Genomic DNA, 72,089 nt, shown 5'->3' with positions numbered 1-72,089 from the left:
TAATTTGTTGCTAATCAACATTTAGGTTTAACTAATATAATGAACCTATACAATTAAGTAACTCAGGTAAATGGGCCTTAACAATTGGGCTTGTATGGAGGAGGGTTGGGTCCAGTATATCGTTCCCACTATAAAAGCCCCCTATCTTCCATACAAGGACCAAAAGACAGGAATTTAAACCTGCGTTTTATTAATTATTATTAATTGATTAGGCCCACTATAGTCATGCAAAGCAAATGGGCCTTCTCAAGTGGAATCACCCACAAGAGAGGAATTTAAACTTTACATTTTCTAATGGGCCCAAATAAAACCTATCATTTTATGAATATTTTATTTGGAAAAATACCATATATCTAACAAACATATGGGCCACTATATGCATCTAAGCCCAATTGCAAAAATACAACATATAGTGCAAACAGACATGTTATAATTGGATGGGCCTAATCATGTTACTATATGATAAATTCTATGAATTTATGCAAAAATACCATAATTTATTTCATTTGCAAAAATACCACAATCAATTATCTAGAATTTATCCAAAAAAAATTCAAATTAATTAAATTTTTACAAAAAATAAGTCAATTTAAATGAAATTTATCAACAATTAACAATAGTTAATTTAAATTTCATTTATCAACAATCAACTTGGTTTTAGGTTAATTTGAAAAAAAATATTAATTTAATTTAAATAAGATTTATCAACAATTAACCAAAGTTAATTTAAATCCCATTAAAAAATTATTTTATTAATTGGCTGAAAAAAAATGATATTTTTCAAAATTTAACCAATTTTAAATTTTAAAATCAATATCTTAATTATTTTCCAAAATATCTTGTGTTGTTATAACTATTAGCTAGTATTTTAACCATTAATATATATATATATAAATAGTTATAACAACCCTAAAATATCTCAAAATAGTTAAACAAATTCAAATATCCATAAAAATATCTAACTAACAATGTTCAAATTTCAAATAATTTAAATATTAAAAACTATAGAATAAAAAGATATTTATATTTTCAAATAAAGATTTAATAAAAATATTAAGAATTTAAATGAAAATATCTTAAATATCCGATATCCTAATTCTAATATTTTAATATATTAAAAGATTTAAAATTAAGTTGTTAGTCTATTTTAAAATTTGAATTTGAATGTTTGTAGAAAATATTTAATTATTTAAATCTCAACTAACAAAAATATCTTATATATTTTTTTAAAAAATTAAATGATAAAACAAAAAATATATTTTTAGTTTTGATTATAAATAATTTATTTCCACAAATTTTATTTTTTTATTAAAAAATGGATGAATTGTACTCGTGGTACTGTTCACGAGTTACTGTTCATCGTGCTGGTGTGCGCGGGCGGGGCGCGTGCTAATGGGAGCCAGTGCAAAAAAAATTCGAATTTTTTTTTTTTGCAATTTTTCAAACCAAAACCATTTTCTAATTAATTTTTAACATGTTTTACACAAAATAAAACATATATAAAAATTAATAACATAGAAAACACAACAAAATAACCTAAAAATTGTTAAAATTCACATAAAATCAATATGCTCATAAAAACATAAAAACCATCCAATTATTCAAACATATCAAATAATCCAATTTTAAACATGTTCATGCATGAAAATAAAGATTACCAAAGGTTCTGAGGCTAGTTGTTGGATTATCTTATACATGATCTTTATTTATTTTCATGTATATCTAATATTAAACAAATTATTACGAGATAGCCTAAAACATGTTTCTAAAATTGAATTAAAAAAGAAACAAAGAATAGAATACTTACTGTATACGCAGCGGAATTAAAGTGTCATTCCTTCAGTTTTCATAACTCTTGTATACTCTCTGTCGCAGATTATTATCAAGAAACTGAACCGATCTTTTATTTTCTTCACAATCTTCCAATGTATCCTTAGAACCACCTAGACTAGTGTGGGAAATTATCAACACATGAGATACGTATAGAGAGAAGAAGAGAAAATAACAAAGAGGCTTAGAAAAGGACTTGTGTTTAGAGAGAATCTAAAACTATCAGAAAATCTAACTTGTGACTTCTATTTTGACTTCTCTCTAAGCACTCCTTTTATAGACTCAATTAGGCCATTTAATTTAATTATAAAATCAATAAAATAATAGCTATTTTGAAGCCCTAGGTCGAAATTATCATGGGCTATAGGTCCGTGAAATTTCCCATTTTATTATAAGCCCATTGGACTTAAAATCAATGCCTGTATTATTTTCTATTGATTTAATTAATTAAATAATTATTTAAATCCTTTATCAAATTAATTATTTATAATTTGAACCTTGATTTAAATTTATTGATTAATTTATATATCAATTTATCTTAATTAATAAATCTGCCATAATTTCTCTTTTCTTCTCAAAATTACACAACTCTGTGAAACTATCCAAAATTGACCTGGTCAACTTTGATAATTCTAATTGATGATTAAATGAATTAATTGAGACTATCTAGATGATTTTATCCAAGGTACAATGGGGACCATGGGCCTATGAAATCAAGCTCCAATAAGTTATCATAAATCTAACAAATAAATTTACTAACTTATTAATTCCTCGTGACTCCACTATAGACTCGAAATTGCACTCTTGAATTCATAGAACGCTCTATAAAAAATATAGATATGCTATTAATTATCCATTGTTACAACCATAATTGTCACTCAAACCTCTATAGACGGTCTACAATGAGATAGGACTAAAATACCGTTTTACCCCTCATTGTATTTTATCCTTAAAACACTTAGTTCCTTGTAAATGATATTTCAGTAAACTAATTTAATTACTGAAATGAGATCTCTATCATTTAACACCTTGAACCAAACTAAAAGGAAACCATTGTTTCACTTCTTCATCAGAAGCTATAGATGTTCATATCTATGATTAACACTCCCACTCAATTATACTACCGAGTTACCAAGATGTAAGTATGGGCTTGTCCGTAGGGTAAGCTGGTAACGAACAAGTCAAAGAACTCAAATAATATAATTAGTTAGAATACTAACCACTCAGAATCGAGATTGAATTGACCTATGGCCAACTATATGATATGACTAGAATAGATAATAATGGTATGTTTACTTATCTTATCAACTGTCAATATCGGTCCTGTCCGATGTAGAAAATACATCCAATCTTATCTACTTTGCTAATGGTCTGGAAAGAACATAACACTATAATGTGTAAGTAGATCATATCGTAGATTGGCAAGTCAGTGTAAATCATGTGCACTGACTAATCTTAGGACTAACTTATTTTGAACATATAATCATATTTATATTCCATTGTGATTACGTCACTATAAATAAGATTAGCTATATGCTCGGGATTTAATAGAAGTTTATATTAAACAAATAATCATGAAAATAAAACATGTGAGCAAAGTTATTGACCAAGTCAAAAAATTATTTCTATTATTTTATTGATAATAAAATGAGATTACAAAGAATTTGAGTTTTAATTAGGGCATAAAACCCCAACAGTCAATCTTTGCATAAGTCAAATACTTTGTATTTTTGAGAAACTTTATTAATGAATCTTATCTCTGGGCGTGGCTCCGTGAACTAGTAATATCCAAAAGGATATTGAAACCACGTACAAAACTCTTTGTTTTTTATTTTTCTGTTTTATCCTTCTCTTGTGTATTTTTGTAGTTACAAATCTCTGTCTGCAGCTACAGAATATCTGTTCCAGTACCAACCTTTTATTCCGCATTTAATTAATTAATTTAATTAGATATAAAGTTGGTAACATTAAAATACAAAATTTCATTTGGTATCAGAGCATTTCACTAAACTCTTAGTGAGATCTTGTGGTTATTTTTCCGTTTAATTTGCTTTGCGTAAGATGTCTTTCTTTGCAGAAGGAAGTTCCATAACTAGACCTCCTCTACTGAATGATACTATCTATCTTTATTGGAAAGTCAGAATGAGAGCGTTTATCAAGTCACAAGATGAACGAGCTTGGAGATCTATACTATCTGGATGGACTCCACCAACTGATAAAGACAAAGAAGGTAATACTAGGATAAAGTCTGAACTCGAGTGGTCTATTGATGATGAAAAATTATCTGGTTACAATAATAAGGCTTTGCATGCGATCTTGAATGGAGTTGGTGAAGGATTTATAAAATTGATTTCTTCTTGTGAGTCTGCAAAAGAGGGATGGAAAATCCTTCAAACTCAATTTGAAGGGACTATTGATGTCAAAAGATCACGTTTTACCATGCCACAAACTAAATTTGATGAATTGAGAATGTTAGAATCTGAAACTTTATCTAAGTTTTATGAAAAGTTATCTGACATTGCTAAGGAGTTTTTTGCTTTGGGTGAAAATTTTTCTGATAATGAAGAGGATGAAGAAATGGCCTTGTTGACAAGGAATTTCCAAAAATTCATGAAAAAGGTTAGCAACAAAAAGAATTTGTCATAATTCCGTAAAGGTAACACATCTTCAAAAAAATTTGGTTCTACTAACAAAAATGGCATCCAATGCAAAGAGTGTGAAGGTTTTGGTCATATTCAATTAGAATGTGCCAATACATTGAAAAAGAACAAAACAGGGCTAAATGTCACTTGGAGTGATGATGAGACCGAAAGCAGTGAAGAAGATGAGGGAAATGTTGCTTTAACCTCTGTTTTGTCTAGTGTTTTTCAGGAAAAACTTGTGTGTTTGAACAACACTATCACTGAAAGAAATATTGATGGTGTAGTCTCAGATTCTAATGAGTCAGAAATCAATGAAGATTTATTGGCTGAATCTTACAAGGTAATGTATGGTAAGTGGGAACAAGTTTATGCTGAAAATCGTTCATTGACAAAAATTAATGAAAAATTGTCTCATTACATCAAAGAACTTGAGATGAAAAACAAAAGTTGTGAATCTGAATTGTGTTAAAAAAGGGATGAAATTAACTATTTAACAAAAGAACTTGAAAATCTGAAAAGAAATGTTAATATGTTAAATCCAAGTTCGTCTATTTTTGAAGAAATTCATAACACAGGGCAAAGAAGTCATGTTGGGTTGGGATTTGTTGAATCTAAAAATAAAATAGACACAAAATTTTTTAAATCTGAGAAAATTCGTGCTGGATGTTCTGATCGAACATTACAGGTGTCTGATACTGCAAGTAGGTCTTCTGCACCTACAAAGGAGAAGCGATCAGGTAAGGATGACAGATTTCATGAACAATCTAGAAAATTTGTTCCTATTTGTCATTTTTGTGGTGTAAGAGGTCACATTCGACCTAAATGCTTTATTTTTTACAATATGTTCAGGTCCAATTATTTTGGAAAAACCAATAAAAAGAAAAATAAACATTTTTCACCAAAACAAATATGCATAAAGAAAGAAAAATGTCTTGCTGGTTTTTCTTGCTTTAAAGTTGTTGCTTCTCAAATGTGGTATTTTGACAGTGGTTGTTCTAGACACATGACAGGTAACAGAGACTTTCTTGTCAATATTCGACCTATGCAATTTGGTGGAGTGACATTTGGAAATGGTTTAGTTGGAAATGCAATTGGGATGGGAATCCTGAATTTTGAAGTCTTACCAAAGCTTAAAAATGTAATGTTAGTTGAAAGACTAAAAGCTAATTTACTTAGCGTTAGTCAAATCTGTGATCAAGGTTATACTGTCAATTTTGATAGTGATCATTGTTATGTTCTCAACAGTGATAAACAATGTATTTTATAAGGTTTTAGATCTACTTATAATTGATACACTCTCACTCCTGTTCTTACGTGTCACTCAGCCATAGATAACACCACTGATCTATGGCATGAAAAACTTGGGTACGTAAACTAAAAAAAATTGAAAAAGTTGTCAAATGCAGGGATTATTCGAGGGTTTCCTAAATTAGGTAAAGAATATGTGAGTAAATGTGAACCTTGCCAGCTTGGTAAGCAATTGACAGTTACCCACAAATGCAATTCTGATGTTAATACCACCAAGGTTCTTGAATTACTCCACTTGGATCTGATGGGTCCAATTCAGGTTGAAAGTTGGAATGGTAAGAGATATATTTTTGTCTGTGTTGATGATTTCTCTTGTTTCACATGGGTTGATTTTTTAAGAGAAAAATCTGATACTTTTGATGCTTTTAAATCTCTTTGTTTGAATCTAAAAGTTGAAAAGACTGTAATATTGAAAAAATAGTTCGAATTAGGAGTGGTCATGGGAAAGAATTTGAAAATGCTGTTTATGATGAGTTTTGGAAGTCTACAGGTATTTCTCATGAATTTTCTGCTCCTAAAATTCCTCAGCAAAATGGAGTTGTGGAAAGAAAGAATCGCACCTTGCAGGAGATGGCCAGGGTGATGTTAAATAACAAAAAGCTTTCCAAACGATTATGGGCTGAAGCAATCAACACAACTTGTTTTATCATAAACAGAGTGTTTCTTCGTCTAGGTACTCTTAAGACACCTATGAAATCTGGAAAGGTAAGAAACCCAATGTAAGTCATTTTCATGTGCTTGGTTGTGCTTGCTATATTCTAAGAGATCGTGAAAATACTAGAAAGTTTGATGCTAAGAGTGACGTTAGTGTTTTTATTGGATATTCTGTTAACATCAAGGCTTATCGTGTGTATAACATGAGAACCCAAACTGTATAAGAGTCTACTAATGTTGTTGTTGATGATTTCAAGGATTTTTTCTGAGTTTTCTACAGAAGTCAACATAGAAGACATGCTGGAAAAATCTCCTACACTAACAAAGGATTTGATTGAGCTATCATAATCTATGTCTGATGCAACAAATTCGGATTCGGTAGCTACAACTAATGATTTTCCAAATTCTACATCATGGAATGAAACAAATCAAACACCAAACATCATCACAGATCTAGTTCAGAAAGAACCATCTTCCAGTGTAAAAAAGAATCACCCTACTGACCTCATTCTTGGAAATATGGAAGAAAGCGTGGTTACTCGAAGAAGGTATGCAAATTTGGTTCAATTTTCATGTTTTACTTCATCTTTTGAGCCTAAAAGTGTGAAGGAATCTATGACGAATGAATCATGGATTCATGTAATGCAAGAGGAGTTGGATCAGTTTTCTCACAATGAAGTTTGGACTCTTATTCCTATACCGAGCCATGATAATGCCATTGGAACAAAATGGATATTCAAAAACAAGAGTGATGAATTTGTCACCATTGTGAGGAACAAAGAAAGATTGGTGGCTCAAGGATACACATAAGTTGAAGGTATTGATTTTGATGAAACATTTGCACTAGTGGCAAGACTTGAATCCATAAGGTTACTTCTATCTATTGCTTGTGTTATTAGATTTAAATTTCACCAAATAAATGTTAAGTCTGCTTTTTTAAATGGCATTTTGAATGAAGAAGCTTTTGTTGAGCAACCTAAAGGGTTTGACGACCCTCATTTTCCTGACCATGTTTACAAATTAGATAAAGCATTATATTGTTTAAAACAACCTCCACAAGCATGGTATGAACGTTTAACTCAATTTCTAATTTCACATGGTTATCGAAGAGGTAGTGTAGACAAGACACTATTTATCAAATAATGAATTCTTATGTTATTTTTGCTCAAATTTATGTTGATGATATAGTATTTGGTTCTACTTCTAACTCTGAAGTGCAGGTTTTTGTTCAACAAATGCAAGATGAGTTTGAAATGAGTATGGTAGGTGAACTCACCTATTTTTTGGGTCTTTAGGTTAAGCAATCTGAGGATGGTACTTTTGTTTCACAAAGTAAATATGCAAAAAACTTGGTGAAAAAATTTGGTCTTGAAAATGTCAAACATACCAATGAGTACAACAGTAAAATTATCCAAACATTACTACAAAAAAGGCTTTTTTTTGCGATTTGTTTACTTAATACACTGCAGTTTTTGGGAGTAGTGTAAAGCGCAGTGTATTCGACCGCAGAGAAAAGTGCTGCGAAAATCGCGGAGAAAAGCCACATCTTTCTCTGCGGTTGTGTTGAAAAAACCGCAGAGAAAGCTTTATTTTTAAAAAAAAAATTAATTATTAATTATATATATTTTTTCAATAATTCAATTATGATTATATATATATTTTAAATATTATATAATAATAACCTAATTTAATAAATTATTATGTAATTAAAAAAATCATTATGTAAATAATAAAAAAAATTATGTAAAAAATAATATTATAATATAATAAATTAAGTAAAATACAATACATTTTAAAGATATAACATAATTAATATTAACATTATTAAAATACAAATAAACTAGGTAAATAATATTAAAAATACCCAAAATCTGAAATATTAAAAAAAATCAAGTTTTAGTGATCAATACCTATTTTGAACAATAAAAATGTCTTCTAATCTTCTACAAACGTTCAAAAACGTTATAGAAAAGCTTGAAACTACAATATAAACATACATTAAAATATGTTGACACCGTTTTTCGTCAACTTAAATTGTAGAGCAATTAAACAATGAAGCGAATGAATGATGAAGAAAAACAAGAGGATTTTTACGTGGTTTAGCAGTTAATCTGCCTAGTCCCCGAGTCTATATTATTAAGACTTAGGAGTTTTCTGGAAATTCTTCAGAGATGAATTACCCAGAGTTTTCTCTCCAGAAATCAGAAAAATCGATCCTCTACAAGTGGTGATTCCTTCTCTATTTATAGAGAAGGTTGCAGAATTCATTCCCACATATTTCAGGAAGATATTCTATAAATCAATTGAAATAATGATATTAAATGCATTATCTCCTATATACACAGAAACGTTCCATGAAGATTGGGAATAGATAACAGATTAAATGATATCCCTTAAATATTGGGATTACATAACAGCAGCATGTTCAAACGTAATGGGCTATCCCAGGTGATTCATCAGGTCTTTGAGATCAGCGATTGGCATTGAGTTAGACAAGTCTATGGGTCAGTCACGAGCTCACCACTCAACTTCACTCTATGCTCGGGATAGGTAGGTGCTAACGAGGCTGTCACATCCGAGCTTGCACTTCCCGAGCTCGATCTATCTTGCCTGATGGCAATTGATGAAAAATATATTTAAGTGTCGTGTCATTGCCCATCGCAAACTCAGAGAATATTCGAGGTTACGCATCCTCGAGGTTGTTGTTTTACTTCAGAGGTTTTACGGCTGGACCATATGATGTTTTTATACATTTTGAGCTCACCCGACGAGCCCAGTTTTTGGGGTCATAACCTCTTATCTCGAAATCTGGGTGTAACATTTTGCCCCCTCAAAAGTATCAATTCGAGTCCTATGAGAAGGAAACTTTTGAACTGCCCCTCTTGGAAACTGTACCATCAATTGCACTCGAGTGTGGACACGTGTCAGCTAGGTATTGATTAATCAGAGTACTTGAGTGCCTTGGTACCATGCCCACATTCGTTCGCATGCCAACTTTATGGTACCATAATCTCATTTGTCCCTGACCGTCGGATCGGATACGAAATCTGGCCAATGGCTCAGATCAGCTCGACCTTCAACATTCCCAGGGGCCTATAAATACATCCCCATTGTCTTCCTCATTTCACTTTCTCGCCTTGAGTTTTTAGAGGAAAAAGAAGAAAAACCAAAATTCAAATTTGCCCAGTTCTTGCATGATCTCCAAACCAAGAAAACAAAACAACATTGGCTTGTTCGACTCTGTGAAATCATTCTTGCAACCTCTCCTTCAGTCTTCATTTCTCTATATCCGCCATCTACATTGTGTAAGTATCTACTCTTGACCCTTTATATTTGTGTTTATACTTTATTTGTTCTATGCATGTCTTACGTTGTTGCACTTAGGCACATTTACTAGTTTTGCACTAGAATGCTTCCATCAATACTGTGTAGTTTTTAGGCCCTTCTATTGTTATAGATTTTCCAAACCCAGAATTTGCATGAACGATGCAAATTTGGCTCTTTTCTGGGTTATCTTAATTTCGAGTATCATATCGTGTAGACCAAGAAACTGGGTATAGAATTAGGGTTTTCAAATTGCACGTTTCCCAAAAATATCACTTTTTGAGTAGCCGCCAACTTTTTTTCCTAAAAATCCAGGATTCTAAAAAATAAATCCACCTTTCCCTCTTTACGTGGAATACACGCTCCGAGCCTGATCTCATTCTCTTGATCAAGCTCGTTCCATAGCTTCGATCATTCGAGTTTAGGCTGTCTTGATTTTCATTCTTAATCTAGTTCGTCTGGCCCTCACCCTTTTATTCTCTTGCTAGATGCCACAGAACTCGGAAGAGCGGTGGGGGTCAAAACTTGTGATTCCTTACTCATCGGCAACTCTGAGCCTGGAGTCACCTTTTACTCGGAACTGGCGCTTGATATGGGAGCACGAACTTAGGTGCAAGCAAGAAGACACCCGAGCTCATTTCCGACGCCAAATTGATGAGGTCAAAGAGAGGAAAAGGAAGAGACTTAGGGTCGCCATTTACCCAGATCCAGACCCCGAGCCTAGACCAATCCCCATCGATCCCACTCTTAAAGTGACAATCGCATTCAAACCGGGTGATCTCCAATTTTCACTGATGGGAGAACCATCAAATCCCCCGTCTACTTCACAGCCAACCTCTATTCCCACCTCGAGGGGGGAATTTTTCGAGGCCTAGCATTATTGGAGCTTGATTTCTTCACTAGGGAAGATCTCTGACATCTTGGCCCTCCACGGAATTGGATTATCAGGCTCGCTGAGGTATCGAGCTCCAACTTCCCACGAGCGAAGTTGTCGCGCCCAGAGAGATGGTAATCCCGACAGTAAGTTGCAATATGCGGCTTGGAGCCATGAGCACATGAGGGTAGGGACCTTATTGCCCTTGAAGTCTTTTTCATGGACTTTTTGGATTTCGTCGGTCTCGCTCCCTTCCAACTCAACACCAACTCGTACAGGGTTTTGTCTGCCCCGAGGTCGCTTTACCATGAGCTAAAGTGGGAAGGACCTTCACCAAAGGAGATATTATATCTCTTTTGTTTGAAAAGCAACCCATCCCGAGCTCGGGGAGGAGATGGCTTCTATTACCTCTCGAGCTATCCCCGGGAGAAGAAAATCTTTGAAGACCTGCCGAACCATCCCCCTAACTTCAAACTTGCGTTCTTCTGGACAGACGGCCTGACCCCCTCCAGATATTACTCTTTCAGGCGAATCCGTAAGTATACGATCCTTTTCTTTCATGCTCAGATTTTTTTAAGCTCGGACCACTCATAACATTCAAATCTTCAGCCAACTACCACCGCCATACTCCCACGGGCAAGATGAAGGAGCACAAGGAAACCTTGCTCCAAGTCCCCTACGGTAGGCACTCTCTGTCTTATCTTCTTCATGAAGATAAGCTTCGAGCCGGCGGTCTCCTAGAGAAGGATCAGTCCACAAATGAATGGTCCAACAAGAAGTACACCAATTGGGAGTTCGTGCCTCTTCCAACCGGCAGCCTTCCTCCAAGGTGAAGCTCTAAGGCATGATCCCCAGCTCGAGGAACGATTCAAATGACGAGGCTTCGAGCTCGAGCGATAGAGGTACGATCATCCTTAGTTTGGCTATATGGTCTCCCTCACTACTTAAGCATAAGCCCGATACCTTAATCTTGTGTGAAGATGATAGGAACCACTTTTATGTATGGTCCAGGGTAGATGAGAGGGTTCATAGGTTTGATAGTTGGTTAGGGAAGTATGATACTATGTATAGTCTGAACGAGGTTTGGGATGGAATAGCTGTCCAATACGGGACAAATGATTATAGGGACTTGTCAAGGTTGACCTGCACATATAGGGAAGGGACTCCCCCTGCCTTTTCCGAAGATGGGGGAATTTCATGGTCGCCGAGCACGAGCTCAGGGGAGAGTTCCAGTTAGGTTCCTCATTACTTGTCCTTTTACTCCTTGACTATCTGTATTACGCCTATTGAGATCGTCTTCTAATGTGATTTGGTGGTGCAGGTACCATGGACTCCGATCTCGATATCGTGCTCGCCAGTGGCGAGGGGGCCAAGAGGACTAGGCGCCCGAGAGCCTCGCAAAAGTCAGATCGGCCTGCCGAGGTCCTTAAGAGGACCGAGAAGAATCCCCCTCCCCCAGCTCCCACGGTTATGAGCCCTGCCTTGGATCTGACTCCTCAGGTCGAAGCATCCATCATTGGTGTTCCCTCTTTGCCTCCTCCGGTCATGGCCCGCTCAATGCTCGGCCCACCTCCGAAGAAGCCCTCGGTCTCCAAAACACGTCTGTTCTCGATTTCTACTCATGTTCATGAGTATGTTGTCGACAATGCTGCTAGGACTCATGGGGCCACACTTGGCTCGGATGTCTTGTCTCGGGTAGGTCAGAGCATCAGCAGCTTCGAGGCTCCTCAGTGGCAGTTTTTGAACAATACTCGGGACTGCAACACTCTTACGATAAGAGTGTCGAGCTCGTTGCTACGGTACCCTCTCTCATCTTATTATTTGTTGTAATTATGCTTAGTGTATGTTCTAACTTGATTTGTTTGTTTTTCAGTCTCTACTGCCTTTCCTCAGCTTAATTATAAGTTGAACAACGAGGTTCACTCGAGCATGTCCTATGCCCAAGAGTCGAAGGATCTTCAAATTAAGCTCATTGACGAGTTCAAGGCCGCAACGGCAGAGATGGAGGCTGAAGCTGGGAAGATGAAGGCCAGGATAGCCGAGCTCGAGAAGTTGAATGCCAGGCTTGAGGAGCTTGAGAAGATCAATGTCAAGCTCGAGGAGGAGAAAAAGGCCACCTTCAAGACAATGGAGGGAAAAAAGGCTCATCTTCTAGAAGAGTTCAAGGAGAAGAAGGATTGGGAGATCGACCTGGCCATGTACAGGATCTGGGCCAGTAATGCCGATCTCGATACTAGCTTCCTAGGCTCTTTTGAGGAAGAGCTCGTGGCCAAATGGCAGGTTCGGCTTGATGCGGAGGAGGCAGAGAAGGCCAAGGAGGATGCTGAGAAGGCTAAGGGGGGCGCTCCTTCCTCCTAAATCTCGACCCGGGTCTGCATCCCTTTGAACCCCTTGTAATAGTCTTTATCTTCTGTTTTCTATGCCCTTGGGGCTAAGACAATTTATAGCTCGTAAAAGAGATATTTTCTTATGATATATATAATACCGTGTTTGACTTTACTTTAATGTTTTTTCTTTACATTTCTTAAGTCGAAATATTTCAAGCAATTTATATTAAAAGTGTCCTTATGTTTGTTTATTCATACAAACACGTGGTGGATTTTAAGATCGAGCTTCAATGCATTCATGCACAGTTTACTCGATGTATCCGTGTTCGATCTCGTTACACGTCAAGGTCAGAACTTACTTTTACCATGCACTCGAAAGTACTTATATGGCGTGTAATGTAGGTGGGTTAATTATATTATACTTTTCTAGTTACTTTCCTCGTCCTTGGGTAGCTCCCCAAAGTTATGAGGTCGAAACTATCTCTTTGCAAGATATTCCAGCCTCGATCTCAACTTAACTTGAAGTAGGTTTATTTATATTCCAACTTTTTGTCAATTAGTTTTAGCTGGTTTGTCCCAAACCTATTTAGGTCATGTTTTTGGTTCGTACTCCACACACAAATATTTTTGATCTAGTTATGTCTAGATCGCGCATTTGGTTTTATCCAAATTTCCTTGCCTCACTCATTTGGTTATATCCAAACACTTTTATTCTTTAATAATTTTGCATGTCCAAACTATCTTACCTCGCGTATTTGGTTATATCCAAACACTTTTATTCTGTTAATAATTTGGTTATGTCCAAACTATCTTAGCTCGCATATCTGGTTATATCCAAACACTTTTATTCTTTTAATAAGTTGGTTATGTCCAAACTATCTTAGCTCGCGTATTTGGCTATATCCAAACACTTTTATTCTTTTAATAATTTGGTTATGTCCAAACTATCTTAGCTCGCGTATTTGGTTATATCCAAAAACTTATATTCTTTTCGTGTATGCTATTTTTTTATTTTTTTAAGCTTACGTAATATATATACCACTAATTCCCCCTTAATATCCTATGAGTTTGACCATAGGTTATTAAATTAAGAGAGTTTGCAAAAAATACAGCATATTGAGACAAAAATTGACCTTTATTCAGAATTGAACAATTTATTAACAGAAGCATAGTAAAGAAAGACAAGCACGGTTACAGGTGACATCATTCCTACACTACTGATAGTAAGGTCGTAGATGTTCGTCATTCCATGCTCATGGTACCAAATCCCCATTCAATCTTACCAATTTGTAGACGCCAGGTCAGATAACCGATTCGATCTAATAAGGTCCTTCCCAATTAGGCCCAAGCACACCAGCAGCCGAGTCCCGCATAGCTAAGAACACATGCCTTAACACCAAGTCTCCCAAACCAAATTTTCTGTCTCGAACCTTTTTATTGAAATATCGGGCAGCTCACTCCTGATATGCTGCATTTTTTAGTTGAGCCTCGTCCAGTCTTTCTTCGATCAGGTCTAGACTTACTTCGAGCTGGGATTGGTTCGAGGGTTGATCATAAGTATGGCTACGAATGGTGGGTATTTTGACCTCAATTGGTAGCATAGCCTCGCATCCATATGCCAGAGAAAAAGGGGTATGTCCTGTTGAAGTACAAGCTGTGGTCCAATATGCCCACAAGAATTGGGGCAATTCTTCGGGCCATTTTCCCTTAGCTTCTTCCAATTTCTTCTTCATTGAGCTCTTCAGGGTTTAATTCACAGCTTTGGCTTGGCCATTCTCTTGGGGCTGAGCCACAGAGGAGAAGCTCTTTATTCTCCCATTTTTTTTTCACAAAAATTAGTAAACAGTTCACTATCAAACTGAGTACCATTATCTGATACTATCTTCCTTGGCATTCCATATCAGCAGATTATATTTTTTTTACCACAAAGTCCAAGACTTTCTTTGAGGTAATTGTTGCTAGGGGTTCGGCCTCGGTCCACTTCGTAAAGTAATCTACCATGACTACTGCGTATTTAATTCTGCCCTGCCTATTGGCAATGAGCCTATGAGGTCAATTCCCCAGACCGCAAAGGGCCATGGGGAGGTTATCATAGTTAGCTCGGAAGGTGGAGCTCGTGGGATTGTGGCGAACTGTTGACACTTATCGCATCTCTTGACGTAATCAAATGAGTCTGCTTTGATAGTGGGCCAGAAGTATCCTTGGCGTATAATTTTCTTAGATAGGCTATGCCCTCAGTGTGGTCCCCACAGAATCCTTCATGTATCTCTTCTAGGATCTTCTTAGCCTCGGGTGGAGTCACACATCGGAGTAGTGGCATAGAGTATCTTCTTCGATATAGCCTTCCTTCCACAATAGTGTATCTGGGAATCTAATACATCAGTTTTTGAGCCTTGTTCTGTTCAGCTGGGAGAATGTCGGTTTCAAGGTACTCAACTATTGGGGTCATCCAGGTTGGCTCAAAGTTAATCATGAAGAAATCTTCCTATTCAGGCTCGCTTATACTGGATGTCGATAGATGTTCAATTGGCACAACATTCAGCTCGTCGACCTCGTTGGATATAGCGAGCCTGGCTAGGGCGTCTGCAGTCAAATTTTGTTGTCAGGAAACCTGCTCTATTGTGTAGAATTCAAAATGTTCGAGAGCTACTTTTGCTTTTCCTAAATATGCAGCCATTCTTGTCTCACGAACCTGGTATTCCCCTAAAATTTGGTTGACCACCAACTAGGAGTGACTATAGCAATGTATCGCCTTAGCCTTGAGTTCCTTGGCTATTCGAAGTCCTGCCAGTAGAGCCTCGTATTCAGCCTCGTTGTTTGACGCTCCGAAGTCAAATCTCAAAGCAGAGTGAAATCGACTCCCAGTTGGGGTAATCAGTATTATTCCTGCCCCGATCCATTTTCGTTGGAAGACCCATCGACATAAAGTTTCCACAGCTCGCAGGCTGGGGTTATAACTTCATCGTCCGTCATTCCAGTGTATTCCACTATGAAGTCTGCCAAGGCCTGTCCTCTTATGGTTGTCCTCGGATGATAAGTGATCTCAAATTTCCCGAGCTCAACATCCCATTTTAGTAATCGACCCGAGGCTTCTGGCTTCCATAAGACTTGTCGTAGTTGTTGGTCCGTCAGCACATGGATGGGGTGCGCTTGGAAGTAAGGTCGGAGCTTTCGAGATAAGTGGATTAGGCTAAGAGCCAACTTCTCCATTAAGGGGTATCTCGATTCTGCCCCCAGTAACCTTTTGCTGACATAGTATACTGGCTTTTGCACCTTCTGTTCTTCTAGGACGAGCACGACGCTAATGGTGTGCTCGGTTGTAGCGAGATATAGGTACAAAATTTCTCCTGTGATAGGTTTCGACAAGATAGGAGGTTCCGCGAGGTGCTTTTTGAGCTCCTGAAATGCTAGCTCGCATTCCTCTGTCCATTCGAATTTTTCCCCCCTCTCAAAAGGATGAAAAATTGAAGACAATGGTCTGTAGATTTTGAGATAAACCTACTTAATGCCGCCATTCCTCCAGTTAAAATCTGTACATCCTTATTCTAAATTATGACAAGTGTTTGTGCACTTTTCTGTTTCTTTCCTCTAACAAAAATGCTATAGCATTCCCTCCCTGCGAGCTGGTCTCCTTTCAAACTCCCGATGCCACTAGAAGTCGGGAACTTGATGGCCAGATGCCTTAGAGATGAAACTGCCCCCAGCCCTACTAGGGCGGGTCTCCCGAGCAGTATGTTGTAGGCCGATGGCAGATCCACAACTACGAATTTCATCATCTTGATTGTCGAGACCGGGAAGTCTCCCAAGGTTACAGGGAGTTCGATGGATCCCATACATGCAATCCCTTCTCTTGAAAAGTCGTACAACGTCGTTGCACATGCCTTTAGGTCACGAAGTGCGAGTCCAGTCTTTTCTAAGGTGGCCTTGTAGAGGATATTTACTAAGCTCCTGTTATCAACCAGGACTCAGTGTGAGGGAATTGTACATGAGATGTGTCATCCTCAGTAAAAGTTATGGGTTGAGATTCAACCATTTGTTGTTTTGGAGCTCTGGGTTCGGGTTTGTAGGGAGACCCATCACCAGTTTTTAGCTCATTCACATATCGTTTCTGGGCGTTCTTGCCTGATCGTGCAATATGTGGTCCCCCAGAGATGGTTATGACATCTTCTCCATCAATCAGAGGGGGTCGTTTATCCTCCCTTGCTCGGGAGTTGTTATTTTGGGCAGGCGGTGCTGCAGCTGCCCTCTGGTTGGTGGAAGCCTGATCGGGGTTTTGGTTCCTGACATATTGTCTGAAATATCCTCTCGAGATCAATCCTTCGATCTCGTCTTTTAATTGTCGGCACTCATCGGTTGTATGTCTGGTATCTCTATGAAATCTGTAGTACTTGTTAAAGTCTCTTTTAGCCTTTTGGTTCTTCATGGGGTCAGGTCGTCTTAAAGGGACCTGGTTTTCATTAGCCAGGTAGATATTCTCCTGAGACTCATTGAGCTCGGTATACACTTTGTGTACGGAGAAATATCTTTCCCCCTTCTGCCTCGAGGTTATTCCCTTCATTCTTCTTCCTTTTAGAAGGGTTGTCCTCAGGGGTTTTTGAGGTCGTAGGATCCACCGAGGTCGAGGCAGAGTTTGTGTTTGTTGTTGTAGTTATGGGCTGAGAGGTCATATTTAATGCTGACCTCGCCTCTTCTACATTAATAAACCTTTGAGCTCGCCGATTGAACTCGATTAAGGACCTTACGGGCTTCCTCTGCATTGTAGTGCACCAAATTTTTTTTTTAGATTATTTAAATTTTGTGCTTTATTTGATTTAAATGTTAAGTGTGATGAATTGTTTTATTTAAGTGTTGTTATTATATTTAATTGTTTATTTGTTTTATTTGATGGTTTGTTATTTTATTTAATTGTTAGAAATGTTTTGGTTAATTAATTTAATAAGTGATTAAATATGTAACATGTTATCTTACTATTAGTGTTACATTTTATTTAAGTGTGACAAATGAGGTATTTATGTGAGCTATGGTGGAATGCACTAAGGTGCATGATAGATAGTAATGCACCCTAGTAATTTAGTGTGTGCTAGTGCATGGTAGCATGGTGCACATGTGTAGATTTTTTCTACACATTTTAGGTTTCCTTATTTTAGATTTAATGGAGTTATTTATTTAAAAAAAAAAAGAATAAAAGAAAAGGGAAAGGAGGAGTGGGCGTGTGACCTAGTGGGAATGCAATATATCATTAAAATGGTAAAAAGGATCAAAAAATTGAAGACTATAATCATTTGGGGATAGGCTTGATCATGTTTTATTCCTTGTATCTTTTTGAAATAAAGAAAAAGTCAAGGAAAATAAAAGAGAAATGGAAACTTACCTTAATTTGTTTGGGAGACTTTATGAGAGGATTTGTCATAAAGGGACTAAGGAAGGAGAGAAGAGCCATTGCTCTTGTGTGTGTGTGTGGCTGCCGTGACCTAGAGAGAGAGAGAGAGAGAGAGAGAGAGAGAGAGGCGTGTAGAGAGAGAGAGAGAGAGAGAGGAAGAAAGAAAGAAAGGAAGAAGGAAGAAGAAAGTGAAGAGGAACCCCCTAGAGCTTGAACAAGGGTGTGGAGTTTGTGGTATTGATCTTTTGTGTTCTTGATTCTACAATCAAGAGAGGTAATGGTCTTTTCCTTAGCCTTATATTGTTTTTGGTGGTTGTATTTGAGGTTTTGCTAATGGTGTTAATGGTTGATTTTTGGGTAGGAATGATGTATAGGATTTGGATTTTGTGAGAGTATGATTTGTGTTTAAGGGTTGTGATGTTGATTTTGCTATGCATGAAAAATTGTAATAATCTATGAGCACATGTAAGGTGATTTCGGCCTAGGTACACCCAAGGGTGTTCTTGATTTGTTGTGTGATTTACAAAATATTTGATCCATGTTTTAGGACCTTTGATATATGGGTAAGAGAACAAGTGGTAATCTTGATATTTTTGATCATGAAATGTTGTTAGATGCATGTTTTGTTTTGAATGATTAAATTGTGAGATGCATGAAAATAATGATAGAAATATGCTAGGTTAAAATAAGGCACATGTGAATATGGTATAATTTACTATATGCTATTTTATTGAAAAAGTTTTGTTGGCTTTCATGGAATTGCAACAAATGATTTTAAAAGGATTCATGTGATTATGTTAGTGGAATCATGCATATTATAAGAGCATAATGAGATCTTAGGCATGAATGATTTTATGTAAATTTTTGAGACAAAAGTTGGGTTTTACAAAGAATTAAGCTTGCTGTTTTTTTTTCAAAATAATTGGGTAAAAGTTGATAAAAAAATGAGATTTCATGCATAAACAATGTTCTTAATGTATGTGTAAATTTTTATGAAATTAAAAGAGGATTTTAAGTTTCATGTTATGATATTTTACCCAATTAATTTCCTACAGAATTTTTATTGAATTTTGAGAAGAAATGAGTTTATAAAATTGAATATGGTGATTTTAATGATAAAAAAATGGTTGCTGGAATTTTGTAATAAAATGTGAAGAAAGTTTCACTAAAAATGAATTTGATTAATTTTTGGAATAAATTATTTTTCCTAAGTTATGGTAATATTGAAAAATGATATTTTAATGGTATGAATGCATATTTTGATAAATAATGATTTTTCTTTATTTTGATTGAGAAAAATATTTAAACTCTATTTATTTGTGATTTTTGAATAAAATAAATAGTGGCTGAAAGTTTGTTTTAAAAAGTTAACAATTGTTATTAAATTGTCACATATGGGTTTTTACTACTTAAAAACTAAGTCTTAAATAAATTAAATCAAAATATAATTTTTCCACACTTAAAATATATTTTTCACATCATTTTTGTAACACAATAATAAAATATATTTTTCTAAAGAAACATGTTAAAATAGGTATTTTAATTAAACCCAAGCTTGTTGGTTAATTCTTGGTAAATTAATATTTATTTAATGAAAATGTCACATATTTTATTTTGAGCTAAAATAAAATAAAGTTTTGAGAAATTTAATCAACTTAGAAATTTTAAAGAAAGCATGTAATATGGCCATTGATTTTCAAACAATAGAAGCAAGAAATGTAGAGTTATCATTTTTTAAAACGTCTTTATTACGCAACGTTCCCACGTATGCATGTTACATGCAAATCAACTTTTACGTCCAAAATCATGAATATTATTCAACTATGTAATTTTTATAAAGCAAACATGTTAGCAAAATGGGTAGAACGAGCATTATTCTTTTTGGCAATAATTGCATGTTTTAGTGTAATTGTTATCATGAGTGCATGGCCCATGCACACATGAGTTGTATGGAAGGGCAAAGTAGTAATTTTATGAACCTAAGAAATGTTATTTTGATTATGATATAGGCTCGTTGAAAGATTGTGAAATTCTTAGCTTGGACCTGAGGTAAGGAAGTTAGATAGATTTTATGTTTCTATGCTATGAATGGTAAGGCTGTTATATGAATGAACTGTTATGCAATTATGAATGCCTTAATGTGATGATATGATTGCATGTGAAATGTGTATGGATGTTAGATACATCAAACAGAATACGATGTTAGATACATCAAACAGATTTCGATGTCAGATACATCGACCGAGTTACTAAGGACATTGAGACGTGACTCCTAGGGCGGACGCGCCGAGGTTATTCAAGGACCAGTGATCTCCTGTTTACCTCATAGGGTGACATGGACAACTAGCGTTCCATGCTCATCATGTATGCTGTATGTTGTGATATGATGATATGTCACATGTATGTTATGATATGTTGATATGTCACGTTTATGTTATGATATGATGATATGTCACATTTATGTTATGATATGCTGATATATTTATGTTATGATATGCTGATATACTTATGTTATGATATGATGATATGTCACATTTATGTTATGATATGTTGATATGTCACATTTATGCTATGATATGTTGATATGTCACATTTATGTTATGATAAGATGAAATGTTACGATTATGTTATGATAGACCATGATGTTTTAGATGAATGTTAGTGTTTGGTTGTTTGTTGTTTTTCTTACTTGCTTACTTGCTTGTACTTCCTTACTGGGCTTTTAGCTCACCCCCTTACTTTCCTTCCAGGTAGCAAATAGGTTTTCTCTATGGCACGCGTGGTGACGTGGGGAGTTCTTCATCATGGGGTGTATGGCGTGGGGCAATCCTATGGACGATAAAACGATCAGCGTAGAACGCCATTTTTATTATGTTTTGTCTTTAAGAGACTTTTTTCCTAAAATTATCAGTGGGACTCTGTTATTTAAATTATTTGGTTTTTCTTGAACTTTGCATAAAAACCTATGTTTTATTTTAAACTTATGGCACCAACTTGCATGATTTTAAATAAGTCCCCTGAGACTTTAGTAATAGACGGTATTCTTTTATAAGCTATGTTGTACGAATGTTTTGTAAGTATTAGTCTAGGGCGTTCTTTACATGCATATCCTCCCAGAGAGGACTTCCAGGCATTACTCCAGCATGGACATCCATTAAATTTCCATGGTCGTCCACGTCACGAGCTCGGGCAACTTCCAAATTAAACCTTGTGAGGCAACTTTTCAATGTTTCATTCGGCTGCTGTCGGACATTGGTCAAGGCAGACGCCTCAGGCCTAATTCCGACCATGGCTTTGAATTGCTTCTTGAAATCTCTAGATAATTGATCCCAAGAAGCAATCGATTGTCTTTTATACTTTTCAAACCAGTGTTTTGCTGGCCTCGTGAGTGAGGCTGGAAATAGCATGCATCTGAGCTCATAGCCCACATTACTGGTCGCATGATTGTTTTGAATGAACTTAAATGACTGTATGGATCCGAATTCCCATCAAATGGTGGGACATGAGGAATTCAGAATCCCTGAGGAAACAGGGTGCTGGAAATATGAGGGGCAAAGGGTTCGAGTTCTTTGTCGAACTCTTTGTCCCGATCCCGACCTCATCCATTTTGTAAGAACCTGAATGCTCTTTCCAGTTGTTCAATCCTTTCTTGGAATGGATCCACGGGGGGTCTGAATTAAAGTAGTGAGAACTAGTTATCATTGATCACAACCCAGTTTCGCGCCTTGTTACGGGGTTCTTGTGTCCATTAAGATGATCCCTCAAATCTGGATTCGACAGATTATCATTCCCCCGATTATGGTTCAGGTGTTCTCGTAAATATGGGTGATCCCTTCGATTCCCTGTATCTCTACGTCCCTGGTCATACATACTGACTGATCTAGTGTCTCTCGAGCCTTCAATGACATGGCTCGTTCCGCGGTTGTTTCGAGATGGGTTCCTTGCCAGTTGCCTCGTCTCAATAGTATGAGACCGAGACAATTGGCTTCTCGTGAGTTGGGTACCTCTATGCTCCCTAGCAGTCTCCCCATGTCCACGCCTTTGCCCAGCTCGCCTTTCCCTATCACCCTGAGTCAGTTGTGTGTTTCTCCGAGTTGGTGAGGGATACCTTATTGGCGATGGTGGGTGCCTTATGGGTGATGGTGGCTACCATCCATTACGGTGCCTAGAAGGTCCCAAGTTTGCTCGAACTGGTTCTGGAACGTTCTGCACGTTACAAGGATTTTGGGTCCAAGCCTGCATGGGGGCTCAGTTATTCCCCACCTCGGCCAGTACCTCTGCAGTTGGGTTGGCAGGAGCTCCAACCCGTTTACTTCTCCGAGGCCTTGATGGAGCAGGCTGTTCTGCTGGCGGTGGAGGTTGCTCCATTCTTTGGGTAGCAGCATTTTTGCGCGGTCGCCCACGAGGCCTACGTGGTGGAAATGAACGTCCCGTAGAGGCGGATCTTGGGCCTCTGGCGGAGGTGGGGCCTGAGCTGCCTATGCCTCAGCAGCCAATCTGGCTAGCTCCTCGTTACATTTCTTGGCCTCTGCCAACTGCTGTCGCAGTTGGCGATTTTCGAGCTCCACTATTGGGACATATCGTTCAACATTGTAATACATGTCCTCGTCGTCCCTGGGGGCTGGTGGTCCCCGAGAGTCGAATGAACCACTCCTCTCATCAGGGTCTGAATTCACCATAGGCTACTTTCCAGGGCATCGGGGATAGTCAGTTTCATCTACAATTTCCACTTCAGGAACATTGGGATCATTCGCGGCCATTGTTGATTTAGGGAGTCTTTTTTGACTGAATGGACTCACGCACGTACTGCTTAATGCTCTCAATGAAAGCACCAAACTGTTCACATCGTTTTTCATCAACTTAAATTGTAGAGCAATTAAACAATTAAACAATGGAGCGAATGAATGATGAAGAAAAACAAGAGGATTTTTACGTGGTTCAGCAGTTAATCTTCCTAGTCCACAAGTCTATATTATTAAGACTTAGGAGTTTTCTAGAAATCCTTCAGAGATGAATTACCTAGAGTTTTCTCTCCAAAAATCAGAAAAATCGATCCTTTACAAGTGGTGATTCCTTCTCTATATATAGAGAAGGATGCAGAATTCATTCCCACATATTTCGGGAAGATATTTTGTAAATCAATTGAAATAATGATAATAAATGAATTATCTCCTACATACACGGAAATGTCCCATGAAGATCGGGAACGGATAATAGATTAAATGATATCCCTTAAATAGTGGGATTACATAACAGTAGCACGTTCACATGTAATGGGCTATCCCAGGTGATTCATCAGGTCTTCGAGATCAGCGATTGGCATTGAGTCCGTCAAGTCTATGGGTCAGTCACGAGCTCACCACTCAACTTCACTCTATGCTCGGAATAGGTAGGTGCTGACGAGGCTGTCACATCCAAGCTTGCACTTCCTGAGCTCGAGCTATCTCGCCTGATGACAATTGATGAAAAATATATTTAAGTGTCGTGCCATTGCCCATCGTGAGCTCAGAGAATATTCGAGGTTACACATCCTCAGGGTCGTTGTTTTACTTTAGAGGTTTTATGGCTGGACCATATGATGTTTTCATACATTTCGAGCTCACCCGACGAGCCCAGTTTTCGGGGTCATAACCTCTTACCTCGAAATCTGGGTGTAACAAAATCTCATTAAACCTACTCAATATTTCTTTATTTTTGCCCTAAAACTTCAAAATAAATCAATATTATGTATATTTACATGATTCAAAGCGTTAATATGCAAGAAAATGACAACAAAAAAACAATGAAAAATAGTGAAAATGGACCTTACCGTGGTTGGGGACGAAGGCTGCGCCGTTCCTTTCTTCGCCTTTTTGAAATGAAAAATGAAGAGGGAAATGAGGCTCGGGTTCATCTTGTAGGGTTAGTGGTACTTTTCTCCGTAGTTATATACAAAAAACTGCAAGGAAAAGTAGTTAACTTTTCTCTGCGTATTTTTTTATAAAACCACGGTGAAAAGTCTCCACCTCCCCAATATTTGAACTTTAGACTGCGTTTTTTTTAAAAAACGCAATAAAATGGTATTTCAGACTCATAGGGACCTTTTCTCAGCGCTTTTTATTTAAAGTTGAAAAAAAAAGGGCAGAGAAAGCCTATATTTGTAGTAGTGGAAGATGAACATGGAGTAAAGGTAGATCCAACACTATATAGAAGTATGATAGGTAGTTTGCTTTATGTTACTGCTAGTCATCCTGATATTTTTTTTTAGTGTTGGTGTGTGTGCTCGTTATCAAGGAAACCCCATGGAGTCTCATATTACTGCTGTCAAAAGAATCTTTCACTACGTGAATAGCACTCTTGATTTTGGGATTTGGTTTTCCAAGGATACCAATTCTAACTTGGTTTGTTTTAGTGATACTGACTGGGTAGGTAATGCTGCTGATCGAAAAAGCACTAGTCGAGGATGTTTTTATCTGGGAAACAATCTTGTTTCATGGCACAACAAAAAACAAAACTTAATTTCTCTGTCAACTGCAGAAGCTGAGTACATTGCTGCGGGTAGTTGTTGTACCCAACTGTTATGGATGAAACAAATGATGGTAGATTATGGGTTTGATTTGAAAACTTTAACTATTTTTTGTGACAACACTAGTGCTATAAATATTTCGAAAAATCATGTTCAACACTCACGCATTAAGCACATAGATATCCATCATCACTTTATTAGAGAGCTTGTGGAAATAAAATTCTAGTCTTGCAATATGTTGAAACAAGCAAACAAATTGTAGATATCTTTACTAAAGCTCTTGATTTGTTCCGTTTTAATTCTCTAAGGAAATCCTTAGGGGTTTGTTCCATTTAAATTTGTGTCGTCTTTATATCTTGATATTTTTGCCTTGATTGTATTGTTCAAAAAGTCCTGTTTTGTTCTTGTTCCAGAAGAAGTTGTCAAACTCAAAAGAAATACATATTATTATGTTACTTGCTAATTTCTATAGTGTATTTCTTTATACAAGTTTAGTTCAGAAAAATTAATTTACTCCTCCTAGAAATATTTGAATTCTTCAATGAGTGTTATGTTCAAGCTACCATTGTTTGTTTATTAATAAAAAAAATGTGTTTCGAGCTCCATTGGAAGAATAGAGCTACCTGTCTCAATGTGTGGAAGCCATCTCTGAGTAAGTAGATGTTGGGTTTTATGACCTTATAAAACCATGTCGGACATGTAGCACGATTTCATATTATCAATAAAAGTAGTAGAAATCATTTAGTTTGACAACTGTGTTGCTTTCTTGTTTTATTACATGATTATTGAAATAATACAAACATTTATAAAATCCTGAACATATGGATAGTTACAATTATAGTGACTAGGTCACAGTGGATTATAGTTGTAATTATATGTTCAAAAGAATGAGTCCTAAGATTAGATCAGTGCATTGGATTTTCACTGATTAGGCAATCTACGATATGATCTACTTACACATTCAGGGTGTGATGTCTTGTCCAAGGCATCAACCAAGTAGATAAGATCGGATGTATTTAGTTACATCGGACTAGGACCGATATTGATTATTGATTGATAAATAAGTATCGTTGTTATCAAATCTAATCAATGTCACAACGTTGACCATATGTTAAGTCGATCTTAATTCTGAGTGATAATATTCTACTAATTATATTATTTAAATCTTTTGACTTGTTCGTTACCAGCTTACCCTACGGTCTAGCCCATACTTACATCTTGGAGATTTATTAGTGTAATTGAGCGGGAGTATTATTCATATATACGAAATCTATAACTTCTGTATGAGAAGTGAAAATATGATTTCCTTAATTGCTTTGTTCAAAAGGTTAAATGATTGAGATCTCATTTCTGTGATTAAGTTCACGGAAATATCATTTATAAGGAACTTAGTGGGAGTTAAGGATAAAATACTGATGAGGGGTAAAACGGTAATTCGCACCCAGCTCGTTAGTAAGTCATCGATAGAGGATTGACTGATTGTAATGGTTATAACAATGGATAACGTATTTATGGTTTTGAAAATACGTTCTATGAATTCAAGAGTTCAATTCCGAGTCTATAGTGGAGTCACGAGGAATTAATAAGGTAGTGAAATTATTCGTAAATAAATTCACGGTAACTTGTTGGAGCTTGATTTCATGGATCCATGGTCCCCGCATCACCTTTGAGTAAATCATCTAGAATGTCTCAATTAATTGATTTAATTATCAATTAGGATTTTTTAAAAGTTGACTAGGTCAATTTTGGAAAATTTACAGAGATGTGAGATTTAGAGAATAAAAGAGAATCTTTGGGTAAATTTATTAATATTGATAAATTGGTATCAATATAAATAAATAATATTAAATCAAGTTTCAAATTATAATTAGTTAATTTGAATAAGGATTTAATTAATTAATTAAAAATAAATAAATAAAAGGTTTTGAATTTAGGCCCAGTTGGGATTTAAATTCAAAACAAAGAGATTGGGCCCAAGTCCATTTATGGCAGCCCAAGGCTTTTATTTTTGTTTATTATTTTAATTAATTTAAATTTAAATAAATCCCATTCAGTTGCCTATATAAGGAATATGATATCTAGGGTTTTCATAAGGAAGCAAGTCAGTCTCAGTTGATTTGGGTAAGTGAAAACCTAGACACTCTAATCCTTTCTTAGCCACAATATCTTCTTCTTTTCTAGATCTCTGTCTCATGTGTTGAGAACCAGCCCACACTAGTTCTAGGTTGATCAAAGGCTTGGTGAGGAAGACTGTGTTGCTGATCTTGTTCAATCTCTTGATAATACTCTGCTACAGAAAGGAATCAAGGGTTAGAGAGATTGAAGGATGAAGTTGTTCCAGTTCCGCTGCGTAATGTAAGTTTTTACTTTACTTTGTATTTGTATCAATTTCATAGGAGCATGTTCTAGCAATTTGCATGTTTGTTTGATAGTATGTAAATTGCATGAAAATAAATAAAGATCCTGCAATGAGTTTTTCCTACAGTAGATACTATCTAATTAGCAGTTATGTAGAATACACACTACCATTGAAAAGGGCTACCATCGAGGTAGTGTGATAGCGTCTCCATTGGTTACAATTCTCAAAAAAAGTCTCTTTGAAAATTTTGGGCAATGTTCCCTGCTTTCACTTTTACACACAAATGCTTGACACATTTTCAAATAAATAAAAGCATGGTATCAAAAGTTGTTACATACTGATTGAACTACTTAAAATATTTATCTGTGACTGAGTGAATTACTTTCCTGCGTAACTTTTATGGTTTTAGTACAATAGATAACTAGCTTGTTAATATAATATTTGTACTTTCTTACGAGTTTGATTATTTCATCAGGAACAAAAGCAAGAAGAATAGTTGATTCAATTGGTTGGAAAAATTAACAAGGTTTGCTCATTTTATATAATAATTAAAAAAATGTTGTGACCATTTTTTTTCTTGAGCTTCATTAAAAATATTGTCTTGGTGAATTTTATTTCATAGACTAGCATTTTTTTGCTCTTCAGCATGACAAATGTCTTATATTTTTTAAAAAATAAAATAAAAAAAGGGGTAGAAAAAAATATTCAAAATAATAATAAAAAATTGGTGTCAAATTTCAGATTGTAAGTTGTTGACGCGGTCCTTCGCCAACAGGTAATTAAGAAAATAAGAGGAAGGGATTAGTGCTTATGTTGAACCGAAATAGATGAATGATCTATTTTATGGAATGGTGACACAAATACGTTTTTAGGTGGTTCAAATGTTAAAATCCTTCTACTCCACCAGTCAATATTATTGCTATATGCTGGGTATTCTTTTACAGAGTATTTTTTACATAATAGAATCTAACCCCTTGTAACTCCCAGGGTCTCCATATTTATAGGAGAAGGCACCTGGGAGTTGGTAAGAAGGTCATCCCGTGACCTTCTTACCTATCATGTCAACTCTGTGAAATTCATGATTAATTCCTAAACCTGACACATAAGTGTGGTCAAATCAATAGGTAAGGGGATAATGGGCTGCACGGCCCAACCCAGTCGTGGATGTCTGAATACGCACGTTCCTGCTGCGTGTTTGAGAAGTCAGGGATATATCAGACACGTGATGTCTGATATATGCACGTTTACCTTGCGTGGTTGACTTTATAAGGGGTCACAGCCTCTAACCCCAGCTCGTACCAAGAGTTGGGTCCTTCCCTCGACCCGGAGTCCACATTCAGTCTAATCTTGGCGAACCCTTAGGCTACCTCGAGCTGAGGAGGTAGGAACCTTCTACGGCAGCTCCGATCTTGGGGATGTTCATGTGGTAGATATGATTAGGCCGTATCTCATGATTAGGCCGTATCTCAGCTTGCTAGCAGCCCATGGGAAAACCAGGGCGTACATTTGCCCCCCAAGTCCTTGCTCGTGGTACACAACGTCGTATGGGGCCACAATAGGGGCTTTTAGGCTTCCCCATGAACTCTTCATATTCCACATTCTACGCAGGCGCCGAATACGTGGAACGTCGTGGTTGGTGACGGTACGTCTTCTGAGAACCGCATTTATTGGCCTAGCCTATACTCATCCGTCGTTTCTTCTTTCGAGTGGAGGGCCTTGGATCCCACATCAGGGCAATCCAATGGTCCTCCTCTTATGGCCCTTCACGTATATAAAAGGGGTGGCCACCTTATGCATGGGCCACCCGTTTATTTGAAAATTTTCAAAAATTTTCTTCTTCTTCTCTCTTCATTTTCAAAAGAAAGAACCCTCTTCTTTCCGGCTGCCATTCCCAGCACTCAAGAAGCTCAGGTGTAAGGACTCCTTCGAAGCTTTGGAATCAACTATTCCGACGAAGCCCCAACCCAGGCGATCCCTTCATCCTCTTCTCAACCAGAACACTCAGTAAGTCTCCTGACCGAGCATGTTTTGAAATTATTTTTTCATTGTAGCTTAGGTAATTATTTACTGTAGCCGCATGCAGGGTTTTGTTGGTTTTTTGTGGGCATGAAGGGTAAAAGCCTTTTAGGTTAGGGTATCATTTGTGGTAGGAAACCTTTTAAGAACACGGTTCATAGGGTGCGTTTTCTGGGGAAATTTTATGGGTAGGATTTTTGGTAGGCTTGTTCAAAATATCCAGTATTTTGGGTGCAAAACTGGGTAGCTTAGGGGACACGCTTCACAGGAGGTTTTGCCTCTCTTGCCTACTGGAACTTTCCCTCCAAGGAAAAATTCTATCCTGACCCTCCTGACACATGAATTCCGAGTAATCGGGGATTTTTTGGGAGCATAGGCGCGTGTTCATAGAACCGCGTGGTCTCACTCTCCACGGGCTGGGCTTACCTCAGCTCGTGTTAAGGAAACACATTCAGATTCTTCTCCATTTTAGGTCGCCTTTTTCTAAAATTTCTTCTTTTTGTTCGCTAGGCGACCAGATGGGACCCAAGAAGAATGCTCCCAAGAAGCCTGTAGGCAGCTCGTCCTCCCGACAAAACAAAGGAAATGAGGTGATGGCTAAATCCCCAATCCCCAGCTTCGGGCCAGTAGTGGAACGGGAGCTCGAGGTGGCCCCCGGCGCATTCTTGGAGGCGGAGAGGATCATCTCGAAAATCACTGACCAGGCGAGGGTGAACAGAATATTCCTCTCCCATAACATCGAGCTGGGGAGAGGAAACGTGGTTGCCCGACCTCCCTTAGAAGGTGAGTGGAGCTGCGCGCCGCTTGACGAGGTGTTCTCAGCCTGGAGCGACGAACATTTCAAGGTAGGGGCCTTCCACCCGTTGGATCAGTACTTCGCTGATTTCCTCAATTACGTGAGGTTGGCCCTATTCCAGCTCCCCCCCCAACTCTTTTCGTTTGTTGGCGGGGTTAAGGTACTTGTTCTTGAAACAGGAGTGGGAGGTCCCCACTCCTACGGAAATTCTGTATTTCTTTTGCCTCAAGGCCAGCCCGGAGCAGCAGGGGCGAGGTGACGGGTTTTATTACTTAACCCGGTTCCCCAACACGGCCTCGGTCATCGAGCTGCCCAGCCACCCCAATGACTTTAAAGATCAATTCTTTATGTTGACGGGGTTCCGAAACTGCGAGCTGCACTACTTCAACCATCCTCGTAAGTGCCATTCAATCTTAGCTCATGAGTTAAGTACCATTTAGCTCCTCCTGTATCCCTTTCTGACTTAGATTAATTCTGCAGCTATCTTCGTGAGGACAGAGAAGTCTGTGATCCTCGGGAGCCAGTACGAGACACTGACGGGCTTGCCCCTCAGTGAAAAGGACTATCGTCAGCTCGTGACAAACGAGACGATGCTGACCTGTAAGCTGATCTCCCCACGCCAGACTCTGAACCTGAGGAGGCCCCGAGTGCTTCCCCCAGCCCATGATACGAGGCATATCATCGTGGAGGAGGTCGCGGGGGATGAAGATGAGGAGGACGAGGTGCCTCTCGTGAGGACGAAGAAGCGGGCGTTGGAGGTCGCCCAAAGAACGAACAAGGAGAGAGTCCAGTCAGGAGCAGCTGCGGGTCCTTCCGGCCAAGGTAACCCTTATACGTTTAGGAACTTAGATAGGGCCACTGCAGACCCCCGGCTAGCTAGGTTCAATCCCAGACAGGTCGTCCAACGCCATCGAAGTGACCCAGATTTAGATGAAACCCTGCTCCACTACGTCGACCAGCTTGTGCTGGACTACGAAAATAGCCGCCATAGGGGGACCATAGTTGTAGACAACATCCTAGCTTTTAGGTCGGTCCTATTCGAGGAGTATGGGACTAACCTTCAGTCATGGCCATCACTCCGGGAGGGTACCGTAGCTCCAGGACTTAGGCAATACGTAGAAGAGTCTAGTCATGAGCCAGCCTCGGATCCAGAACCCGCACTAGCTCGAGAAGTGATTGTCTTAGATTCCCCCGAAGAAGCTCAAAGGCCGATGGTCGTAACCGTAGACTCTTCTTCTAGCTCGGGGGGTAGGATTTCCTTTAGTACACATATATATATATTTGAATTTTGCATTTTTTCCCTTTTGCTCTTATTTTTGTTTTTGCATGACTGCTAACTCGTCTACTAATCATATGTTTGTTTTGCCAGAGGAGATGTCTCATTCCGGGGGAAAAAATTTGCGGGCTGTGTTCACCGGGGGCAACTCCCTATCTGGGGCCTCTGGGCCCAAAATGAAGAAGCTCTGGACGTTGAAGAAAACCGCTAGGACCCCCACCAAGTCTCCTGCAAAGGAGAAAGAGCAGCCCCCAGCTGCCCAGGTCGAGAAAACTGTACCTCCTGCTGCAGGAGGGAGCATGCCCCCACCCCCTCCGCGAGCTCCGGCCTTCGTCCGGAGCACAGGGGCGGAGCCCGGGACTTCGGCGATTGTCCCTTCCAAGGTACGCATCCCGGTGGACCCCCAGGATCTGGAGAAGATCCCAGATGTCTTTAGGGGGATGGTGTACGAGACGGCGAACTACACTGTCAGCCACTTCTACCGTTTCAAAGAGACGGAGCTACAGGCCATCAAAATGATGAGCCTGGTGGGCGTGCTGGAATCTTCATTGGGCATGGCCCTTATGGTAAGCTAACCTTGCCATTTTTGTGATGTTCGATTAACATGCCTTACCCTGTTTTTCCTTTCTCCCTTCTCTTTTTCTTAAGGCAATTGCTTCTCCATTTTTGCAGAGTGCCTTGGCCCTTCACAGGAGCATAGCCAGGACCAAGGCCGAACTCGAGGACATGAGGGGCGAGCACCAGTCGATTGTGGCCACCCACCAGACTTCCTTGCAGGAGGCTAGGGATGCCCTGGCGGCCGCACGGGCAGAGCTGGACGAAGCCCGTCCCAAGCTTCAGGAGGCCGAGGAAACCAAAGCCGCCATCGCCGCTGCGCGGGCAGAGATAGACACCGTGAAGGCCGGGGCCGAGGAGGCCAAGGCCTCCTTGGAAGCCGAGCAGGCAGCCTTCAACATCTCCATGGAGGACATGCTCTATCACTGCTGGGTCTACAACCCGGACAGTGACTTCTACTTCGTGGGAGCGGACGTCTAGGAGCCCTTGCTGGAGGGGTTTAAAGCTCGCCTCGAGAAAGAAGCACCTTCCGAGACTGGGGAGGCCTCCGGTGCAGTTGAGCAGGAGGGCGAGACGGCGACCTCCTCGGGGAGGCCCGGCAGAGCTTAGGGCCTTACTCTTTTGCACCCCTTCCTTTAATATCATTTACTCTTTTTTTTTTTTGTAACTTTTGCATGAGGTGTTTCCACCTCGAGACAATCTAACTATCAATTTTATTTTTAATTGATTTATTTCCTTGTCTTTACACATTTTAGTTACTATTTTGAAAAACTTAGTTCGCGTTAATTTTCGTCAATATCTCGTGCTTTTTAAGAAAAACAACAATCAATCGACTTAAATTAACTTCTAAGTTATATGACCTGGTTATTTCCAGGAGCTTAATTTGAAAACTTAGTTCGTGTTAACTTTTATCAATATCTCGTGCTCTTTAAGAAAAACAACGATCAATCGATTTAAGTTAACTTCTAAGTTTTATGACTTGGTTGTTTCTAGGAACTTAATTTGAAAACTTACTTCGTGTTAACTTTTATCAATATCTCGTGCTCTTTAAGAAAAACAACGATAAATCAATTTAAGTTAACTTCTAAGTTTTATGACCTGGTTATATCCAGGTTACAGCTTAGTTCGCGTTAATTTTTGTCAATATCTCGTGCTCTTTAAGAAGAACAATGATCAATCGATTTGAATTAACTTCTAAGCCTTTTAAGGCGACCTGGTTATATCCAGGCACCATATGCCCCCCAAGTAACTGGGAAAGGGTCTTTCGTGGTTACTTTAGATTACACTTGTAAATTTGTATAATCATAAACAAAAAAGTTAATTCTCATTGCGTAATACATAAAAAATGGCCTTTTAGGCCTTACAAGGGAATCATTGATAATATCTCTTTAAATGGATGGCGTTCCAAGTTCGTGGGACTGCCCCTCCATCCAGCCGAGCTAGTTTATAAGTTCCTTCTTTAATGACCTCGATGATTTGATATGGCCTTTCCCAGTTCGGTCCTGATACTCTGTCTTTGGGATCCTTACCGGCTAAGAAAACCCTCCTAAGGACCAGGTCGCACATGCTATAGACGCGCTTTTTGACTTTTGAGTTGAAATAACGAGTGATTTTTTGCTGATAATGCGCGAGCTGGAGCTGTGAATCTTCTCGTCTTTCATCAACCAAGTCGAGGGAAGTGCAGAGTAGCTCGTGGTTGCAATCCTGGTCATATGCCTAGACCCTATGGGAAAGTACCTTAATCTCCACAGGGAGGACTGCCTCACTCCCAAAGGACAGCGAGAAAGGAGTATGGCCCGTAGGAGTCCGATGCGAGGTCCGGTATGCCCACAGAACCTGGGGGAGCTATTCTGGCCAGACCCCCTTTGCTTCGTCCAGTCTCTTCTTAAGGCTTGCCTTTAACGTCTTGTTGATGGCCTCGACCTGTCCATTCGCCTGAGGATAGGCCACGGAGGAGAAACTTTTCACAATTCCGTACATTTCGCAAAATTCAGTGAAGAGGTCGCTGTCGAACTGAGTCCCATTGTCGGAAACCATTTTCTTGGGCAGCCCGAATTGGCAGATAATGCTTTTAACCATGAAGTCGAGGACTTTTTTGGAAGTTATCGTTGCCAAAGGTTTTGCCTCAGCCCACTTTGTGAAGTAGTCGATGGCCACCATGGCGTAGCGGACCCTGCGTTTTCCAGTAGGGAGGGCGCCAACCAAGTCGATTCCCCAAACTGCAAACGGCCATGGGGAAGAGATCATCTTCAGCTCGACTGGGGGAGCTCGGGCAACTGAGGCGAACCGCTGGCACTTGTCGTACTTCTTGACATACGAGATCGAATCCTTGGACAGAGTGGGCCAGTGATATCCTTGCCTCAAGACCTTTAGGGCCAAGCTTTGCCCCCCAGTGTGATCTCCGCAAAAACCCTCATGCACTTCCTGCAGGATGGCCTTTGCCTCACCTGGAAGAACACATCGCAGGAGAGGTAGGGAGTGTCCACGTCGGTACAGCACCCCGTCTACTATCGTATACCTGGGAGCTTGATACAATACTCGCCGCGCATCATTATGCCCTTCATGTAGATTCCCCTAGGTGAGATACTCAAGGATGAGGGTCATCCAGGTCGGCCTAGCGTCGATCATCTCGACCTCCGCCCGGGCTTCTTCTATACTTAGTTTATCCAAGAACTCTATCGGAACTAACCCTAGAGCTTCCGTCTCTCCGGAAGTGGCGAGCTTGGCAAGAGCGTCTGCGTTAGCGTTCTGTTCTCGAGGTATCTACTCGATTGAGCCTCGCCCAAACGCGGACAGCTCAACTTTTACCTTTGCCAGGTAGGCAGCCATCTTGGGTCCTCGTGCCTAATATTCGCCCAGAACCTGGTTTACTACAAGCTAGGAGTCACTGAAGCACTGGATGGAGCTCGCCTTCAGCTTCTGGGCTATTCTTAGCCCGGCCAGCAAAGCTTCGTATTCGGCCTCATTGTTGGAGGCCTTGAATCCAAATCTCAGTGCCGAGTGGAATCTATGTCCCTCGGGGGATATTAAAATGATTCCAGCCCCGGAGCCGTTCTCATTGGATGAACCATCCACGAAGATCCTCCACGACGCCGGGGCTGAGGTGACTTGGGGTGAGTCTTCTGCAGGATCCTCCCGGAACCCTGCGCACTCTGCTACAAAATCGGCCAGGGCCTGACTTTTTATAGCAGTTCGTGGGGTGTATAAAATCTCGAACTGACTGAGTTCGATAGCCCACTTTAACAAACGTCCCAATGCTTCAGGCTTTTGCAAAACCTGCCTTAAAGGCTGATCGGTCATGACGTGTATTGAGTGGGACTGGAAGTACACCCTGAGCTTTCGAGAGACCGTGATAAGGTAGAACGCCAATTTCTCCATCAATGGGTACCGGGATTCAGCTCCGAGAAGTCTCTTGCTGATGTAGTAAACTGGTCTCTGAACCCGGTCTTCTTCTCGAACTAATACGACACTTACTGCATCTTCTGTGACAGCTAGGTAGAGAAAAAGAGGCTCTTCTGCTTTTGGTTTGGATAATACGGGCGGCTCGGCCAGATGTGCCTTCAGATCGAGGAAAGCGCTTTCGCACTCTTCTGTCCATTCGAACTTCTTATTTCCTCGGAGCAGGTTGTAGAATGGCAAGCACTTATCGAAGGATTTTGAAATAAACCGGTTGAGGGCTGCCACCCTTCCTGTCAGGCCTTGGACATCTTTGCGTGACCTGGGGGAGGGAAGTTCGAGCAATGATCTGATCTTGTCGGGATTTTCCTCGATTCCTCGGGTATTGACGATGAAACCCAGGAATTTTCCCGACGCGACTCCAAAAGTGCACTTCTGCGGATTAAGCCTCATGCCATACTCCCGTAGTATCTTGAAGCATTCTCCCAGGTCGGAAACATGGTTATCAGTAGTCTTTGACTTGACTAGCATGTCATCAACGTACACTTCCATGTTCTTCCCGATCTGGTTCGCGAACATTCTATTTACTAACCTTTGGTATGTAGCACCGGCGTTCTTCAGCCCGAAAGGCATGACCTTGTAACAATAAATGTTAGTTCGGGTCATGAAGCTGGTGTGCTCCTGGTCTGCCGGATTCATGGCGATCTGATTGTAGCCTGAGTACGCATCCATAAAGGACATGAGCTTGTGCCCTGCCGTGGCATCCACCAGTTGGTCAATCCTTGGCAATGGAAAACAATCATTGGCGCAGGCTTTATTCAGGTCGGAGAATTCGATGCAGGTCCGCCACTTCCCGTTGGGCTTCGGGACCAGTACGGGGTTGGCGACCCAAATCGGAAACTTGGCTTCACAGATACAGCTGCATTTCTTGAGCTGGGCTACTTCTTCCTCTAAGGCTTTAGCCCGGGTTGTTCCAAGGCGCCTCTGCTTCTGGGCCTTTGAGGGAACGCTTTTATCCAGATGAAGGGTGTGCATGATGACACTCAGGCTGATTCCCACCATGTCCTCGTGTGACCACGCAAACACATCCAGGTTGTCCTGCAGAAATTTAGTCAGCTCCGCCTTCCTCTTGCTACAGAGGTTTTTCCCAAGCTTGACAATCCGTGAAGGATTCTGCGGATCGATGTTTATTTCCTCGAGCTCCTCAATAGCCTGGAGCTCGGACCTGTCCTCGCCTATTCGGGGGTCAATATCCTCACTTAAGGCGATATTTTCCCCTTCGGCGCTCTAAGGTTTTTCAATCTTAGGATCAGCTAAGGGTTCCTGAGATTCCTCTCCACCACCTTGGATGGCCATTGCTAGCTGCCCGGGTTTCGATTTTCCTTTCATGGAAATGCTGTAGCATTCCCTGGCAGCGAGCTGATCTCCATGGATAGTGCATATTCCGGTGGAAGTAGGGAATTTCATTGCGAGGTGGCGAATGGAAGTGACGGCCTCAAAGGCTATGAGCATGGGTCATCCCAAAATTGCGTTGTATGCGGCGTAGAAGTCGATGACCACGAACTCGAGGAGTTTGGAGACTGTCCGAGGTCCTTCTCCTAGGGTGATCACCAGCTCGATAGTCCCTATGGCCGTGGATCCTTCTCTTGAAAAACCATACAGCATCATGGAGGTCGCCTTCAGCTCGGTGACAGTCAAACCCATCTTCTCCAGCGTGGACCGAAATAGAAGGTTTACCGAGCTCCCATTATCGATCAGCACCCTCCTAACTCTCCGATTAGCGAGCTGAACTGCTACGACCAGAGGGTCGTTATGAGGGAACTGGACATGGCCCGCATTTTCTTCTGTAAAAATGATCGGTTGTCTCTCCAATCGCTGCTGCTTCAGCAAACGCTGTTCCGGGACGAACTCTACTCCACTATGCACCTTAAGTTCGTTTACGTACCTCTTCTGGGCACCCCTGCTTGTGCCGGCCATATGCGGACCTCCAGATATCGTGGAAATCTCTCCTCCTATCATGGGAGGAGGGACGTCCTGATCTACCCGAGACCCGGGCTGACTGACCGGGACTTCCAGAGTAGGTCGACTTGCTGGAACCCTGTTCCGCACGTACAGGGCTAAGGGGCCGGTTCGGATGAGAGTCTCGATCTCAACTTTCAAATGCCTACAATCATCGGCATTGTGGCCAACATCGTTGTGAAAACGGCAAAACTTGGAGGTGTCTCTCTTCCCCTTCTGGTGCTTCAACGGCTCCGGCCTCTTCCAGGGGAGACGAGTACAATTTGCCAGGAAGATATTCTCCCTAGAGTGGGGGAGCTCTGTATAAGTCGCGTAGATGGGCTTAAACTTGTCTATGGGCTTATTATTCTTTGGGTCGTGCTGGAGGTTGTCGCCGTTCCCCTTTCTTTTGCTTCCACCGAGCTGGTTATTCTGTGTGACATTTTGGGTCGTTGTCACGACCTCCGTCCCCACTCCAGCGGGCTGCTCAGAGACCTGGCTGTTCCCTGCAACTGAGGCTTCGGCCTCCTCCAGGTTGATCCATTCCTGGGCCCTGTTAAGGAATTCGTTTACTGAGCTGACTCCATTCCTTTGTATATCTTTCCAGAGTTCCCCTTCGACGAGGATTCCAGTTCTCAGGGCCATGAGCTTAGAGTTGTCATCCGTGTCTCTCGCCCGAGTAGCGATGTTCGCGAACCTGCTCAGGTAAGCCTTCAGAGACTCGTCGGGCTGCTGCCGCACGTTAGCCAGAGAGTCGGCCTTGACGCGGGCAGCCTGGGAGGCTCGGAATGCCCTTTTGAAGTCAGCTGAGAAAGTCTTCCAGGAGCTGATTGATTGTCTTTTGCTTTGCTTGAACCACTGTCTGGCTGGTCCAGTCAGTGTGGAGGGAAATATTAGACACCTCAGCTCGGGGCCAATGTTGTGGGCCATCATCAGGGTGTTGAACATTCCTAGATGATCCGACGGATCTCTGTCTCCATTGAACTTGGACATGTGTGGCATACGAAAACCGGGTGGGTAAGCCGTTGCTGCTATGCTAGGGGCGAAGAGCTCCATCTCGTCCCCTGAATCATATTCATCTTTCTTCTTCTCCGACAGGAGCTTCCTCATCAGCTCCTCCATCTGAGCCAGGCGCTCGAGGGTTTTGTCCTGATTTCCTTGGTTATTCCGGGGCTGCTCAACAGCTCCGAATCCATTGTACATATTTGGTGGGTTATTGCCCCTCCAATCTTGAGGTAGGTTATTTGGGGCATTCCCACCGTTACGTACTTCGGACAGGTCTCCCCCTGAGCGAGCATGGCTACTACCTCCTACTGGCTCTCCTCTGTGAGAGTTAAGGCGATCTCGCAAGTCGCCCCCTGGGTGGTTTGAGGACTTTGTACCGAGCTTAAATGCTGGCGCAGGTCTCCGCCAGAAAGGTCACTCCGGTGACTGCCGGTCCAGTAGCTCCCGTTAGAGAGGCTCGGAGTCCGCCTTTGGTGGTGAGGATCCGAGCTTCTTCTCGGCGCCCTGCTACGTTGGGAAGGCCCTGCAGATGGCGGGTTTCTCCTGCTACTTCCGTTGGCTGGAATATCTCAGATGGTCCGAAGGAGATGGATATCTTATTGGAGAGGGAGGATGCCTGACTGGGGATGCGATCCTGGTTCCATCAGGGCGGATCAAGTTAGGTGGGGGCCTATCGGCCCTGCCAACCTGAGGGTCCCGCGCCTGGTGATCTGGATGTGGCGTAGGACGACTGGTGGGGACGGGCTGATGCTGTGAGCCCTCTCCGGATCTCCTTCTGGAATTTCCTCGAGCTGTCCTGGGCGCGCTCGAGGCTGGTTGGGAGCTGGGAGTTGAAGTTCGGACCGAACGGCTATACTGCTGTTGTTTGGCTCTAGGCATTTCTTCGAAGTTTGCCCCTCGACGGTGCGATGAGGAAATAGAGTTGGCTGTCGGAGGTCTTTCCGAGTGGCTATGTTTGGACCGATTACCCCGGCGGGACTTATGAGCCTCGCCTTGCCTCTTGCAGACATTATCGTCGGTTGTAAGAGGGGGTAATCGGGCCAACACATCCTTGATCTGCTGATTAGCTGTTGCTAGCTGGCTCCTTAGCTGAGCATTCTCCATCTCCACCGCAGTGTAATAACCTGGGTTTGGATTAGGTGGCCGGGGCGCTGAACTTCCAGTGTCATCTTGGCCCACCGGCTGCTTGCCCGGCCGTTGTTAGACCTCCGAAATTTGTTCGCCGGGGATGGCGGTATGATGAGCCCCCTGCCCATCATGTTGTTCCGTCTCGTTACCATGTCTGGATCGAGTGGTCACCATAGTGGATGTTTGTGACAGCACCAATCCAACTTGCTCTCAATGAAAGAACCAAATTGTTGACGCGGTCCTTCGCCAACAGGTAATTAAGAGAATAAGAAGAAGGGATTAGTGCTTATGTTGAACCGAAATAGATGAATGATCTATTTTATGGAATGGTGACACAAATACGTTTTTAGGTGGTTCAAAGGTTAAAATCCTTCTACTCCACCAGTCAATATTATTGCTATATGCTGGGTATTCTTTTACAGGGTATTTTTTACATAATAGAATCCAACCCCTTGTAACTCCCAGGGTCTCCATATTTATAGGAGAAGGCACCTGAGAGTTGGTAAGAAGGTCATCCCGTGACCTTCTTACCTATCATGTCAACTCTGTGACATTCATGATTAATTCCTAAACCTGACACATAAGTGTGGTCAAATCAATAGGTAAGGGGATAATGGGCCGCACGGCCTAACCCAGTCGTGGATGTCTGAATACACACGTTCCTACTGCGTGTCCAAGAAGTCAGGGATATATCAGACACGTGATGTCTGATATATGCACGTTTACCTTGCGTGGTTGACTTTATAAGGGGTCACAGCCTCTAACCCCAACTCGTACCACGAGCTGGGTGCTTCCCTCGACCCGGAGTCCACATTCAGTCTAATCTTGGCGAACCCTTAGGCTACCTCGAGCTGAGGAGGTAGGAACCTTCTATGGCAGCTCCGGTCTTGGGGATGTTCACGTGGTAGATATTATTAGGTCGTATCTCAGCTTGCTAGCAGCCCGTGGGAAAACCAGGGCGTACATAAGATTTTTTTGGTTATTTTTTATAATATTTGTTTTCCTTTTTAGGTATTTATAATTGGGGTAATCAGATTGTGTGGGATTTGGGAAATAAAGAAAAAGGAAAATTCTTGATTAACAGTTACCTGATTTGTGTCTCATTATTGCAAATATTTAGTTTCATTTTCTTGTTTTTTTTATTTTTATTTTAGGTAACTACCCAGTCCTTCTCTTTTTAATCCCCTAACCAACAATCACATATATCACTCTCCTTTCTTGTTTCTTCTTCTCAGTTTCACCTTCTCTTCTCGTATACTTGTGGTTTCTCTGGTTTTTTATTTTTCAGGAATGGCTAAGACCAAATCTGCTGGTAGTTCCAAGCGTCCTGCTAGTGCAAAACCCTCGATCAAAGCCTCAATCGACTCTCCTGCTACTGCAAACCCTTTGGGAAGAACAAGGGGTCAAGCTTGGAAAAAAGTCCTGAACCTGAATGAGAAACCATCTCAGACTGCCTCTCTAATCTCTTCTGCTACTTCGGGTCTGGGTGGTGATGACCCTCAAGAAACCTCCTCATCTGCGCACTTGAGTACTAAGTCTTCATCTTCAAAGGAGGTTTCTGCATCTCGGTCTGACAGTTCTGGAGGAGCAAAACCCAGCACTGAAGTCTCCCCACAAGTATCCTCTCCACCTCCTTCTGAGTCTAAAAACTAGCTGCTCATCGCTTTGACAGATGGTCTAAATATGGTTTGGCTGTCTCAACTCCCCTGGCTACTCACCTCAAAGCAAATCCACCTTCTGTGTCAACGACTGATTCTGAGGGTGTCGATAAAAGTGACTCAGAAGCTGAATCTGATCCTAGTGAGGACTTGAATACAGAAACCCAATCTGAGGAAGAAGAGTCTCCTGATGAAAGTAAGCCTTCAAAAGACCGTTCTGTAGCTTCAGAACCTGAAGGTGTATCTCCAGGGCTCCCTATTCAGGACAAGCATAAATCTACAAGCAAACGACCTCCGAAAATTCCTCCCTCTGCTCCTAACTCTAAAAAGGCCCGAACGTCTGGTAAACTCAAATATTTTTCTACACATTCTCATTTTTTCTGCTTTAAAGATAATGAAAGACACATGAGTCTTTATGCTTCTCAAAAATTCATTGTTGAGAAATTTTTTTATATTGATGCTCATAGGGTTTATGGAGTTCTAAAAATTGTTCAAGAGATGGGTTGGATGAATACTATAATTGACTTTACCGGTTATGTTGATAGGGTGGTCAAAGAATTCTATGCTAATCTAAATGATGAATTTCTTGACAAAAAATCTTGCATGTTTGGGAAAGTCAATGTTAGAGGTCATTAGTATTCTTTCACTGTTCAAGATATTGCTGCTGCACTCAGTCTCCTTGTAGATGTATAGTCCACCGAGGTGTCATTTGACAAAGATGTGGTTTTGTCTAAAATCATTGGACAAACTGTTACTTGGAAAACTCATGATACTGTCCATATTGCTCATCTTACATATTAACATACTGCACAAATCACTACAACAATTTTGCTTATATATTACGTTAAAATATTACATATATTTAGAAGTGTTATAAATATATACTAATAAAAACAAACAAGCTGAAATTTTACCCAAAGAGGCGGCAAGTGAAAATACTTACCGCCAAATGAAAATGAAAAATATCATTTGGGGGTTTCCTCTCTCTCTCTCTCATTCGGATTCAGCTCACCCTAATCACGCCTCATCCTCTCTCTCTCGCCTTCATTTTATCAGTTCCCTCTCCATTATCCATCGCGCTCTCTCTCACTGAGTCTATCGACTCTCTCCATCACGCCATGACCACGCCTAGCTAAAGCTCTCTCTCTAACAGAGTCTATCGACTCTCTCTTCCTCAAGCCCCGATACTCTAAAGTCCGACTGAACAACACCATGTTTAGTCTCTCTTCACTCTTTCCCGTTGAGCTGTTGGAGCACACACGAGCACGGAGCAGCTAAACCAAGACCCAGGTAACCCAATATAATATGTATTGATCCCATATATTTAATTGAGAACTTTTCCTTTCATGTTGATTGAAAAAAAAAATTGACATTAGCTTCAGATATATGAAAATTTGACTTAAGAATTCATCAGTAGATTGAACCAATTTCAAGGATGCTGCTGCTTCTGGAACTCGAACCAATTTCAAGGAAAGCTTGTCGTGGCAGGCTCATAGAGGCCTCGTTCTCTCTCTCGTTATCACAGCATATGGTACCTCAACTGGATCCGTAGTGTTATAATTTAACTTTATCATTTACATTTTTTATTGCCCAAATTTCATTTCTTTGGCTTAAAGAAAATTTTGTCTTGACTTTTGTTGTTCCAGGAGACCTGTGGTCGGGTTCAGAGGCTGGTGTTATTAAGATATGGCCTTGGGAAGCTATTGAAAGATCTTTGTCTTTAACTGTTGAAGAAAGGCCCATGGCTGCACTACTTGTAGAGAGGTCCTTCATTGACCCAAGGGGCCAACTCGCTGCAAATGGTTTCGTCAATGTCTTTAATTCCGATGTCAAGTACCTCTTATCTGATGATTCCAGAGCTAAAGTGTGGACTGCTGGTTATTTATCCTTTGCATTATGGTACGCCTACATTCCCGCTTCCCATTATTTGCTCTCTACACATCTAAAAATAGTTTTAGTGGAAATTTTTTGTTTTTGAACTCTTACAATATGAATATAAGATGACATTTTCAAATAATTGTTTGTGAAGTTCTTGACCAATCATAACTTATATTATGGGCACAATATGTTCCTGATGATTTTTGAACGAACATGATTGAAGCCAATAACTTAAACACTGAATTTAATCATAAGTTGTACTTTTATATATGTGGGTATGTAAAATTGTAAATGCTATTTGTTTATCTGCTAACTTTGATACTTTAATGCTTCCATTAAGCGCTCTTGCCCATGCAATATAATATGTAAATCTAAGAATAATTTGATTGCTGAATGCTGGGAAAAGAATAAAATTTAATTATGCAATGAAAATGAGAGGTGAGTGTTCAACTAATCATGAGCCTTTTTTCTTACAATTAATTAAAGGAATTAATACATGGAATTATAACATGATTTATGATTATTTATTTTTTTTTTTTTTTAGCGCATAAAATATCTGTTTCTCTTTATAATGACTTTTCTTGTTTCCTGACTATAGGTAGGTCTTGAGGGGAGTTCTGTTGGGCAGTGGTGGCTGGATATGATTGACAAAACATTGGATGAAGGATCAACATTTGAACGAGTTGGTTCTAGGTAGTTAGTAGGCTTGCTTATTGCTGCATGGTTGGTATTTTCTATCAAAAACTCTTTTGTGAATTGTTATTGTTTTTTCAATGTCTCAGATGTAGAGACTTAATTTTGCGTCACCATTTTTTAAGTGTCGTGTCTGATTAACTCCTTAATAACTTCAAGTCTTTAACCTATTACTAACTGTATCTCAAGTGAACTCAGTTGTTTCTTACTTTCTTAAAATCAAGTGGGTAATTTTTAGTTTGTTTGTCTTGAACTAGATTTTCTCAGGAATAAGGATAGAAACCTTATATTTAAGATTTTTTTGTTCTTCTCTTCCATGCTTTTGCATTCGGCCTACTTAATATTTTTATGGTCTCTTTGCCAGTTAAGATTTTTCATTAATGATTGTTGAATGTCATCCTTTAGGGTGAGAACTGATATTAGAGCTTATGTTGGAGATGTTGATGCAGCAGTAGTTCTGTGTGGCTTTGGGCGTGCCATTGGTAATAAGGTAGGCTCTTTATGTTAATTTGAATGACATGATTGTGATGCATACATTGTTGTTAGTTTTATTCATTCAAATACTTGATGGTTTCCAAAAGGTTTCTTTACGGTTTCCGTTTGGCTTATAGATCTATATATGTTCATGCCTGCTGATGCATATACTCAACATAAGTAAATATGTGAACTGCCTTTTGTCTAAATAGAAATTGATGACTTTTTTTTAGGGAGCTGCTGGTTTGAGGATGAGAGTGTATGATCGAATAATGTGCTTTGTTAACTGTCACTTCGCTGCACATCTAGAAGCAGTTAATTGTCGCAATGCAGACTTTGATCATGTATACTGGACAATGTCCTTCAGTCGACCAACTAATCTCTTCAATGTCGCTTCCGGTACAATACTGTACCTATTCTTGTTTAGTTCGCTTGTCTTCTCAATGTATTTATTTTGGCTTGTTTATAGATCTGGATTGCCATTGGTCCTTTCTGTTGTAGCTAGTGCTTCATGTGCTGCTCAGGTGCTTCGAAATACAACTGTATGTACATGTCATCACTATAGCATGCTAAATTGGTCTGAGTTATTTTTTTTTTTCAAAGTTAAATAGTTTCAGTTCATTTTATGAAGCATTGTTGTCTTCACAGACTGGTGTTGCCTACTCTGCTGAAGGGATGCCTGAATTATCTGAGGCAGACATGGTCATATATCTTGGTGATCTTAATTATCGATTAGATGGTATATCTTATGATGAAGCTAGAGATTCTGTGTCACAAAGATGTTTCGATTGGCTTAGAGAAAAGGATCAACTTAGAGCAGAAATGGAAGCTGGAAATGTCTTTCAAGGAATGCGAGAGGCAGATATTAGGTTTCCTCCCACATACAAGTTTGAAAGACACCAAGTTGGTTTAGCAGGTAACTTTTTCTGTGCAAGTAGTATTGTTCAGTTTATGCCAATTGAACTGTTCGAGAGAGGAGTGGTTGGGGTAGTTTGTATCTCTTCTAATCAGGTGTTTAGCAGGTAAAAAAAATCTTGTAGGTGGGCTTTCGTTCCTGCTGTAGAGCTTTTCATTGATGCTGATAAAAAGCTTCCGGAAATAATTGACTTGTTTGTAAATTATCTTTTTGTAGTGTATGATTCAGGTGAAAAGAAGCGAATTCCAGCTTGGTGTGATAGAATCATATACCATGATAGCCGTTCAACCACTGCATTAGAATGCAGTTTGAAGTGTCCTGTAGTTTCCTCAATATTGCAGTAAGTGATTCTAATATGTAACATATATTTTTTTTCCCAATTGCAATAAAGTTTAAAAACAAATGGAATGTATCTCATAATTTTTTATCTGGTCTAAGGCCATCCAGGTGGCCTTTAGAGCCCCCCTTAAATTCTTCCAGTGAGATACTAGATCAATTTCTACGGGTTTACAGGGATGCATTTCTTTATTCTGTATTTAATAGGGTTGTGATTGTCAAGGCCATATTTGGATGCATGTACTTATCAAAAGAAGCTCATCAGTTTTGTTTCTGGCTAAGTCTCTAGCTCTTTAGTTCATATTAATCTGCTCAAAATTTGATGTTCAAAACTCCAAATCACACATGAAGGGAGGGAACAGAGTTGAGAAAAAATGCTCAATAATTTTATTAAAATTTCATGTGTATTGGACTAACACCTGTGACAACTTATACTGATATCTTTTCTACCCCTGTCTAGGATACACTGACACCATGGTTTTATACTTAAATACCTGCCATCTTCTGTTTGATAGGTATGAGGGTTGCATGGATGTGACAGACAGTGATCATAAGCCTGTCGCTGCATCTTTGCTATTGATATTGCACGAGTTGATGAATCAATTAGGAGACAGGAGTTGGAGAGATTCTTGGAACAAATAAGAAAGTCAAAGCTATACTTGAAAAATTGTGCAAGATTCCCGAAACGATCATCAGCACAAACAACATAATTCTTCAAAACAAGGACACATCGATCTTGTGTATTACCAATAAATGTGGGGAAAGAGATGCCTTATTTGAAATCCTTTGTGAAGGACAAACTGTCGTTAATGAGGATGGGCTTGCATCAGATCATTGTCCTAGAGGCTCCTTTGGCTTTCTGCGTTGGCTTGAGGTAACTTGTTTTGCTTTTAAAAAAGAACAATAATTATACTTTTGTAGGTTCTTATTTTGTTTGGTTGAGAGGATTACAAAATTATACTGTGTTTTTATTACTTGGCTCGTTTTATTTTTCAGTTATATATATATATTAGTGATATAATGTTCAAATTTTAAATTTGTTGCAAAGCTACACCACCAGTGCTAAGAAATATCAGTAAAAGAATTTAGAAAGACATTTCTAATCCTGATAAATTTGTAATTTAAGAAACATATAGAGAGGAAGTGATCTATTAAATGCATACTAAGATGGCCAACAATAAATTTCAACTTTTTACTATTCATGTCTTTAACATATATAAAATGTACCTATATAAAATGATTGTGTTCTGTTGCATTGCATCAGGTGTTTAAAAAGTCTTTCTATACAAATTTTTTCCCTTCTTGATTGATACTTTCATATTATGGTTTATACTGTACATATTTTTGTTTAATCTAACATTACTTACTTAAGTAGTGTTGGGTTTCATTGCTTTTTGCTTTTCATATATGTTTCATTGCAGAGTTAAATTGTTTGACACTAAGAAGTTGACAATAAGAAGAGATTAACAGTTGTAGGCTTTAAAAAATTTCAGAGCAACATCATGAGGAGGTTTGCCTTGGAAACCTGAGGAGATTTCAATTTAGAGAGCTTCAGATGGCAACAAACAGCTTCAGCAGCAAGTACTTGGTTGGATGATGAATTGAAGGATGGAGCAAGTTTCATGCATGATTTACTTTTGTGTATCTTATAATGTTTCTGTTTTTCATTTTTAAAGTAAAAAATGTTCAAGATTATAAAACTTTATTATGTTATGCTTTCAAATTTAAGTTAGAACTAAGATCTCATGAAGTAGATATATTCATGGTTTGAATTAGTTATTGTTTAATGTAATACTTGTGGTTTATCAATCTATTGAGAATTACATTTTATGATTAATTTTGATTTTTTTTTTATCAAAATACAATAATGAAAATCTTTTAATAAAAAAAAAACCTTATAAGTATACTTATCAAAATAAAATTTAAAATATATTATCCACACTAAAGTAACAAAATTTTATTACTAGACTTTTAATATGTTATGATATAGAAATATATTATAAGCATAACAAATCCTTATGATTTATATAATATAACAAACTAAAAATGCTATCAAAATAATCAAATGTAACAGTGGAAAAGTTTTATGCATAAAGTATAAGATTAAACTCCAAATTTATAATCAAATACTCTAACTAAATGTTATTATTTGAATATTATAGCAACTAAAAATGTGTTATTGAATAGTTTAAGATAACATCGAACATAACATTCGAATACTGTTATAGAAAAGACAGGACTTTTAATAACAGGGGCTATGTTAGCATTTTCAGAAGCGTTATCAATACTCCTGGTTAGTAGTTTTTAAGTGCTATGAATACTGTTTTTTCTTGTAGTGAATGAGGTTTGCTCTTTCTAATTAGTTGCCCTCTTCCAACATGGTTGCGGTATCCCAAGAATTAGCCTTCTTGTTGTTTAAGCTCACAACTGATACTCAAATTGATCTAGCTGGCATGATTTTAGATCAGATTGTGGCCTTGCGCAAGGGAAATCACAGGAAGTTAAATTTGTTTTTTCCTAACTTGATCTATAAAGTATTGTCTTCATAGAAGGAGCTGATCTTGGACATTAAATAAGAAGAGCCTCTTGTTTCTAGAATGACTTTCAAACCCTCTGAGAAGTTTGAATCTTCTAAGTAGCCAAAAGGAATATCTTTGCCTTCTGTGTGTGCTACTTCTCCTGCAGATTCTGGATCAGCTTCTGTAGCTCCAACTTTTCAATCTATTCAGACAAAAATTTCCAATGTTACCAATCGGTTGGGTAAATTGGAGGAGGGCCAAGCTTCTATCCTTCAACACCTCAGTTCAATTCAGAAGTTTCTTGCTACATGATTAGTATTTTTGTCTTGTTGAACCTTGTGTTTTTTTGTGGTCTTTTCTTTTGTTTTTGTTTTCCTTTGGCCTATTGTTAGACAAAAAGGGGGAGTAGTGGTTACTTTTGTTGTTAGTTCCAACTCTTTGTTTGTTCTAACTCTGGACCCTATTTTCAGGGGGAGTTGTTGTGTTAAACTTTCTCTTTAAAAGTTAACATGTTTGTTTGTTTTATGTATTAGTAACTCTTATGTGCAGGGGAAGTATTGTATACTCTCATTGTTTCCAACATTACTTCTTCTTTGCAGATTCTTCTTGGGTATTTACATCCAAAATATTTTGTCAATCAAAATATTTTTGATTTATTTCTTGTAATCTCGGCATTCAATAGAAGATTATTCATTTTTATTCTGTTCACATTTATGTTACAATTAAATAAAAAGCTGATTATATCAATCTATTCTATTTATAGAAGGTTTTACAACATACTTAGCTTTTAACATATGAATCAAATAATAAATGTTGATTTATTTTATATTTGGCTGATTTCATTTGACAACTTGATTCTTATGAACATATTTCAATAGATAGGATCAAATTGATCCTCATTAAAACCAAAGATAGGATCTTGCAATGACAACTCGTATACGGACTGATCTGTAGCTACAGGCAGTCTGTCTATTTCCTCAGATCTCGGATGATTCAATGTAATTGATTGATTATTTAAGGAAACATTTCTTAGTGAGATGTGTGCGTTCACACCTAGTAAAAGCTGTCTTATGTAAGTATATTTGTGTATAAATACTTACCATAGCATCCTTGTTTAGATTAACTCTTTTGTCTATTTCTAAATTTATTTTACATCTTTAGAAAAATAGTGTTTATTTTGTAAAGGTTAGTGGTTTGGCTATACATCTGTTATTTTGTGTCTTTGTATGTGTTTTGTGTATTGAAACAATTCAACAAAGAGAAGAACAAAGAGAAAACATTCGGGAGAATGTTTATCCTAGTCTTGCCTCTGATGGAAGCATGCACTTTTCAAGCAAATCGAAGGGAGTTCAAGTTCTTGAACTTTTAGCAAGGTTCATTCATCAAGTGGAAAATACATCAACTTTGCGGTATAAAATTAGAGGGAGTCTAATATTTTCTTAAGTCAAATACTTTGTATTTTTGAGAAACTTTATTAATGAATCTTACCTCTGGGCGTGCCCCCGTAGACTAATAATATCCGAAAGGATATTGAAACCACATAAAAAACTCTGCGTGTTTTTTATTTTTCTGTTTTATATTTTCTGTTGTATATTTCTATAGTTACAGAATATCTGTTTGTAGCTACACAATATATGTTCCAGTACCAACATTTTATTCTGCATTTAATTAATTAATTTAATTAAATATGAAATTGGTAACATTAGAATATGGAATTTCAAAATTAATGAAAACTGATGTCTTACATTGGACACATTATATTATAATGACAAAATAAAATATTAATTAGTGGGGTAAAATTAATAAAATAGAAACAAATTTACCTATAAATTTAAAATAAAATAAAAAGTTAGTGGGATTCACGACCATTATCGATCCTTACCCTTCAAGGAAAAAGAATTGTGTATGAACGTATAATTTAATTATAAATTAATGTATTCCGACTTTATAAAATTAGCATTTAACATTTTTAAAAATAAATAAATTACTCATAATTTGTCACTAATTTTAAAAATTTGCATGCACTAATAAATTAATTGAAACATTTAAGCACAAGTTTCTATTACAATATAATTATGATAACAGTGACAGCAATGTTTATGATTACTCATAATCAGTTAATATAGACCTTAAAATTCAGTTTAAGAGTAATTATCTTATCAATTAAAAGAATTTTTTTAAAAAATATATAGATTTTGTTATAAATATTATATATATGGATGCTCATAATAATAAAAAATCACTAGCTTACCCAAAATAAAATATTAACATTAATTCTTGATTGTATTCAGAGTAGTTACCCGATTTCCTTAGGTCTTATTTATCTCTATAAATATGAGTCATTTCCCCATTGAAATGTGATACAAGATTTCACTATTATTTTGCATTACTGCTTATTTATCTCTTTCTCAGCTTTTATATTTTAGTTTATTCTCAATAATTTCATTACACGCTATCAGCAAGAGTCTCTACTAAAATTCTCGAATTGTTTCGAAGTCACGATACACTATATAAATATATATAGTCATATATATATATCATCTTCTGACCGAAACAATTTCAAGTAGCTACTTTAATTATAAATATATCTATTACTTTTTTTATGTAGGAATAATAATATGTATATATCAATGTTAAGTTTATTTTAATATTTATTATTATTCCCTTAATAATTATGATTATATGATTTGGTATATGTTATTATTATTCTTTTTATAAATATGTTTATTAATATTATTTTAATGATTATAATTTGCTTATACAATTATAGTCATGTTATCACCTTATTACACATTACTTTATTAGAATTGTATTACCTATTTTGTTTTAGTTCACTTGTTTTTCTTTTATGCTATTAGAGATTCAATTTTATTAGTCAAGCTTATCACTTTATTTCTTAATATTGTTTACAATATAATTTCTCAAATGTTTATTTTTCTAATATTTTGATTATTATTCTATGATAGTGATACTGAATTTTCTACTGCAAGTGTATAGTGTATGGTAATATAGTTTTTTTTATTCAAAGGATGTTGAACCCACAGGGAATAAATAGTTAATTCAACCAATTAATATACTTTCAAAGTCTATGAATTTAATTAGATAATTCGAAAAGTAATTGAAACGAGAAATGTAAATGAATAAACAAAAGAAAACATAAAAATTGCCTTCCCCCAAACTTAAAATAAACAGTGTCCCCACTACCAATAAAATTAAAAGAGAGAAAACAAACCAGAACAGTTAGGACTAAGGGTCCATAGCTGTGTTACCGCCATCAGTAGCAGGTGGATCATCGTCATAACTAGCGAGAGACTGGTATGGTCTCCTAAGCTCCTCAAGAAAATGTAAATAATCATTGTATCTCGAATGATGCGCAAAAGTGGCATAAAATTCAGCCTGAAAGTTATGCATAGTAAATTGTCGTGCATGTTGATCCTGATCCGAATGACGCATCTCCTCAATGTGTCGCATCATCACCTGTTGATTCCTTTCATATGATGCAAACCGTTGCTCAAAGTCTCTAAATTGGGTGCTCGAGCCATCAGTAGCTCGTGATAAGGATGGTCTAGTAGAGTGAGTCCGAGAGTGTTGAGGCTGTGAAGAGGAAGACAGTTGTGCGGTGGGTGACAAAGATAAAAACTCAGATGGCCACACAACAAAACCTAAACCAGTGGGTCTAGGTTCACCTAAATAATTATCCTTTAAATGCAGGATCGTGTTGTGATCAAGGACCCCTGAATGCTCCCAATGCTCTTGATCTGACATAGATACACTAGCTTTTGAGCACAAGTCAGTGATAAGACAAGCATGACCATGTCCAGTAGCTTTTGACCCTCGAGCTATAGTAGAAATGTTGGAATAAATTAGTTTCTCCACATTTATACTTTTACCTGAGCAGATATAATCTATCATTGTTGACATCCCTTTGTTGTGAAGAAGGCAACAAGTTATTGATCACAAATCTATTCCACATATTTCTCAAATAACTCAAACTAGAATTCCTGATATGCCGGTGGGGTATCTGCCCCTATAGAATAACATGTACCAGGCTTGGTCATATCTTGAAGCATGTCCTCATAATTCTTGTTCTCAAGACCAACATGGTAGTCATCATCTACAAAGTTCGGAAGCTCATAAAATTCATTAATCACCTTTTAAGAGAACTTGACTAACTTTCCTCTCACTAACAGGACGACCAATTTAAGCATTGGCATAAAACTCAATTGTGACATTTAATCAAACACTTGGTGTGCAAAGTTAACCACTATCCAAATGACACTCAAAACCTCATCAAATTTTCCCACAAACTTAAAATCAAGTATATTCGCAGTATAATCAAGTCTCAAACAGCCACAATCCCAAAAAAAATTCAAATTAAAAGGATCACCTCTTCACTTTTCATCAAAATCTTTAAACTTTGAACAAAATGCTATGAAAATGATCAAGTACCTTCTAGAATCTCATTTAATTTGGTCTGAATGTCATGAATCACGCTAGAAAAGAGAAGAAATTCGACAAAGAGTGGCTGCCACTTGGATTGGAAGAAGATGAAGGGAAGAACTTTGATAGGTTTGGTGGTTTGAATGTATGTGGGTTTGGGTTTGTGTGTTAAAAAATCTGGGTGTTTTAAGTTGGGAATGGCTGAGTTCGAGGTCATGTGACACTCACGTGAACACTTAAGTGTCAAAATATATATATTTTGTCGAAACTGTGCAAGCGGCGCAATAGCACCTCACATACAGCGCAATAGCGCTTGACGCTACTCTTGACGCCGTACGATCAGCAATGCACAACACTATAGCGCCCAGTCCCAGCGCTGTAGTGCCAAATTATTTATTTTTTTATTATTTTTTTCACGTATTTCACGATTCATCAACTAAAGTATATATAAAAATTACAAAAAATAAAGACTCAGTTCATAAGCCGAAATTAAAAACTAAACATATTTTTTTTAAAAAAAATGTATGGGTTGCCTCGCATAAAGCGCTTAATTTATCGTCTTTAGCTAGACGTTGATGATGCTTCAATCTCTATCTTGGAGATACATCGTCTCCACCTTCTTGTTGAACTGACTAAAATAATATTTCAACCTCTATCCATTCACTTGAAAAATCGAACCATCATTGTTTTGCAATTCAATCGAACCAAAAGGAGAGACTTTGGTGATGGTGAATGGATCGGACCATCGGGACATGAGCTTACCTAGAAATAATCTCAAACAAGAATTGAAAAGTAGCACTTGCTGTCAGGGTACGAATTCTCGTTTTAAGATCATTTGGTCATCATATTTATTCGTGCTCTCCTTGTAAATCTGAGCATTCTCATATGGATCTTTCTGAAACTCCTAAATCTCATTCAGCTGCAATAATCTCTTCTCACCCACTGCTTGGTAATCAAAATTCAGCTTCTTGATCGCCCAATATGCTTTGTGCTCCAATTCTACCGGTAAGTGACAAGCCTTGCCAAATACTAGTCGATACGGAGACATATCGATAGGTGTTTTGTATGCTATCCGATAAGCCTATAGAGAATCATCAAGCTTTTGAGACCAATCCTTTCTATTCAAATTCATTGTTTTATCAAAAATAGACTTCATCTCTCGGTTTTACACTTCGGCTTGGCCATTGGATATGGGATGATAAGCTAGAGCCACCTTATGTTTCACGACATACTTCCTTAAGAATGGTTCAATCACTTTGTTGCAGAAATGAGTCCCTTCGTCACTTATTATCGCTCTTGGAGTACCAAAACAAGTGACAATAAATTTCTGCAAAAATTGTGAAACCACCTTGGAATCATTTGTAGTTGTGGCTATCACTTCTACCCACTTCGATACATAATCAACAGCGAGCAAGATATAAAGATTCCCAAAAGATGGTAAGAAGGGCCCCATGAAGTCAATGCCCCATACGTCAAACAACTCCACCTCCTAGATTATATTCATAGGCATCTTGTTTCTTTATGAAATATTTTCGACTCGTTGACAACGATCAAAAGTCTTGACAAAATTATAGCAATCCTTAAAAATAGATGGCCAATAGAAACCAAATTGTAATGCCTTTGTTGTTGTACGAGTTGGTCTGAAATGTCCATCATAAGGTGCCAAGTGACATTGCTCAATAATAGACTGCATTTCTTCCATTGGGACACAACGATGAATGACTCTATATGTTCTCAACTTAAGTAGATACGGATTGTCAAAGAAATAGAATCTTGAGTCATGAATCAACTTCCTCTTTTGATGAGTATTGAAATCCAGAGGAATTTGACCACATATAATATAGTTGACTATACCTGCATACCATGGAACTTGAGTCGAGACCGCGAGGAATATTTCATCTGGAAATACTTCATTAATTTACTCTTTAACTTCAACATCTTCATTCTCGAGCCTTGATAGATGGTCCGCTACAAAATTCTCACTCCCCTTCTTATCTATGATCTCAATATTGAATTCTTGGAGTAATAACACCCAACATATCAATCTTGGTTTAACATCTTTCTTAGCAAAGAGATAGCGAAGCGCTGCATGGTCTGTGTAAATGAGGACTTTGGAACACAGAAGTTATGGTCTGAATTTGTCACATGCAAAGACTACTGCTAACATCTCTTTTTCAATGGTTGAGTAGTTACGTTGAGCACCATTGAGAGTCTTGCTTGCATAGTATATGTCTAAAAAATCTTTGTCTCTTTGTTGTCCCAATACAAACCCCACCACATAGTCGTTAGCATCGCACATAATCTCAAATGCTTGACTCCAATCTGGCACAATCATTATTGGTGATATCACCAACTTCTTTTTGATAGCCTCAAAAGCCTTGCTACATTCCTCATCAAATTCAAAAGGTGTGTCTTTCTCAAGGAGATTGCACAATGGCTTGCTTATTTTTTAGAAGTCCTTTATAAATCTTCTCTAGAACCCAGCATACTCAAGAAAACTTTGTATCCCCTTAACATTGGTGGATGGTGGTAGTTTCTCAATTATTTATTTCTTGGCTCGATCGACTTCAAGACCTTCCCTTGATACTCAGTGTCCCAAGACAATGCCATATTGAACCATGAAGTGGCATTTTCCCCACTTTAGTACCAAATTCTTTTCCTCAAATCTTTGAAGGACCAAGGCTAAATTGTGCAAGCAATGATCAAATGAAGATTCAAAAATAGAGAAGTCATCCATAAACACCTCCATTATTTCTTCCACCATATTTGAGAAAATGGCCCATCATACAACGCTGAAAAGTAGCTGGAGCATTGCAAAGGCCAAAGGGCACCCTCCTATAAGAAAATGTGTCATATGGGCATGTAAATGTTGTCTTTTACTGATCTTCTAGAGCAATGGCTATTTGATTATACCTTGAGTATCCATCTAAGAAGAAATAATGTAAATACCATGCCAATCTATCAAGCATCTGATCAATAAACGGTAGTGGAAAATGGTCCTTGTGGCTTTGTTCAGTTTTCTGTAATCAATGCACACTCTCCACCTTGTTATTGTTCTTGTAGGAGTCATCTCGTTGGCTTCATTCTTGATAACTGCCATCCCTCTTTTCTTTGGTACAACTTGCACCGGGCTCATCCAATTACTGTTAGAGATAGAATAAATAATCCTAGCCTCTAAAAGCTTAAGAACTTCTGCACGTACCACTTCCTTCAAGGCTGGATTTAGCCTCCTTTGGTGCTCGATGGAGGGCTTATAATTTTCTTCAAATATGATTTTATGCATACAAACTGAGGGGCTTTCCTTTTAAGTTTGCTATGGTCCATCCAATCGCTGATTCATGTTCTCTCAAAACTCTTAATAACATCTCTTTTTCTGACTCTGCGAGTTCTGTAGAGATAATGACTGGTTTTGAGAAATTGCTTCCCAATAATTCATACTGAAAATGATCAGGAAGCAGTTTGAGGTCCTTCTTACTTACTCTTTCTGTTTCCCCACTTTCAGCTTGTAGAAGAGACTCCTTCGTTACAATCCCACTAATGCTTGGACTAGCATCAAGAGTGTTCACGCATTCAAAAACTTGATCTTCTTCAAAATTCCCACTCTCCACATCATGTTCAGATCTCGTGGCACTAATAATGAGACTATAATCAAGGGAGTCCGAACTCAACTCTTTCCTCATTGTTTTTTCCACTAACACATCAATTGCTTCAACTCTGTGACAAGTACTTGTGCTATCTGGAAGCTTCAATGCTATGAATATGTTGAACTTCACTTCTTCATTATTGACTCTGAGAGTAAGCTGACCTCCTTGAACATCAATAAGTGTTCGTCCGTTAGCCAAGAATGGGCAACCAAGTATAATAGGGATTTCTTGGTCCTCTTCCATATCCAAAACCATGAAATCTACTGAAAGTATAAATTTGTTTACCTCTACCAATACATCTTCAATTATTCCACTAGGGTAGGTTAGTGAGCGGCCTTCTAACTGAAGAGTAATGGTTGTTGGCTTTACTTCCCCTAGTCCAAACTTTGTGAACACCGAGAGAGGCATAAGGGTGATACTAGCTCCAAGGTCACAAAGAACATTGTCAAATGAAGAACAACCAATGATGCAAGGGATGGTGAAGCTGCCCGGATCTTTCACTACATTCTTCGGTCAATTTCACAGTTTCAAAATCTTTGAGTCTTCTCTTCTTTGAAATTACTTCTTTCATGAATTTCACATAATTTGGAATTTGTCCAAGAGCATCTGCAAACGGAATATTTATGTGAATCTTCTTGAAGATCTCTAAAAACTTTGCAAACTGATCATCAATCTTATTTTTCTGGAATCGCTGAGGGTAAGGTAGTGGTGGCTAATATGGTGGAGGCAAGTCTTTCTTCATTGTCTTCTCATTCAAATTCTCCTTAACTGCTTGTTCTTCCTTATCAACCTCTAGCTCAATTAGCTCGTCTTTCTTCTCACTAGAAACCTTCTTTTCTGCATTTTCTTTACCCCCTTCAATAGTCTTGCCACTCTTTAGTGAAATGGCTTTGCATTGCTCCTTTGGGTTTATTACAGTGTCACTTGGAAAATCCCCCTTTTGATTAGAACTGACAACACTGGCTAATTGACCCACTTGAGTTTCAATTTTCTTCATTGAAGCACCCGTGTTAGTCATATGGGTCTCTATGTTGTCGAGTCTTGCCTCATTTTTCCGAACCTCTTATTAGACTCCATGATAAATGTGCCCAAGATATCTTCCAATGCTTTTTTTTCTCTTGTTGCTGTTGAGTATTGAACCCTGGAGGTGGTTGCAGAATATTTTTAGCATTGGCATATGAGAAATTCTCATGGTTACACAATCCTGGATGATAGTAATTAGGTACATTGTTGCTTCTGTAGTTGTTGTTGAAGGTATGGTTGGCCATATATTGAGCTTGCTCTAACTGACGATCATACTCCTGCGATAAAGAAGCTGTTGCCACACTTTCCATGACCGATGGAGTACCTTGTGTTGATAGGGCAGCCACTTGATTTTGTAAAGAAACAATCTGTGCATTTATCGATGTGATCTGGTCGAATTCATACAACCCTGCTACCTTCTTAGCACTCGATCTCTCACTGGGCCATTGATAACTGTTTGTAGCCATTTCTTCCATTAAGGTAAGGGCCTCATCTGCAACCTTGGCAAATAATGCACCCCCAACTGCTGCATCAATAATAGTCCTTGTTGGACCATTCAACCCATTATAAATGAGTTGCACTTGCATCCAGTTCTGGTATCCATGTTGTGGACAACGACGTAATAAGTCTTTAAACCTTTCCCAAGCTTCTTAAAGGGCTCTTCATCTTGCTTTCGAAATTGCCCAATTTCACTACGCAGATGAGCAGACTTTGAAGGAGAGAATGTTTTTATTAAAAGCTTATTATCCATTTAATCTTATGTTGTGATCGATCCGAGCTGTAAAGATTGTAGCCAAATCCTCGCTCTATCCTTCGAGGAGAAAGGGAAGAGACGCCATCGAATGGCATCATTAGTAACCCCATTCATTTTGACAGTGGCACATACCTCCATAAAAATGGCCAAGTGAATGTTGGGGTCCTTAGTAGCTAGACCCACGAACTGATTTTTCTCAACCATATTGATTAGTTCTGGCTTCAGTTCAAAATTATTGGCCCCAATGGTAGGATTGATGATTTCGGTGTAGTTGTCAATAACAATGGGCATACAAAAATCTCGGACTGCTCGTTGTACTGGAATAACAAGAACCGCTGGAGTTGTAGGTGGAACTTCATTGCTCTGATTGTTGTTGTTATTAGTATTGTCCATCCCGTTATTGGCCATACTAGGTTCTTTAGTTTTCTTCTTGGCTTTCAATAAAAGGAGTGTGTGCTTGATTTCAAGATTCAAAGGCTCGATAGGGGTAGATGTAATGCCCTACTACCTAGGGACCGTTATGCTGTGCATTTTAAACAGTGCTAAACATGCTAACCAAGTTATTTGGCCATAATCGTGTAACTCAATGTGATTAATGGTTTAGGGTTAAATTTTTTTGCTAAAGATACAACGTTTCACTAAAGTGTTTACTATATACATTGGGATCCCAATGTATATTTTAAGGGTTAATTACAATAAAATATTTCAACTAGCCGACCTAAGCGGCAAAATAGGGTTTAACACTAGTTCCTCTTTAAACCCTCGGTCGTGGTGGTCGAGTAGCCACAATGTACACGTCATCACCTAAGCTCTCCAACTCAAGGATGGTCCAGCTTTCTTTTGTCTTTACCTACACCACATAGCACCCGTGAGCCGAGGCTCAACAAGAAAACTCAATATGCTCATGACCAGGTAATAAATTGCCACTAAATGATAATAAGCATGTCGAGTAATAATAGCCCTATTCATGCATGCAAGCAAGTCCAAATAAATAATTATGGGCCCTACCCTCTATATAGATGACTATCATGTCAATCTGGGAATAGATGGCTAATGTGTCCATCTTTGAATAGGTGACTAATGAGTCACACACTTGGGCTCTGTACCCTAATCAAATAAGTGACTAATGAGTCACGCACTTGGGCTCCGCACCCTAATCATATAAGTGACAAATGAGTCACACACTTGAACAAGATAAGTGACTAATGAGTCACAAACTTGAAAAAGATAAGTGACTAATGAGTCACAAACTTGAACCAGATAAGTCACTAATGAGTCACAAACTTGATAGGTGACTAATGAGTCTTACACTTGTGCTTTACACCCTAATCAGATAAGTGACTAATGAGTCACGAACTTAGGCTCCGCACCCTAAGCCATGTGACATTACAGTCACCTAAGCCTTTTGGCCCTGACTCTATGTAACTAGCCTTTAGACTAGACAAGCGTTTTTATTTTCATCGAACTCGAGGTCGGTCAAGCATTTAATGCTCATGATGATTCATTTAATGCTCATGTTGATTATATCTAATCATTTCGGCTCTGCGTTCAATATGCTTATGCCTTTCTTGATTCATAGGTCAATTCCATACGACTTGTGCCGTTTCTGACTAATGAGTTAGTACCACTCGCAAAAAAGAAATGCATCTAGGAATATATCATATGTCAAATATCCAAATAAAAGGAATTTAGCATGCTTACTCAACATTCACTAGCATAATTATGATCATGCACATTTACAGAGACTTAAGATCTGATCAATCCCATATTCAACATTCATTACATACCCTAATCACATGTATCTTATGCATTACATGCATCACATACTGGGTGTAGTTTTTTTACCTTTGGTCAAAGCACAGGTTGCCAATAAACGATCCACAAGCACGATCCTATTTCCAAGCCCCTAGTGATAACCTAGTCACAACCATAATATAAAACCTCATCAAAATTAATAAATAAATACTTCCAGACCCAATCCTAGCCTTCGGGACGTCGAATCCTACTCAACTGGGTAGTAGGATCGATCCTAGGCCCTTGGAAATAAGGTCCCACGATTAAAAAGCAAATCTAGGCAAAAATGCACAAGCCGGTCGCGACTTGGTCTAGTGAGTCGCGACTTGCCCCAAGTCAGAGAGCCCCTTGCCTGGGCTCTGGGTGCGGGCCGTGGCTTGACCCATCTTGGGTCGCAACGCGCCCCCCAGGCTTCCTCCTCCTGGCTTCTGGCTTCATCCAAGTCACGACTTGCTAGAACAAGGTCGCGACTTAACCATGAAACTAGCCATATTCTTCGATTTTTCCCACTTAAAATCCTCCAAAAGCCTATCCAAACATAACCGAATCCCAAAATCAAACTTCCCAAACATCCTAATTTCCCAAACCCAATAAAACCCAAGCTTCAATTCATCCAAAAACTCATCAAAACATAAAATCCATTCAAAGCTTAAAACCTTTAAAAACTTAAAACTTGAATTACATCTAATTAATTTGTTTCCCAACTAAATCATCTGGCTAATATGCTTCTAATCTTTCCTAGAATCACTATACCTCGATCCTTGCTTGAATCTGAGTCCTAAAACTCAAGTTTCCTTTGAAAATGTGATCGGTTGTCGAAAAGGGAACGAGAGAGAGAAAGAACGTTTTGAACGTTCTTTTATAATTCTAACATGTTACTTCAATGTTAAGTAACCTCAAGCAAATCCTAATGTTCGGGGTCCCGAAAACGCCCCTGGGGGTAAAATAATCAAAATTCCCAGAATTTCTCCCTGATCTCACTAACTCCTAATTTATCATCAAATATTTATTCCCATTACCCAATATCCCGGTAATGTGCTAAATACCCCTTGACTCACTCTAAGTCAAGTATGGATCTCATTGTGACTTTTGCACTGGCTTTCCTCCTAGGATCGTCTCGTGCTGAGTAACCCAAGCATAACCAAATAATAATGCAGTACCACACCCATACCATATATATGCCAAATATACCCAAAACGAGCCAAATTATGAAAATTGACCAATTAAACAGAAATGGGCTCACATGCATATTTAATACACTTAAACATGCATATCAAGTCATATTATAATATTATTCACATAATGATACACATAAATATCATATAATCACATAATTCCATAATTCCATAATTTGCCACCTTGGCCCCCTAACCATGGCCCTAAGCCTTATTAGGAAATTTGGGACATTACAGTAGAACTCCTACTCCTTCGCATATTTAGTAAAACCAAGCACAAACAGTAACATTAGTTTCTGAAATAAAGAAAATCTAATTTGAAATCAAGACTTATAGCAACAATATTAGCATAATTAATTTCTTTATTCCCCGACAATGGTGCCAAAAACATGATACTAAATTTTCTACTATAAGCGTACAATGTATTGTAATATAGTTTTTTTATTCAAAGAATGTCGAAACCATTGGTAATAAATAGTTAATTCCACCAATTACTATACTTTCAAAGTCTACGAATTTAATTAGATAATTCGAAAAGTAATTGAAACAAGAAATTTAAATGAATAAACGAAAGAAAACAATCTTGGAAATTAACTTTATGATAAAAGAATGTAATAAAGTAACAATTTCACTATCTTAAATCGTGAATCACGGTTTCTATATTACTCTAATTAATTCTCTTTATTTGTAATCTCAAGAACCCTAATGTAATGCATCTATCTTTCTCAAGCATACATGCAATAATCTCAATTAATCAATATGATATCTTTATTATTCAATAAAGAAGTCATTAAGAAATTGATTCTTTTTAAGGAAATTCATAGAATTCAAGGAACCTCTCAATCTCACAATCACCCTGTGTCATATCTCCCTAAGTCTAATCTAAGGCTATCTCTCTCAAGCATAAACCCTAGATTTCAATTCACAATAATTGTGGCCAAACATTAATATGATACAACTTAAAGTAAGAAGATATGAACAAATATGAAGAATTTCATATGAATTATAAACGAAACCTTAATCCAAAATCAAAATAGATCCATCACTTACTTTAGCACAAAAGAAGGTTAGTTCTTCATTACAAACATAAATAGAATAGCAATGTAGTTGTTCATAATTAAAAACTAGATAAAATGATGAAGAGAATGAAACTTGATTGAATGATGATGATGTTGATGAAGTCTAGCCTTTGTTATCCTCTCCAAAAGTCTTGCTCCAGGTTTAATCTTCCCAAAACTGAAAACTCCTTATTTTCTCCTCCCCTTCTCGTTTAAAAAAATAAGTTAATTAAAGTCAGACACATGGCGCTATGGCGCCTAACATGTGGCACAATTGCACCATACTTATTTTCCTCGAAGTCCCGTCATTCGAACGCGAAGCAATTCTGACTCCACGAATGGTGCCATTGCGCCTCATACACGGCGCTATTGCGCCAGATATAGCTTTTCTTGATTCTTCGTGTTTCTTGACCTGGTTGCTTCATTGTTTCGACACTTTTCTTAATTATGTATAATGTACTCCAAATTCACTATAAAATCATCATTTTAAGCTTGACACTGGACACTACATAGAACACATTAAATTTATACAAAAACCTTACGAATAACACGATAGTTCATATTATTATTGATAACAAATGGGTGCACAAATGTGCACTCATCAGATATTTTTCTTCATGGAAAATCTCACAAAACTCGACTTTGTGCCACTTGATATTTCTGGAAGAAATTACTTATTATGGATTCTTGATGCTGAAATCCACTTGGATGCTAAGGGTCTTGGAGACACCATCAAAGATAAAAAAAAAATGAAGCATCAAGTCAAAATAAGGCAAGGACTGTGATTTTTCTTCGCCACAATCTCCATGAGGGGTTAAAATCTGAATATCTGACGATAAGAGATCCTCTTACTCTCTGGAAAAATTTGAATGAAAAGATATGACCACCAAAAAACTGTCATACTGCCAAATGCTCAATATGAATGGTTGCACCTGAGGTTGCAAGATTTTAAATTAGTAAGTGAGTATAACTCTTCAATGTTTAAAATTATTTCTAAATTAAAATTGTGCGGAGAAAAGATTACTCACAATGACATGTTAGAAAAAATATATTCTACTTTTCATGACTCAAATGTGCTCCTGCAGCAACAATACAGAGGACGAGGTTTTAAAAAGTACTCAAAATTGATTTTGTGTCTTCTAGTAGCAGAACAAAATAATGAACTTTTAATGAAAAATCATGTATCTCGGCCAACTAGTCTGCCCCATTCCTAGAAGTGAAGGCTAAACATCCGATAATCGTGGTCGTGGTTGTGGCCGTGACCATAATCAAAGCCATAGCCATGGTCATGGACGTGGATGCAAACATAGTAAGGGTCGAAGTAATGTTTGGCAACGTGGTCGTTATAATAACAACTCCTCTACTTCGCTGAAAATCACAGGCAATGAACATAAGGGAAAGAGTCCACAAAATAAGCCTCAACAAACTTATGTTTTAGGTGCGGTATGAAAGGACATTGGTCATGTACTTATCGTACGTCCAAACATCTTGTTGATCTATATCAAGCCTCTTTGAAGGAGAAGGAGAAAAATATAGAAGCAAACTTTGCCTATCAAAATGATGACCTCCTCAATGAATCCTTGGATTTTACAAACTTGGATGTTGCTGATTTTTTTGCTTATGATTCCATCAATGGCAATATGAATATTTCTACTAGAGGTGAGAAAGTCCATAATTAGAGTTATTTTATTTTGTTATGTTTGACATATTTATCAGTTATTTATTTTGTTTTAAGTACTTTAGTTTGGTATGTTAATTTTATGGACTTCTGTTTAGGTATTTCTATTTAGAACTTATTATGTATTTTTTTTTTTTGTTAATAAACAAATGGACATTTCTCATCTCTTACTTGATTCCAAGAATGATGGTGAAGATATATGTTTAGTGAACAGCGCAACAACTCATACAATACTTAGAAGCGATAAATATTTTTCAAAGTTAACAAGAATGGAGGCGAATGTTAATACAATACCAGCCAGTGCAAATTTGATTGAAGGTTCTGGAAGAGCCATTATATTAATGCCTAGAGGAACAAAACTGATCATAGATGATGGTTTATTATTTGCAAAATAAAAAAGAAATCTATTGAGTTATAAAGATATATGTAGTAATGAATATCATATAGAGACAATAGATGAAAATAATATTGAGTATCTATGTATTACATCTATTGCTTCAAGAAAAAAGTGTAAGTTAGAAAAATTGCCTACTTTGTCCTCAAGTTTGTACGTTACATGAATATGTGCAATAGAGGCACATGTTACAGAGAACCAGATGTTCACATATCTAAAAGAATATTTCTTTGTTTGGCATGACCGGTTAGGTCGTCCTAGTTCAATCATGATGTGTAGAATTATAGAGAACTCACATGGTCATCCATTGAAGAACCAGAGGATTCTCTTATCAAATGAGTTCTCATGTGTTGCTTGTTCTCAAGGAAAATTAATTATTAAGCCATCACCAGTAAAAATTGGGATTGTCTCTCCTGGATTTCTTGAACGAATTTAGGGTGACATATGTGGGCCTATTAGCTCACCATGTGGACCATTTAGATATTTTATGGTATTATTAGATGCATCAACCAGATGGTCACATGTTTGTTTATTATATACTCGTAATGTGGCATTTGCAAGATTGCTTGCCCAAATAATTCAATTACGAGCACAATTTCTAGACTATGCAATAAAGACTATTTGTCTAGATAATGCTAGTGAATTTACTACACAAGCTTTTGATGATTATTGTATGTCAATAGGGATACAAGTTGAACATCTTGTTGCTCATGTACATACACAAAATGTCTTAGCAGAATCATTTATTAAATACCTCTAGTTAATTGCTAAACCTTTACTTATGAGAACAAAACTTTGCATTTCAGCTTGGGGACATACCATTTTACATGTAGCAGCACTTATGCGCATTAAGCGAACATCATATCTGTAATGCCCCAAATTTCCTAATAAGGTTTAGGACCTTGATTAGGAGGCTGGGAGGGCCATAATTGATTTATTATAGTATTTAATGATTATATGCATGTTTACGTGAATTATATTATTATATGATGGTGGATGCATGCGTATGGGAGAATTTATTATTGTGATGGTATTTTGGTAATTTGGCCACTGTGGGCGTAATTGTATATTTTGGGTGCATGGTTGTGATTAATTAATATAGCCACATTATAAGGTGGATTGGTTCGAGCTAATCGACATGAGACGATCATGAGATGTAAGTGTTCGGTCTAGTCATAACTGGTTTAAGTTCGGGGCTCGGGGAGAGTCTCGGGGTGAATTTAATGATTAGAGCATTACCGGGAATTAAAGGGTAATGGGGTATGATTTATTGACATTTGGGAATATTGAGATTAGCGGGAATTGGAAAGCGTTAATTATGATTAACGGGATAAGTGAAAAGTTCCAATTCTACCCTTGAAATGGTTATAGAGACTTTAAGTGACCTAAGGGCAATTTGGTCATTTGGAGTTTGGATATATATGACTTAGGAGGGCTGTAGAAAGAACAGAGCCAAAACAGGGGTTTTCATCTTCAACCCGTACACCATCCCTCACCATCTCTTCTTTGTTGTTCTTGAGGCCATCTTGAGGTTTTGAGCTAGGAAATCAAAGGTGGCAGCTAGGGAACTTCTTTCAGCCATTAAAGGGGATTCAAAACCGTGTTTGAGGTGAGTTCCAGTTATGAATTTAATGGTGTGCTTTGTTTTTAAGCTATGGTTTTCAGCTTGTGAATCTCTTGTAGAAAGCTTGGATTAATAGAAGTTTGGGTGATGTTTTCTTTGGGTTTTGATGAGGGAGAGTGGTAGAGGATGTTTGGTGGTTGAATTGGGTGTTAGACTGTGATTTGAGATAGGTTTGAGGGGCTGGTTTGAGAGGAAAAACACAGGGGAAGAACTGAGGTCGCGTGCTGGTTTTTGCCTGGTCTAGGCTGAGCGCCGCGGCGCAGCTGTGGTGCGCCGCGGCCCTTGGCGTCTGGCAGGGGGGAGCCCTTTCTGTTTGAGGGCGCGCCGCGGCGCAGTAGGGGAGGACCGCAGCCCTTAAGGCCATTTTGACCAAAAACATGTCTTTAGCTTGGGGATTCAAGCCATAGGCCTCGGGGTTGAACCTAGTACCCGGTTAAGTGGGGATTGATGTCCCGGAGGCTAGATATTGGTTTGGGAATTTAAGTTGATCATTTTTATTGATGATACCTTATATTTGGTTATGACTAGGTGACCGCTAAAGGACTAAAATTTGATCGTTCTCAAGGGTCGTTCTTTTAATCGCTCTAGCTCGAATCTGAGGTAAGAAAACTGCACCCTGTGTATACGTGACATGCACGGCTATTATTGATGCATGTTGGTTGATTACTGAGTATGACATGCATGGCTATTATGATGCATGTTGGTTGATTATTGAGTATGACATGCATGGCTATTCTTGATGCATGTTGGTTGGTTATTAAGCGTGACATGCATGGCTGGTATTGATGCATGTTGATTGCAGGATATATTACATATGACGCTTGAGAAACATGTGATTAGAACATGCTTTGTATACTGGGTATGATATTGTTCAGAGCTTGAGCCTCTGTGGTTGTACATGGTCCTAATTGTACTGGTATCTGTTTAGTAAGCATGCTAAATACCTTGTTTATGGATATTGAACATGTGGTATATGTTTGGTGGCATGACTTGCTTGTGTATGGCACTGACTAGTCAGGGACCGACTCTAGAGTCGAGAATCATGCATTGAATGGCTCTATGGCATTAATGCTAGACCGACCCTAGGGTCGAGGAACTTATAAGCGCTTGCCTGGTCCAAGACCAGATGATTTCAGCCGAGGTATATGACCCCGGTGACTGTTTGTCACATGGCCGGGGGACTCTGTCCTTAGTTACGACTCTAGAGTCGAGAGGATGGTTATGTTGGTGACTAATCACCATGCACCTATCCTAATCAAGCTTATGAAGGAACCACCTATCAGTTAAGCCCTGGTGACCCTATCGTCACATGGCTAGAGGAAGCTGTACCCACTGCTATGACTTTTGGCTATTGTCACCTACCTGTTATGGACCGTTGGTCCTGAATGACTGTTACAATTACTGTTGATATTATATCATGTTATCTGTTGGTATTATACCATGTTATCTATTGATATTATATCATGATACCTGATGATATTACGTCATGTTATCTTTTGATATTATATCATGTTGGATTGTGTTTTCTTGCTGGGCTTCGGCTCACGGGTGCTACGTGGTGCAGGTAAAGGCAAGAGGAAGCTGGACCATCCTTTAGTTGGAGAGCTTAGGTGATGACGTGTACATATGTAGCTGCTCCTCCGCCACGGCCGAGGTTTAAAGTGGAACTAGGGTTGAACCCTGTTTTGCTGCTTAGAACGGCCTGTTGTAAATATTTTCTGTAATAAACTCTGAAATTATATTTTTGGGATTCCAATGTATATATTAAACGTTCTAGTGAAACGTTACATCTTAACCAAAGTTTTTAATCCCAAAACCGCTAATCATACTTAGTTCACGATTTTGGCCAAATGACTCGATTAGCGAGTTTAGCACTGTTTACAAGGCACACCGTAACGGTCCCTGGAGTTTGGGGCGTTACAATATCATAAGTTCTCCCCATTATAATTGGCTTATGGTCAAGAGACGAATATTTCTCATTTAAGAATTTTTAGTTGTGTAGTGTATGTTTCAATTGCTCCACCACAACGAACTTAGATGGGTCCTCAAAGGAGTCTGGGAGTATATGTTGGGTACGAATCTCCTTCTATCATTAAATATCTTGAACCCATGACTATAGATATATTTACAACACGTTTTGTTGACTGTCATTTTGATGAGACAGTTTTCCCAGCTTTAGGGGGAGGAGAAAAGAAACACCTGGAAAAACAAATTACTTGGAATGCACAATTATTATCTCAATTTTATCCTCGTACAAGTCAATGTGAACTTGAAGTTCAAAGAATAATTCATTCGCAAAATATTGCAAATCAATTACCAAATGCATTCACTGACCCAAAGAAAATTACAAAATCACATGTTCTAGCAGAAAATGCTTCAATTCGAATTGAAGTCCCAGCAGGACGATATGCTAATGAGTCTAAAGCATGCTTGAAGCATGGTAGACCAGTCGGTTCCAAAGATAAGAATCCTCGAAAAAGAAAAGGAGCAAATAATCAGTATTGTCCTAATGAAGAGGTTGATAATTTTGAGGGAGATATTGACATAAACAATCACAAATCTCTTAAAGAGATTTAGGTACCTGCAAATATTTAAAATAATGGGATCTCAATTAATTATGTCAATACAGAAAAAGTATGGGACCGACTTGAAGTAGTTATCGACAATATTTTTTCTTATAATGTAGCGCTAGAAATTGTAAATGAAAGTGAGGATCTTGAACCTAAATATATTAAAAAGTGTCAAAATAGAAAAGATTGGTCAAATTAGAAAGAAGCAATTCAATCAGCATTGAATTCACTTGCTAAACGCAAAGTATTTGGACCTGTAGTCCAAACACCTGAAAGTGTAAAACCTGTTGGATACAAATGGGTGTTTGTGTGAAAAAGAAATGAGTAAAATGAAGTTGTAAGATACAAAGCATGACTTGTAGCACAAGACTTTTCTCAAAGACAAGGTATTGATTATGAGGAGACATATTCTCCTATGGTGGATGCAATTACATTGAGATATTTGATTAGCATGGCTGCTCATGAAAATCTTGATATGCATTTAATGGATGTAGTCACAGCCTATTTGTATGAATCACTAGATAGTGATATTTACGTGAGAGTCCCTGAAGGATTCAAGATGCCTGATGCATATAATTCAAGTCATCGTTAAATGTACTCAATTTAACTACAAAGATCATTGTATTGACTAAAATAATCTGGGTGCATGTGGTACATAAAAAGATCAAGTTCTGAGTTTACTATCATAGTTGTATATGTTGATGACTTAAATGTTATTGGAACTCTTGAAAAACTTTCAGAAGCTATAGAATATCTAAAGAAAGAGTCCGAGAAGAAAGATCTTGGAAAAATAAAAATTTGTCTTGGATTACAAATAGAGCATTTAAAGGGTGGTATTTTTATTCATCAATCAACATATGTCAGAAATTTTTTGAAATGATTTTATATGGAAAAATCACACCCATTGAGTAGTCCAATAGTGGTTAAATCACTTGATGTGAAAAAGGATCCCTTCCGACCCAGAGAAGATAATGAAGAGCTCCTTGGTCCTGAAGTGCCATATCTTAGTGCAATAGGAGCCTTAATGTATCTTGTTAACTGCACAAGTCCTGATATAGTATAATCTGTGAATTTGTTAGCAAGATATAGCCCTGCTCCAACGTATAGACATTGGAAAAGGATTAAGCATATACTACGTTATCTTCAAGGTACTATTGATAAAGGGTTATTCTATTCAAATAAATGTGGGTCACAACTAGTTGGTTATGCAGATGCAGGATATTTATCTGATCCACATTAAGCTAGATCTCAAATAGGTTATTTGTTCACATGCGGTGACATTGCAATATCTTGGCGTTCAACAAAGCAAACTCTAACAGCTACTTCTTCAAATCATGCTGAAATACTTGCAATTCATAAGGCAAGTCAAGAATGTGTATGGTGGAGATCAATAACACAACATATATGGGGAACATGTAAGTTAACACCCAATAAAGAAGTACCAACAGTTCTCTATGAAGATAGTGCTGCATGTATCGCTCAACTAAAAGGAGGGTACATTAAAGGAGATAGAACCAAACACATTTCACCGAAATTCTTTTTCACACATGACCTTCAAAAGAGTGGTGATATTGATGTTCATTAAATTCGATCAAGTGACAATCTTGCAGACTTATTTACAAAGTCATTACCAATAGCAATGTTTGAGAAGATGGTACATCAGATCGGAATGCGTCGATTAAAGGATCTTTAAGAGCATCGAAATGAGGGCGAGTAAATACACACTGCACTCTTTTTCCCTTGGGTGAGTTTTTGTCCCACTGGGTTTTTCTGGCAAGGTTTTTAATGAGGCAGTTTTCATGGACATCCAAGGGGGAGTGTTATAAATATTATATATATGGATGTCCATAATAATGAAGAATCACTAGGTTACCCAAAGTAAAATATCAGCATTAATTCTTGATTGTATTCAGAGTTGTTACCTGATTTTCTTAGGGCATATTTATCTGTATAAATAAGGCTCTTTTCCCCATTGAAATGTGTCACAAGATTTCACTCTTCTTTTGCATTACTATTTATTTATCTCTTTAACTGCTTCTATATTTTAGTTTATTCTCAATAGTTTCATAACCTTTTTTTTTTAGTAATTGAAAAATTGAGGGCCCATAATGACACATTTGCAAATATATTTCTATTTTAAAATATTTTTGTTTCTATACTTTTACAATTTGTTCGGAACAAAATAATCCTAACATATAAATATATATTGATAAACTAACATATAAATATTTTGTTTTTAAAGAGAGAAAAAATCTTAGTAATTAAATGTTATATTATTTAGTTATAGAGTTGTCATCCAAGAAAAAAATAAGGGATATTTACAGCAATAATACCTATGTAGTTAGATTTGTTGCACTTAAATACCTATGTAAAAAATTTAGTGGCAATAATGCCTACCGTTATGAATTAGTATATTTGTGACAATAATACCTATGTAGTTAGATTTGTTGCACTTAAATGCCTATGCAAAAAATTTTGCGGCAATAATGTCAGTCGTTACGAGTTTAGTGTAGTCGTTGGTCCTTGGCCATTAAGTCTAACCAATGACCTATGTGGCAGCCATGTGGTCACACTTAATTGGCTCAATTTTTTTAGTTTATTAAATATTTTAAAAATTATTAAAAAAATTATTTTTTAAAAATCTATAACCCAATTAGGTGCGACCACTTGGCTGCCACATAGGTCCTTGGTTAGACTTAACGACCAAGGACAACCGACTGCACTAAATTCGTAACAGTAGGCATTATTGGCGCCAAAATTTTTACATTGGCATTTAAGTGCAACAAATCTAACTACATATGTATTATTGCCGCAAATTTCCCTTACGTATATAGTGCAGTCATTGGTCCTTGGTCGTTAAGTCTGCCTAGGGGCCATTGTGGCAGCCATGTGGTAGCACCTGATTGACCCATTTTTTTAATTTAATAAATATATTAAAAATCAGTAAAAAATAATTTTTAAAAATCTAGTTAATTTAAAAAATTCAATGTTCATCGTTTTCTTCTAAACCTAAAAAAGCATACAAATATATTCATAGTTCCAAATTTTCACACAAATATATTCATCGATCTATACTCAAAATAATTAAAAAATCAATCCCAAAACCATTCTTCATCATCAACAACAATTATCATTTCACATTAATTGTAGAACAAAATCAAGCCTAAAGTCGAAATTTGTACACCAGAAGAAATTTCCAAAAAATAAAATTAGCAAACATCTCAATTTTTGTGCTCATCCAAGTAGAACAATATGAAACATAAGCAAAAATAAAAATATAGACCGCAAACATGTTGGCTTCAATGTTATTATGTATGAGCAGATATGAACAGAAGTAAAAAAATAAACAACAAATGCAGGGATAAGCCCAACCTTCGCCTTAGCTAGCCCAACTTTCGCCTTAGCATGCCCAAACGCAAGACCTTCTTCTTCGGCCCCCTTCATCATTTCCCAAGCATACGTACAACTTTGTTCTCCGTTGTTCGTCATTGCCCAGCTTTCCCAGATGCATAGTCGTCGGATCTAGAGAAGAAACCGAACCCAGAAAAAAAACTCCGGATCTGAAATCATCAATGTCATATTCATTGTCTTTAGTCTAGATCTACAAATGACCATTCTTCCTCCAACTTAGAAGCCACTCGCAACATGGCCTGGTGCAAAAATGTCATGCCCAATCAAAGGAGACATACATGCTCAATAGAAGACTTTGCCCTGAAATTTGACTTGAACACTGCTGCCTTGATGCTAGCAACCTGATATTCAAACTCCACCGCCAACCTCTGCAGTCATCGCCGACCTCTGCCTAATCTCTTCTCTTCGCCAACCTCGATCTCATCTGCAGATCTAGCTTGTTGCCCTGTAAATGGAAAGACAGCCTCAAACCCATCTCGCTGCACCATCGATTGTGTGCATACCGTCCTCGAACCCAGATCGTCATGTGTAGAGAGAGAAGGGGAGAAGAAGAAGTTTCTAGGTTTTCTTTAGACAAAAATAAAAAATAGTTTCTTGGTTTTTTTTTATAGATTTTTTATTTTTTGAAATATAGTTTTAGAAAAAAGAACCCACTTTATCGCATTAGTTTTTTTGTT

At 38.3% G+C, this 72,089-nt stretch overlaps 1 protein-coding gene and 1 pseudogene across 1 annotated transcript; both read left to right on the top strand.

Annotated features, from left to right (window-relative positions):
- Positions 1-22,471: 22,471 nt before the first annotated feature.
- Positions 22,472-48,159, top strand: LOC133779660 (type II inositol polyphosphate 5-phosphatase 15-like; annotated as a pseudogene).
- Positions 48,160-67,540: 19,381 nt separating this feature from the next.
- LOC133779659 (uncharacterized) lies at positions 67,541-68,008 on the top strand. The gene has a single exon (XM_062219594.1). It carries the CDS (start codon positions 67,541-67,543, stop codon positions 68,006-68,008), a length of 468 nt encoding a protein of 155 aa, XP_062075578.1.
- The last annotated feature ends 4,081 nt before the right edge of the window (positions 68,009-72,089 follow it).

This window comes from Humulus lupulus, chromosome 5 (genome assembly GCF_963169125.1).
Source record: "Humulus lupulus chromosome 5, drHumLupu1.1, whole genome shotgun sequence".
NCBI lineage: Eukaryota > Viridiplantae > Streptophyta > Magnoliopsida > Rosales > Cannabaceae > Humulus > Humulus lupulus.
This window is presented reverse-complemented; position numbering and strand designations above follow the sequence as displayed.

Bases quoted from the DNA above. Each gene is read 5' to 3' on its own strand.
- LOC133779659 (XM_062219594.1), top strand. From the start codon at position 67,541: ATGACTATAGATATATTTACAACACGTTTTGTTGACTGTCATTTTGAT.